The 72,089-nt window shown below is 31.1% G+C and overlaps 2 protein-coding genes, 5 long non-coding RNA genes and 2 pseudogenes across 9 annotated transcripts in view; 4 read left to right on the forward strand and 5 right to left on the reverse strand.

The window, feature by feature from the left end:
- Nucleotides 1-3,961: 3,961 nt before the first annotated feature.
- On the reverse strand, nucleotides 3,962-8,772 carry LOC148765732 (uncharacterized; annotated as a pseudogene).
- Nucleotides 8,773-10,631: 1,859 nt separating this feature from the next.
- Nucleotides 10,632-12,779, forward strand: LOC105953785 (uncharacterized). Of its 2 annotated transcripts, XR_016029286.1 has the most exons (8): nucleotides 10,637-10,775; nucleotides 10,896-10,926; nucleotides 11,053-11,127; nucleotides 11,278-11,331; nucleotides 11,422-11,525; nucleotides 11,620-11,760; nucleotides 12,108-12,196; nucleotides 12,534-12,779. It is a non-coding gene; the product is annotated as an uncharacterized LOC105953785 (long non-coding RNA). The 2 variants fall into 2 exon arrangements; XR_001172452.2 differs by lacking the exon at nucleotides 10,896-10,926 and having other exon boundaries at nucleotides 10,632-10,775.
- A 424-nt stretch (nucleotides 12,780-13,203) lies between these two features.
- LOC148765733 (uncharacterized) lies at nucleotides 13,204-14,238 on the forward strand (annotated as a pseudogene).
- A 5,146-nt stretch (nucleotides 14,239-19,384) lies between these two features.
- On the reverse strand, nucleotides 19,385-20,048 carry LOC148765734 (uncharacterized). The gene is made up of 2 exons (XR_016029350.1): nucleotides 19,926-20,048; nucleotides 19,385-19,698 (listed from the first exon to the last, which is right to left on the reverse strand). It is a non-coding gene; the product is annotated as an uncharacterized LOC148765734 (long non-coding RNA).
- Nucleotides 20,049-21,952: 1,904 nt separating this feature from the next.
- Nucleotides 21,953-23,950, forward strand: LOC105953776 (uncharacterized). Of its 2 annotated transcripts, none has more exons than XM_088811748.1 (4): nucleotides 21,953-22,150; nucleotides 22,683-22,779; nucleotides 22,861-23,644; nucleotides 23,738-23,950. In XM_088811748.1, exons 2-4 carry the CDS (start codon nucleotides 22,716-22,718, stop codon nucleotides 23,745-23,747), a joined length of 858 nt encoding a protein of 285 aa, XP_088667874.1. In that variant the 5' UTR covers nucleotides 21,953-22,150; nucleotides 22,683-22,715; the 3' UTR covers nucleotides 23,748-23,950. The 2 variants fall into 2 exon arrangements, with proteins under 2 accessions (XP_088667874.1, XP_012832908.2); XM_012977454.2 differs by having other exon boundaries at nucleotides 22,716-22,779.
- Nucleotides 23,951-46,142: 22,192 nt separating this feature from the next.
- Nucleotides 46,143-47,800, forward strand: LOC148765735 (uncharacterized). Its single transcript, XR_016035188.1, has 2 exons — nucleotides 46,143-46,252; nucleotides 47,511-47,800. It is a non-coding gene; the product is annotated as an uncharacterized LOC148765735 (long non-coding RNA).
- An 8,749-nt stretch (nucleotides 47,801-56,549) lies between these two features.
- On the reverse strand, nucleotides 56,550-57,950 carry LOC148765736 (putative F-box protein At4g17780). Its single transcript, XM_088812319.1, has one exon. It carries the CDS (start codon nucleotides 57,948-57,950, stop codon nucleotides 56,550-56,552), a length of 1,401 nt encoding a protein of 466 aa, XP_088668445.1.
- A 1,874-nt stretch (nucleotides 57,951-59,824) lies between these two features.
- On the reverse strand, nucleotides 59,825-62,313 carry LOC105971436 (uncharacterized). The gene is made up of 2 exons (XR_016029142.1): nucleotides 60,234-62,313; nucleotides 59,825-60,079 (listed from the first exon to the last, which is right to left on the reverse strand). It is a non-coding gene; the product is annotated as an uncharacterized LOC105971436 (long non-coding RNA).
- A 9,446-nt stretch (nucleotides 62,314-71,759) lies between these two features.
- LOC105953784 (uncharacterized) overlaps nucleotides 71,760-72,089 on the reverse strand; it is a 1,609-nt gene continuing 1,279 nt past the window's right edge. Inside the window, exon 3 of the long non-coding RNA XR_016029039.1 lies at nucleotides 71,760-71,962. This is a non-coding gene — a long non-coding RNA (uncharacterized LOC105953784). The remainder of the gene's footprint in view (nucleotides 71,963-72,089) is intronic.

A 72,089-nucleotide genomic window follows, 5' to 3' on the forward strand; every position in this document is an offset into this window, starting at 1 on the left:
ATATCCGTGATAATGATAAACATAAACCAATCGAGAGTCTTACATGGTGTGAGCAACATTTATCTCATCTAGACCCACGTACCTATGAATGTGAAAATGAGATCCATAGAATCATTCATTTTCAAAATATTGCCAATAGACTCCCTGATGCATTTAATGATGCAAGTAAAATCACGAAATCTTATATTCCAGCTGTGAATGTTCCAGCTGGGATCGCTTTTCTTGAAGAACATGCGAAAATGAATGATGATCCCCCACGACAAAAATGGGGTAGACCTATTGGATCTAAGCACGTTGTTCTTAGAAAAAGAAAGGGAAAATTTTATGAACCCTCGAACCAAGTGGTTCATAGTGAGAATGCTCCAGATGAATCTGTTGAGTCTGATATCGAAAAAGTGTTATCAAATCCCAGGAATACCGAGAATCCCATAAGTTATTGCAATGAAATATGGGATAGAAATGAGATAATCATCGATAATATTTTTGCATTCTCAATCGCACAAGAAATTATGTACGATGATTATGATAGTGAACCACATTCCATAATGGAACGTCGCCAAATAAATGATTGGCCTAAATGGGAAGCAATAAAATCTGAATTGGCTTCCTAAGAAAAACGGAAAGTATTTGGACAAATTGTTCAAACTCCGGATAATGTAAAGCCCGTTGGGTATAAATGGGTATTTGTCCGTAAGAGAAATGAGAACAACGAAATTGTATGATATAAGCCCGCCTTATTGCTCAAGGCTTATCCCAGCGACCTGAGATTGATTATCCGTATTCACTAGTGATGGATGCGATCACTTTCCGTTTTCTTATCAATATGGTCGTCCAAGAGGGACTGGACCTGCGTCTAATGGACATTGTAACGGCCTATCTATATATATGGTTCACTAGATTATGATATTTATATGAAAATTTATGATGGATTTAAAATGCCAAACTCTGGCGCTTCTCGTGAACTGCACTCAATCAAATTACAAATATCATTGTATGGTCTAAAGCAATCCGGTCTCATCTGGTATTATAGATTGAGTGAACAAGGTTATAAAAATGATCCCATTTTCCCATGCGTTTTTATAAAAAGACCAGAAACCAAATTTGCTATTATCGCGGTTTATGTAGATGACATGAACCTCATTGGCACTCCTGAAGAGTTGACCAATGCTGCTGAATATTTAAAGAATGAGTTTGAGATAGAGGACCTTGGAAAAACCAAACTCTGTCTTGGTATTGAGCATGAGCATAAAAATAACGACATACTTATACACCAATCTGCATATACTAAACGATTGATCAGAAAGTTTAATATAGAAAATTCTAATTCGTTGAGCACCCCTATGGTTGTGCTCAATTTAGATCCTAAAAAGGATCGATTACGACATAAAGAATTTGATGAACAGATACTTGGCCCTGAAGTGCCGTATCTCAATTCTATCGGAGCGTTAATGTATCTAGCTGCACACGACCTGATATCGCTTTTGTGGTAAATGTGCTTGCGCGATACAGTTCTGAGCCTACACGGAGACACTGAAATGGTGTTAAACTTATTTTTCGATATCTCCGTGGCACTGCAGATTTGGATTATTTTATTTGAATAATGCAACTAACCAAGGGTTAGTTGGTTATACCGATGCGGGATATAGAGCTGATCCACACAAAGCTCACTCACATACTGGATATTTGTTTTGTTATAATGGTGCAGAAATATTTTGGCGATCTACCAAACAGACATTGGTTGCAACCTCCTCAAATTATTTTGAAATAATAGCCCTTGATGAGGCAGGGAGAGAATGTGTTTGGCTACAATCGGTTATTTAGCATATACGAAACTTCTGCGAATTACAACAAGTTACAAACTCACCCACTATCATTTATGAAGACAATGTTGCTTGCATAGCACATACAAGAGGCGAATACATAAAAGGTGATAGGACGAAGCATATATCACCAAAGTTCTTCCATACACATGAGCTTCAGAAGAATGGAGAGATTGATGTTCGACAAATTCGCTCATGTGGCAATCTTGCTGATTTGTTTACAAAGTCCTTGCCGACTTCTATATTTGAGAAGTTGGTATTCGCTATTGGAATGAGAAGAGCCAATGTGAATCGAGATTGACGACCCATTTCGAAGACTATATTGCTCATTTCAGGGGGAGCAATGGTGCTCTGCACTCTTTTTCCTTATGACTAGTTTTGTCCCATTGGGTTTTTCAACACAGGTTTTTAACAAGGTAGCTTATGCACACAGCTTGAATTTGATTTAGTCCAATGGGGAGTATGGTAATATTATCTAATAACTTAGCTTGTGGACTAAGTCTCCAAAAACCACGTATCTCTTTTCTATGTATCCTAAGCATGACAATACTTATTCCCCATCTTGTACAAATAATTTCCTATGGCAGAAAGAAATACGATACAAATTTCTTTCGGCATCTTTCTTATCATACTTTCAATTTTATTACAGTAGCAAATTATCTTTCAATTTCTACAACACACACTAGTGCATACTATGCAAGGATATTTTATTCTTATAATATTCTAGGCTACTTATTAATTAGGGGTGATTACAAATAAGCCCATCAACGGGTACTTATTCATAAAGAGTTTCAGACAAAAATCTCCTTTACCAATAAGTCCACACATGGTCCAGATTTTTGTAAAGGACTAACATAACCCCTCATACTTTAATATGCTCCAATTTTATCCTTAACTTAATTTAACTTCAATTTGACCCCAAATTTCACAAATTATTCAATTTTGACCCAATTTTTTTTTTTTTTTTAAATTTGTTTTTTAAATTTTTTTTTTCCCGCCGAATTCAAAAATTCAAAAAGTTAACGCCAGAATCCGGCAAAAATCCGGAAGAAAAAAAAATAAAAAAAAATTGAAAAGTCAACGCCGGAATCCGGCGGGAAAAAAATAATTTTGAAATTTATTTTTTTGAAAAAAAAAAGTTTTGGATCAAAATTGAATAATTTGTGAAATTTGGGGTAAAATTGAAGTTAAATTAAATTAATGATGAAATTGGAGCATATTAAAGTATGAGGGGTTATTTTAGTCCTTTACAAAAATCTGGACCATGTGTGGACTTATTGGTAAATGAGTTTTTTCTCTGGATCTCTTTATGAATAAGTACCCATTGATGAGCTTATTTGTAAAGACCCCTATATTTTATTCTATAACAGAAAAAAATTAATAAATATAAATTTAAATTATTTACTCTAAATAAATTAATTTATCACTCTTGAATATAAGTTTAATGATGAATAAATTTATTAAAATACACTTTTAAAAGATGATAATATTATAATTATCCACGAAATAATTAAAAATAGAAATATTAGAAAACCCGGTCGAATTCCGGTTGAACCGGCCCAACCGTAACCCAGTGAGCTAACTGATTCTATGTCCGGTCCCGTTTTCAAAACATTTCTATCAAATAATCCCATTTTTCAATAACATGTTTCTTATTTTTGTCTAACTAATCTCCATTGTTTGTGTGTGGGTGTATCTTATATTGGATTCAATCTTCTAAATTTTGTTCCTGCGTAACAATTATTAAATATTTTTCTACATATCATATTGGATTCAAATTTCTAATTATTTTTTCATGCGTAAATAATTAGAAAATTCATAATACATATCTTATTTAATTTATTATATTGCATTCAATTATCTAATTAGTTTTTCTTAATCTTTTATTAATAATTCAATTTTTAATGTTGTATTTTCGATATAAACTAGTACTTCACTTGTGCGTTGCACGGGATGAGTTTTAAAATGAAAAATGCATAATATATATAATCAACGGTCTCGTTGTATAATCGAATTCAAGTAAAATGGAATCAAAATGAAACTAAAAAAATATATATAATTTATCTTTTGTTACAAAATTGTAACAGATGAAATTCAATTTAATATTACATAAAATAATAAGCAACCCGCCAAACCTGAAACTAAACGACATAATTAACAGCAAACGGTACAAATATTCCCTGTAATAAAATCGAATACATCATGTGAATCTTATGTAAAATAACTGACATTAGCAATGAAAATGTAGCGGATAACTCAAGCAAAACAATCTGCAATTTAGTCATTTAAATGTAATACAAATACTAATACTAATACTAACACATATACTGACACTAATATTAACATTGATACTGATACTGATATTGACACTAATACTGATATGAATACTAATGATATTAATACTAATACTGATACTGATACTGATACTGATACTGATACTAGTATTGATATTAATACTAATACGAATACTAATACTAATACTAATACTAATATTAATTATAATGCTAAAATTAATCATAATTATAATCTTAATGTTAATATATTAATATTAATTCTAATTCTAATCATATTCCGAATACTAAATAATATTCCTAATATTAGTATTTCTCATAATACTAATATTATTATTATTATTATTATTATTATTATTATTATTATTATTATTATTATTATTATTATTATTATTATTATTATTATTATTATTATTATTATTATTATTATTATTATTATTATTATTATTATTATTATTATTATTATTATTATTATTATTATTATTATTATTATTATTATTATTATTATTATTATTATTATTATTATTATTATTATTATTGTTGTTATTATTATTATTATTATTATTATTATTATTATTATTATTATTATTATTATTATTATTATTATTATTATTATTATTATTATTATTATTATTATTATTATTATTATTATTATTATTATTATTATTATTATTATTATTATTATTATTATTATTATTATTATTATTATTATTATTATTATTATTATTATTATTATTATTATTATTATTATTATTATTATTATAATAATAATAATAATAATAATTATTATTATTATTATTATTATTATTATTATTATTATTATTATTATTATTATTATTATTATTATTATTATTATTATTATTATTATTATTATTATTATTATTATTATTATTATTATTATTATTATTATTATTATTCCTAAGACTAATACTAATACTAATACTAATACTATTACTAATACTAATATTAATGATAATATTAATATTAATACTAGTACTATTACTAATATTAATACAAATACTAATACTAATACTATTACTAATACTGATACAAATACTAATAGTTATACTAATACTATTACTAAAACTAATACTAATACTAATACTAACATTAATACTAATATTAATACTAATATTCATATTAATACTAATACTAATATTAATACTAACATTAATATTTATACTAATACTAATCTTAACACTGATACTGACACTGACAGCGACACTTATACTCACACTGATACTGGTAATGATACTTACACTGACCCTAACACTGACACCAATCCTGCCACTTGATATTAATACTAATACAGATGATGATATTGATACTGATACATACATACATACATTGATACTGATACTGATATTCATATTGATGCTGATATTGATACTGATACTGATACTAATTCTGATACTAATACTGACACTAACACCGACACAAATACTAATACTAATGCACTAATGCTAATGCACTAATACTAATGTTAATAGTAATCTTAATCCTAATCTAATTATAATAGTAATATTAATACTAATATTAATACTAATACTAATACTTATACTAATACTAATACTAATACTAATACTAATACTAATACTAATAATAATACTAATACTAATACTAATACCAATACGAATACTAATACTGATACTAATACTAATACTGATACTAATACTAATACCGATACTGATACAAATACTAATAATACTAATACTAATACTAATATTGATATTGATACTAATACTAATAGTAAAACTAATACTAATAGTAATACTAATATTAATACTAATACTAATACTAATACTAATACTAATTCTGATACTGATACTGATACTTGTACTGATGCTGATGCTGATGCTGATGTCGATGCCGATGTCAAATACTAATACTTATCCTTATCCTAATATTAATAATAATATTAATTCTCATATTGATACTAATACTAATAATAATCATAATACTAATATTAATTAAAACAAATACTAATATTAATACTAATATTGTTTGATTAATTAATATTGGGATGTAATATACTATTTATACAATAATATAAAATATTAATATCACTGTGTGAGACGGTAATTTTACATGCCATGATAATAATAATAATTAAAACAGTAATATTTATGTGTTAACAACAATATTGCTGTTTTAGACAATAATATTAATATTATTTAAAGTCAGGACAGTAATGTTAACATTAACACAATAATATGCATATGGACAATCCTTAAAAAATAATGCTCTAACTAGAGCCAATTGAAGTCGATGAGCGAAACAATGCACATAATATGCATATGGACAATCCTTAAAAAATAATGCTTGCAATCCATTCCATTCACCACGCATGTTGCTTGCCCCATCATAACCTTGACCTTGAAGATTGTCAACACTAAATGCATGATGAGAAAGAATAGTGGATAACTCACACTTAAGAGCCAATGCAGCAGTGTCGAATATCTTAAAAAAAAAACGTTCTTGAAGAACACCACCTTTGTCGACAAACCTCAAAAGAAGAGCCATTTGCTCTTTCTTTGATTCATCTCGTGCTTCGTCACCTAGAATGCAAAATTTTGAATCACCAATATCTTCACGAATTTTGGTTCGCACTTTTGTAGCAATGATATGCAATATCTCCTTTTGAATCTTTCCAGACGTGTATTTGGCATTATGAGGAGCTTTCTCCAAAACTGTTTCAGATACTTCATCATTATAACTTGCCAAAAGTTTCACCATTTCTACAAAATGGCCCGGATTGGTTAATTTTGGGCCTTCATCATGTCCCCGGAAAAGGGCATGATTGATATGCAAGTCACCGGACACAATCAATCAATGTCGTATTTGTTCCGCACTTTGGTTCATCATAACATTGTCAATAGGTCGAGATTGAGTCATTAAATCCTCATATGATTTTACAGCAGCAGAATGTGGGGAAGAATGATTTCCCACGTGAGTTAGAAAAGCACACGTCGTGTCGTTAACCTTTTTCCAATTGCGAAATCCTGCTACAGTATATGCATTTACCCCAAAACGTCCATTTGGTTTGCTTGCAAAAAGATAACAAGGTAAACAATATGCAGCATCTGTAGTAGGTGAATACTCTAACCATGTTGGAAATTGGGCAAACCAAGAATACTGAAATCTCCTTAGATATTTTTTATTTTTTGAAAAGGGATAATTTGATAAATAAAATTGATATGGCCCTATTTCTATATAAGAACGTCGAATTTCATCTTGTTGGTTAACACGATATTGCCAAATTTGGAGACGCTTTCCCAAATCACGTTCCAAAATTAATTCCTGGTTAGAATCAACTGCGGCAATTTTTTCAAGTTTATAACCAAGAAGTTCATCGTTATGAGTAGTTTGTTCGACTATTTCTTGGTCATCAACATTGGAACTATCAACATCAGCTTTTTATAGCACTTCACGGTCACTCTTAAAAAATGTTCCAATTGTGGTATTTCTTAATCGCTTAGATTGATGTGTAGACATCGCAATCACAAACCTAGAATTACAATTAAAAAAAAAAGATTCTTTGAATTATTACGCTAGAGATAAAAAAAATTACGGTGAAAAAAACCCAATAAACCCCAAATCAATGAATATGATTATGAAAACGATATCCAATAAAAATTTAAACTAGTTGTTAATAACCAATTTATGATTGAGTCAACACCAAAAATTCTAGATATTCAAACAAACACAAAAAAATAAAAAATCAAATATAACAATATTATACGGAAATCAAGAAACAATAACCATTAGAAAATCTCATAAATACAAAGCAAATAAACAATAAAAGATGAGATTAAAAATTGTACCTGCAAGTTTTGGAGCAAAAGAAAAGGTTTCGAAGCCCCTCTTTTTATAGGTTATGTTGTTTTGTCTTTTAGTTTGATGTGGATAGGAGTTAGGAGTTATTGTTTTGGGAAGAGTTAGTGGGGGACCACAATTAATTGTACTAGGGTAGATAAAAGAGACGATGTTTTTTCAATTTTATTAGATTAGGTTTTTTTTTTTTTTTTATAGCCCAATAAATATAAAATTAATTTTAAATATAATAAATAGTACTAATTTTTTTTCCTTGGGGGGTCAACCCCCCCCCCCCCCCCCCCCCGCCCCCCCCCCCCCCCGCCCTTACCAAGTTCCGCCACTAGCTCTAGTTACAGCATTCAGGGAAGTGATTCTTGTGCATCAATTTCACGAAAAGTGATTTTTAACAACTTGCATTTAACAACATGCGCCTAAAGTCCGTTGTAATAGTATCTATTTTACAACGTGCTTTTAATGTATGTTGTGTGTAATGTGAACAAAACATCTTTTTTTTTTTGATAGGAAAAAAAACACAATTAATAAAAGTTAAAATTACATGAGTCCATAATAGGGTGACCCCTATCAACAAAATCAGAAAGAGGGATTACACTAGGGGCAACATGCCCTTCAAAACAAGAGCTAGAAGCCCATTTCCCCAAATTATGGGCTGCCTCGTTCCCCATTCTAGGGATGAATTTAAAAATCCATGTGGGCCAAAGATTCCAGAAGCGTTTGATTTCGTCAATTGGCACAGATGCAGTCCATTGAGGAGGGAGATCTTTATCCATAATAAGCTTAACCGCATTAATACAGTCACTTTCAATGATAGCATTGCTGAACAACATACTTAATTTGCATGTTGTGAAAAATACATACAACGAGATGCACTTGCATATTGTAGAAATGCTCGCATATAACTAGATATAGTGCACCTTGTAAATATAAAAATACATACTACAAGAAGCTTATGCATTTTGTAAAAAAAATTAAATATAACAAGTCACTAAATATCTTGTAAAATAATTCAAATTTCTTTCAAAATGAAATACTAATTATAATTTTATTATAAAAAACTAAAAAATCAAACTTACATGTATCCCGTAGATCATTTTGGGCATAGTTAAATCCATGTATCATTATTCCATCCACAGTTAATTAATTTTATTATAAAAAACTAATTATAATTCAAATCCATGTATTTCAATTAATTTTATAGAAATAGTTATTAAATATATTTTAACTTGTAAAATTAAAACTATTATGAAATACGAAGTTTCATTTTCGCCTATGTATAATTTAACAAAAACGACTTAAAAATATTACTAACTTAGCAAGAATAAGTAGAAAAATATTTTTTCCTACAATTCCTTTTTTTTTTTTTTTTAATTATTACAAGGGCGAATGGCAAAAATGCCCATCACATGGGACTTAAATGCATTTTGGTCCACAAAAAAAACAGTCTCTCAATTAAACCCATCCCCATGTCTTTAGTCTAAAATACCCTCAGTAATATAATTCTTATCAATTCCACCCATTATGCTCTAACTTCCTTAATATTACACATTGACCCCGGATTTAAACAAATATATCACATTAACCCCCAAAACATTTTTTTTCAGAAAATAATTTTTTTTCTGAAATGTTTTTTTTCCGGCCAGATTCCGGCGTTGACTTTTTTTTTTTTTTGAATTCTTTTTTTCTTAGAAAAAAAAATATTTTAATTAATATTACTGTTTTGGCTACTAAATTACTGTCTCAGACAGTAATATTACTGTTTGGGACAGTAATATTATGAATATTATTTTCTCGAACAGTAATATTGTTAATATTATTGTCTAAGACACTTAAATTACTGTTGGAGACAGTAATTTAGCATCCAAGGCAGTAATATTAATTAAAATATTTTTTTTAAGAAAAAAAAAAGTCAATTAACAGTTAAATTACTGTCTCGGACAGTTAAATATTAATTAATTAAAAATATTTTTTTTAAGAATAAAAAAGTCAATTAACGGTTAAATTACTGTCTCCAACAATTAAATAACTGCTGGAGACAGTAATTTAGCAACGAGTACAGTAATATTAATTAAAATATTTTTGAAGAAAAAAAAAAAAAGTCAATTAACAGTTAAATCACTGTCTCCGACAGTTAAATAACTGCCGGAGACAGTAATTTAGCAGCCAAAACAGTAATATTAATTAAAATATTTTTTTTAAGAAAAAACAAAATTATAAAAAAAAAAAAAAAGTCAACGCCGGAGACCCGGCGGTCAACGGCAGTTGACCGGCCGGAAAAAAAATTCAGGAAAAAAAAAAGTTTTTCAGAAAAAAAAAAAAAGTCAATGCCGGAGACCGGCGGTCAACGGCGGCGGCCGGCGGTCTCCGGTGGTGGCGGGTCAAAATTGGGGTCAAAATTGAAATTAGGGTTAAAATTGGTTAATTGATGAAATTGGGCTAAATTGGGGTGTAAATCATAAAATTGGAGTTGAATTGGGTTTCAATGAATTGGGGGTAATTTTGGTATATATAAAAGGATTTTCCTTATTTGCAAATAAGTTTGATGGGGCTGGATTTATTTGAAAGACAAAAAGTTGGATGTCCCTCTTTTAATTAAGTGCCCTTGTGATGGGCCTATTTGCCATTACCCATAATTACAAAAGAACAATATAATGAGTATAAAAAATAAAACCAACCCCTCCACCACTTTATGTTCCTCATTACCAAAATATTAGACTGGACGGAAGAGAAGAGAAAAAAATGGAACGGTTGAGAAAGAAAATGGCGACTAGGGTTTTCCTTTTCTCACTGTGCGCGTAGTTGGCATCTCCTGTTTCGACCACCACATACCAAGGTAACAATTCCACCACTGATTTATCTGATTTCTTCAATACCATAGCGGCAGTTGCAAATTGCAATTGAGCATAGTGGCAATATTTATTGGGGCAAAATTATAACCTTTTATTCTTTGCAGATGATATTTGCTCTTGACGGGACTTTTATTAGTGGGTTGATACAAGAATTTTGTTTCTAGTCAATGAATTGTTAGATCATAACATTCATTTATAGATGAGTTTTCCTTTGAATTTGATTGGTCAATAAATATTTGATAAATGTTTACATCTTTTCAGAATTCATCTTAGTTACTATAAGATGATATCACGGAGTAACTATAAGATGGAGCTTGTATGAGGCATTTCAAACAGGTCAGCATAATTGATCCTTGTACATATACAGAGTGTAATCTTGTATAATGGTAATTACTTTTAGAGAAATGCAACTTTAATGGAATATGTGTTTCTTGTTCATTGATATATATATATTGTTCTCTTTGTATTCTTTGTTTTCGTATTCAGGAGATTTCATATTTGACTAGGAATAGGATTCAAACAGACAATCAACCTTTTAAGGTTTGAAACTTTTGTTAATTTGTTGACTAATTACCCATGTTTATTTCAACCCGTGTTTATTTCAACTGATGGTTTTTGTTGACCGTGAAGGTTGCTATGCAAAACATTTGATGAAAAAAAATCGTCAACACGATGAAGTCAAAACTTGTTTCAGCTTCAAGGAGGGCTAATAATCACGGCTCAAGTTGAAAAGGGTAGTGTGCTTTATTAGTATTTTAACTTTTATCCATACGGTTTGCTTTTTTTTTTTTTTTTTTTATTAGTTTTTGTCGAATTGAACAATTGCAGATATGAAATGAATATGGACCAGTAGAGTGGGAAACTGGTGCTTCTAGTTAAGTGAATACTGCATGAGCAGTAAAATGGTTGTTGGACTTGATCGATACAGGTGTTTCATAGATCATGTGCAAACAAGCCTCTAATCCCATAGTAAGAAAATTCATATTATGTTATACAATATATTTTTTACTTAAATTAATAGTTTATATCTCAGTCTTAAGTTCAAACAATAAAACAGTTCTTCCCTGTTTATTACATTATGTATGTTTGTCTTGTCGTTTGTTGCTTTTATCTTTTAATTATATAATTTGTGAATTTCTTGTTGTATTATAGTTGTATGTATGACATATACCAAATATACTGGTCTAGTTGTGATTTTTGAATATGAATTTCATGTTTTAGATATTTTTTTAGAGAGAGATAAAAAAAAAATCTTATTTGCTCCATTTCCTTTTTTCTTCTACGAACTTGCTAACTCATTGTTTTAACTTTTCCAGATAGATACTTGCAATGGTTTCTAGTGTGAAGGCTTCACTCCTAACGAATCCTATAAACTGAAAATGTGGACTGAAGTCTGCACTAGCTGGTAATTAATCAAATTATTAGTTCTTTCTTTATACATATATACTGAAATTCTTTGAAGTCTTTTTTATATTTCATTCCTTGGTGATAACTGATAAGAATCCTAATTCTGAGTTGACTCTGTATGCAACACTGCAATGAAGTAAGAAAATAGTTTACGGTGTTATTGCTACATAATTCTCCCTATTAACGCATGCTTTACTTATCAGTTTCATAGCGCAATATTGTTAGACATTATGATAGAGAAGTCTATTCTAGTAGCTTTCTGTTTGTTATTTTTTTTATAGTTAATTAATGCGTGAAGAGTTTGTCTTCTGAATAACACCTGTTGATATTTTCAGTAGATTCTGGAGCACTTGACTTCTGTTCATCTTAATTGAGTCATGTGACGAGGCAAATGAAAGATGAGCATTGGCGGCTGCTTAGAATTAGTCGCACGATTATAGTACTGTTGGATAATTTGGTATTTCAAGGATTTTGATGTATTGGATGGATGATATTGAGCTGGATTTGAAAATCCGATTTCTTTATGTTTTGATTATAAAAAAAAATTAATATTTTTTTTGTGAGAGCAAGTAATACAACAACATGCATCTTACCTTGTAGTTATATTATCTACAACAGTCGGAAGCACATTGTAGAACATTTATAACCACAGTCGGCTGCATGTTGTATATCTTGTGTATGACAACATGCTCAAAAGCCTTGTCGTAAAGATTACGACAATGCGCCGTTAAATGTTGTTAATTCCCAATAAGAACATACACATTGTGTTGTTATACATCTTATACAACATACATATATGTGTTCTACAACTGGCGATGCATGTACCGAGATTTAACAACATGTCCGTCAACAACGTACCATGACGTGTTGTTGTTTCCCTATAACAACACTCACCGAGTGTTGTTAAAGAAACTTTTTCTTGTAGTGTTGTTGGTGCTTCTACTAAGCGAAATGGTGAGTTAATTAATGCACATCAGGCTGAAATTTCTTGTTTGATATCGATTAGTGAGCTTGAGACCGGTAAAGGAGCTAACAAGATTGGTACTTTACAATGGGCAGATAATACTCGATGGGGTTCTCATTTTTGTTCAATGTGTAGCTTAATAAAAATGTTTAATGCTACTGGTATTGTGCTTCAAAGTATTATAGTTGATGGCGACGTGGTGATGCCGATTATGCTTATACTACTATGACATCTTTTCAGTTTGTCTTTATTTTGATTTTGAGGAAAGAAGTGATGGGAATTACTGATGTTCTTTGCCAAGCTTTGCATCAAAAGTCTAAACATATATTAAATTCTATGAATCTAGTCTCAACAACAAAGCAACTCCTTCAAAAATTGAGAGATAATGGATGGGATGCTTTTCTAAGTGATGTTATATCATTTTGTGAAAGTAAGAATATTGAGATGCCTGATATGAATGGTGCTTATAAAGTAGGCCGAGGAAAGTCGATTCATCAACCTCGAGATATTAATATTAGTATTGAGTATCATTTTCATTTTGATATCTTCAATACTACAATAGACACTCAATTGAAAGAGTTGAATAGCAGATTTTGTAATCAAACAGTGGAACTCTTGACTCATAGTCTCGCTAGTAGTTCATATAAGTCGTTTAATGCAGATGATATTTGCACTCTTGTTGAAAAATATTATCCTCGGGATTTCGCTAAACGAGAAAGACTCCTTTTGAAGTTTCAATTGCAGCATTATTATCTAGACGTGATCAAGCATTCAGATTTATGTCAGATATCAACTTTAGCAGCATTGTGTGAAGGGTTAGCGGAGACGAAAATGTTTGAAATATATTACTTGGTTGACAGATTGATTCGTCTCATCTTACTTCTTCGTGTTTCTACCGCTAAGAGCGAGCATTTTCTGCTATGAAACTTGCTAAAACTAAACTTCGAAACAAAATGGAAGATGAGTTTCTTGGAGATTGCATGCTCCTACATATAGAGAGGGATATTGCCGATACTTTTAGCACGGATTCGATCATAGAAGATCTCTATACAATGAAAGATCGTCCAGTTTTTTAATTATTATTATTTTTTTGTTTTTTTTTTTTAGTAAATTAATTTTATTTTCTAATTGTGTAGATTTTTTCGTGGACAAAACATATGATAATTTTATTTTATTATTATCATATAGAGTTTAATTATTATTTTATTTTATTTTCTCGTATTATTAGGTATTTATTATTTTCTGCCCCAACTATAATTTCCTGGTTTCGTCTCTGATTGGTAGAAATATCAATACAATATCAAATCAATAATAAAATAGAAGGAAATATGTCGTTAATTTTCTATTGTGAATATATCCATATATATCATATAATATTTGGTATATTATATATCAAAGTAAAGTACTTTGTAAATAATACTATATTCAAGATAAATGTATATTTCGTTTGTTTTATTCATAAATAAGAGATAAAATCAACATATGGGACATACTATTTATAATATAAAAAATCAACTAATGTTGTGATTTAAAAAAACATACAATAAAATCACGACATTTGGAGAACTCACTTAAGTCTGAACCAACAAAGATATGTAGGTATTGTAATGAAAGCGAAATCAGAGGGGATAAAGAAGCACAATTGAGAAAATTAAAATGATAAACAGGATAAGTTATTTCGAATTTATAGATTCAAAATGCACGAAATATTATATATATATATATATATATATATATATATATATATATATATATATATATATATATATATATATATATATATATATATATATGTGTGTGTGTGTGTGGGGGGGGTAATTATTAAATGATCGTTGGTTCAAGAAACATTTATTAAATAATTGTACAAATGTGAAATAGGAAATAACTTAAAAACTTAACTAAATAAAAATGTCAACTAAGAAATTTGAAAGTATGACATAGGAATTTGTCCATCTCATTCATAGAGGGCATATATCCTCTTTTTCTTTGATATAACCTCTAATACTTCTGTTAATAGGGATAGACCTAAACTGTTTTGCATCATTTGAGAAAAATTGACTCCTAATTTCAGCCAGCCTATTTTTTAATTATGCCCCTGCCACCTCATCAACACCATCACATAGGGGTGGCATTGGTAGGGATACCAAAGTTTTTTACCATTACCGTGTACCAACCGTAACTTATGGTAACGAGAAGTTTCGTAGCATTACCGTACCCGAAACATTCGGTATACCGTTGTTTGGTATACCGTTACATCTGGTACGATACCATGGTACATGATACTCTACCATTATCTTGTATTAAACTAAAATTTGATAAAAAGAAAAATCTGTCAATTTTACCCGCAAATGAATTTCGTAATACATAAATTTATATTATTTTAATGTCTTCATAAATTTATTGAGCCAAACATTACAATTAATTTTACGAAATCACATAGTGTAAATTTATTCATATATGTTTGGTTATTGTTTATATATATATATATATATATATATATATATATATATATATATATATATATATATATATATATATATATATATAAAAGAAAAATGGGAAAAATACCGTACCGATTCAAATGATAACCACTACTTTGGTATTTTTTCGGTAATCTTCGGTTGGTATACCGTGGTACTTGGCAATTGGTACTTTTTGTCCACCCCTACAGTATCACGTGCTATGCAACTAGCCCCATCAGCCATTTTTTTTTATTCTTTTTTAGTTTTTAATTTTAATTTTAATTTTTTAAATTAAAAAAAAAAATTAGTTTTTTAAATTTTTTTTTTATTCTTTTTTCTTTTTATAGTTTTTTTCTTTATCTATCATATATATTAATCGGCTATGAAGCATATTAAATGACTACAATGAAGCATAGTCAATTAAGGAATTAACTATTAAAAAAAACACTACACAAAATCGAAAATCAACACTTTTTTTTACAAAAAAAATAATATACATAAATTGTAATTGACTTATACAAATCGGAATAAATACACAAAAATCCAAAAACTAATTAAAAGATAAAATCGAGTAACCTTAATCGACTACCAAAATACGTAGCCGATTAAGGGTCCAGCCTGTGCGAATTTCTCTACCCGCGTCATCCTCCGCCCGATCTACCAAAAAATGCTAGGGCTATGTTTGGATGCATTTTTGTTTTGTTTTCATTGTTTCCCCAAAACAAAATGGGATTTATTACAATTTTCAAATCATTTTCTCAAAACAATTTCAAAAGTTTATCTCTCCTTCAGACGTGATGTGACTGCTACAGTAAAATGATTTGACTGCTACAGTAAATAATGTCTTCACTAAAAAACAAATAAACATCACTTCATCTTTCAATTTTTTTCTTCAAAAATACATTATTCTAACACCTTTAAACATGATTTGACTGCTACAGTGTATTTTGTCTCCTTCCAAAATACAAACAAACATTACTTTCATTCTCAAATTATTCCCCCAAAACATATTTCCTCAAAATGAAATCAAAATAAGATCTAAAACGCTTCCAAACATTGCCTAGATCTGCCTCCCATCGTCACTACACCGCCGCGGCACCGCCACACCACACCATCACCAACCCCACTTCGATATTCCGACGATTTTTTTATTACAAATAAAGTAAATCACAACCCGCACCACCAACCAAAGAATAATCACCACATGGGCCCACCTTCTCTCATGAGGAGTGCCGCCTCGTCTAAGTCCTCGAAATTTGCCCCAACCCAGAAAATTTCCGCCACACTTCGTCGAAAATCTGCCTCGATCTCCTCCCCAGGCCTACTGGATTGACCTCGTCGAGCCGGCTCTTGATCGTCGAGATAGAAGAGGCGGTGGTCGTGGCGGTGGAGACTCCCTGCTTTTCTACATCTTCCGGCGGCAGCGGCGGAGGTTTTTCCTCTTTTAGAACTTCCTTCCGTTTGCTCTTCCTCTTCGGTTGATTCTTCTTTTCCTTGTCCGTGGAAGCGGCGACTCTCGTGACCAACGTCAAGGTTGTTGCTGGAGAAAAGAGAAAAAAAACAACAACAATAAAACACGGAGAAGAGAGAAGAAAGAAACGGGAATGGGGATGTGACAAATAAAAAATGAGATTAGGGTTTTGAAAGAGTACATTGGACAACTAAGGGTAGGTTTGAAATTGTGAAAATAGCATTTGAATGGAATGTTAGCTAACAAGGTTTTCTCTAATTATTTTTGGGAAGAGAATTTTTCTTAACTACATTTCCTAGATGAGGGGTCTTTCTAATTTTCTCTATAAATTAAACACATCGGTGTCTATGTATCTTCCAACCAAAATCCCATCCAATTTTTTAATATGGGCACTTTACAAATAAACCCATCAATGGGTACTTATTCATAAATTGGTCTACACAAAAAACTCTTTTACAAAAAAGTCCACACATTGTCCAGAGGTTTGTAAAATACTAAAATAGCCCCTCATATTTTAATATGCTCCAATTTCAACATTTGTTTATTTTAACCTCAATTTGACCCCAAATTTCACAAATTATTCAATTTTGACCCAAAATATAATTTTGAGTACAATTTCGTCCGTCGTCGTCATTGACCGCAGGTCTTCGGTATTGACTTTTTTTCCACCTGATTTTTTGCCGGTTTCCGACGTTGACTTTTTCAATATTTTTCCGGCTTGTGGCGCCGCTGACTGGCGGCGTTGACTTTTTTTTCTTCTTTAACATCTGTTTGCCCCCGTTTAAACAACAATATTGATGTGGTTGACAGTAATATTAACTATATTACTGTTAAACACATTAATATTAACTATATTACAGTTTAACACAGTAATATGGATATACTAATCTCTAGCACGTAATATTAACACAACAAAAGCCATTATTATTGTGTAATAGAGTAATATTAATATGTTGACCGTTTAAAAAACGTAAACACAATAAAAAGCCAAAAAAATTAATATTGATGTGGTTGACAGTATTATTACTGTTCAATAATATTACCGTCAACCACAGTAATATTAATATTATTGTGTTTACAGTAATATTACAATAGTAGACAGTAATGTTATTACGTTACTTCGTCAACAACTCAAACAGAACAAAAAACCCCAAAAAATAATAATATTGATGTGGTTGACAGTAATATTACTGTGTTTTCAGTTATTTATTGTCAACGACAATAATATAATTACGCTGACTTGTCAACAAATCAAACAAAAAAAAAAAAAGTCAAAAAAATAATAACATTGTCGCTGACTCTAATTGTACTGTCAACAACAGTACAATTACATAAATTTATTGTCAACGACAGTACAATTATGTTAATGTACTGTCAGTTACAGTATAATTACTATTAATGACAGTACAATTACGGTCCACGTTTAGCGGCGGGGGTAAAAAAATGGATAAAAATTTTAGGAAAAAAAAAACACTAAAAAAAGTCAACGCCGGAGACCGGCGGAAAAAGCAGACATAAAAAAAATCGAAAAAGTCAATGCCGGATACCGACAGCGGAAAAAGCAGACCAGGAAAAAAAATCGAAAAAGTCAATGCCGGAGACCGGCGGCAAAAAAATAATTTTAGAAAAAAAAAGTTTAAAAAAGAGAGTCAAAATTGATTTTTGTGGTTAAAATTGATTAAATAGGGGTTACAATTAAGAATTGAGTGTAAGGGTTCGGAGTAATTTTATCATATACATTAATATTTCCTTTATTTATAATGCATATTAGGGGTCTTAAGATATAGGTCCATAGTGTCAAAACTTATTAGAACTAAATGATAAGTCCAACTAAACATTTGATTTACATCCTTTATAAAATTCATTTCGAAAATGCCCCGACTTATAATTCGAAATCTGCATTAAGTAAATTCAAACTGCATTTATTATTGCATTTAGTATTTTCATATTTTAATCTAACTTTTTTAATATCTTTTTATGTTTTGTTCTTTCTTCATTTTAGCATTTTATACAGTATTATAAATAAAATTATTTTCCTTTTTCTCCACATAATTTTGAAAATTGCAAAAAAATGAAAACATGTAATTATATATTTTTTTTAATTCAATTTACTTATTTTTCATTTTTTCTTTTTATTTTTTATTTCGATATTCTATCAATAAATGTAGTCATCTATAGTCACCGAAGTCAAATTGTCGTTTCTAGACATTCTTGAATTTTACTTTACAACATAGTCTATAGTACACTATGATATGCTACGATGTATTATAGTATACTAGTCGTATGTACTTTGTAGACATCTAAATTTTGAATTTTACTTCATCGCATTGTACAACACATTTTGTACTAAACTATGATATACTACGGTGCGCTATGATATACTACGGTGTACCATGGTTTCCTGCGGTGTCTATTCCAAACCCTAGCCGCCAACAACTCTCAGTCGTTGCCAACCCTAGGAGTCAACGCAGCCGCAGGCAAACCCTATCAGCGCCGTGGCAACCGTGCTCACCTGTATCCTTTTGAAAAACTTCGATCTGCTATTTTGAACCCTAGTGTTCGCCGCCACGCAATCGAAGCAACCTAAGAACGTTCACAACGGCCTGTAACAAGTCGAAAAAGTAGCAAATCAGATCTAAACCGAACAAAATCTCTTAAAGATCAAACAGAATCAGATGATATTAGTCAAAATATGTTTTTAATAACAGATCTTTATAAACAAATGAAAAAAATTGTTCGTTTATCTGTTTTATTAACAAATCTATATAATAAATAAATTGAGATAAAGTAATTACAATAAAGAAGATGGGATGGAAGTTTCGTGTTTTACCACAATCGTGTTTCTGATGATGAGATCTGCATCTTTGTGGGTGGCGGCGAAATTGAGCCAAGATTTTTATAGAAAAATCTTTTAACTAAAATGAGAGAGATGTACAAGGAGATAGAGGTTATCGATATACCCGGGGGGGGGGGGGGGGGGGGGGTGTTGAGGGTATAATGGGGTTTAAATATTTCTGAGGGCTGTCGGTGTAATAAAACTAGACATATGGGTTTAGATCAAAATGGTGAAATGGAGTTGTTTTACATGGGGGAATTGGCTAGACACCCGTTATTCTGGACTTATATAGGTAGAGATCCTAGTCGCTAGATGAATATAGGCATAGGTCATTTATCACAAAAAAATAATAAAAATAAAATAAAACAATTAGTATATAGGCATAAACATGCTCAATTAATAAGAAAACAAATCTCATATATCACTCCCTCCCTCTCTAATCTTACGTATCTTTCTTCCTATATAATCTCTCATATTTCTCTTCCTCTCCATCTCATATCTCTCGCTTTTTTCTTCTGGTTTTTTTTCTTTTCGATCAACATCTTTTCGATTTTTTTTTTCCGATCAACTTCTTTCTTTCTCTATACCCTTTCTCGATTACATCTGTTCGATTTTTTTTTCCCTTTGGAATTCAAATTCTTTTGGATTATGTTGTAGGGAAGAAAAAAAATGGGAGCTTTACATTATTAGATGATTTTTCGGTGAAAGAGTTAAAAGCAGACAACAAACATAAATCTCTTTTTGCTTGCACAAAGTGAGTTTTTTTTTTCTTCTCGTTTTGTATTTAGCTGTAGTCAGTTTATAATGTATGTCTGTATTTCTAATTGATTTTGGTTCAATAAATAGCAAAAAACAAAAAAATGAAACAACAAAATCAAATTGCAGCATTAAAAATAAACTGCAAATTGCAACCGATAACAGTAGATTTTGTTGCAAACTGCAAATTGCAATTTTTGCATTGATAGAATATTTTTTATAATTTTATTGTCGTTTTTTGCATTTTTATGATATGTATGATATTTTTGTTTTGTATTTTTATTTTTATTATTTGCATTTAGATATTGCATATCATATTTTCATTTTATTGTTTGTAATTAGATGATGCTGATTTTTTTTACTTGTTCAGTTTGCTGTTTGCATTTGGCGAATTCATAGGTAGTTTGTTGTTTTAAATTCAATAATGCAAGTTTTAATTATTAGTTTGCTATTTGCATTTTACAGAGTCATAAGCGGACAAGGCGGCTGCGGCCGTGGCGTTCGTAGCGGTGGTGCGTTTTTTACAACCTGAGTTGTTACCGAACAACAAATAATTTCTAAACAGCAAATGCAAGAAGGCAAATTGGGAAACAACAAATCGAACGAAGGAAAACGGAATGAAGGCAAACTGCAAACGACCTTGTAAATTGCAAACGTTCAGACACCCAAATTTGTAGAGATTTTGGTTTTGAAGAAACAAGGAAGAAATCGATATCAAGAGATTTGCAATTCTAATTTTCGGATTTGCAGTATATTAGGGAGAAAAATAGGTGATTTTGATTTTGAGGATTTATTTTACCATATATTGATAGGGGTACTTTTGACAAATTACAAATAATAAAATATGGTGAAAATTAGAGTTTATTAGATAGATTTTAACACATATAATCTCTTATAGGAGGACCTATAGCAAATTGCACCGTTTCACATATCTAATTAGGTTTCATTAGAGGAGTATCAAGCATATTACCCTTACATATTAAAATGACGAGTTTATTGGTCAAAGAGATATCACCCCTGAACCTAGAATAACAAAGATGATTGATCAGACACTTATGAACAAAAACCCCTACTAGTATAACAGGTTTCCTGTTTTTTCTAACTAATCTCCACTTTAAAAAATGTTTAATAAGATTTATTATTCGGTATATTTTATTTACTTATTTATCTCAATTTTCGAATTATATGGCTGCCCTAATTTCTTGGCAGATTTCTGTATGTATCGTATCCCTCTCTATATTCGCCGATTTTCACCAAATCTGTAGATCCCATCCCATTAGATTCGCATATTTTAATATCTTTTCCCAAAAAGACAAAATATTGTTAAAAATCACCAAAAGATTATTACGTTTATGGAAAATATTTAGAAAATTGGCATCTCATTTTCAATATATATAGTTGTATAAGGAACTTGAATACAGAAGGGCAGTACCAATTCTCTACTACACGTCGAACATAAGAAGGTGAACATAGATTTCATATAATATCTAATTTCTTGAATCTGTATTCACTGTGTATCCATCGTATGTTTAAACATATGTATTATGTTCATTTACTATCATCATATTTTCGTTTATTTACAGAACGTTCGGTTTGATTCGTTTACTTACGAAACATTTCTATTTGATTTGTTGATTAAATTGAATGATAACGTTCTTGAGATGTATATTGAATTTTCTGTATGATAAATTGTAATATGAGTTTATGATATGAAATTTAAATAGTAAGGCCTCGTTTAGTTGGGGAGACTAGTCAATATTAAATAAATAATTGAACTTTGTTTATTGTTTGGTATCCTCGGTAACTTGTCGGGTCGATCCGCAAATATTATATTATTACGATTTATTCTTCCGTTATCTTGCCTTAGAGTGGTCTTTTTTGTTCGATGTCTTGGGGTTCGGTAAAATAATAGTGTTGCCATTAGATTATTTAATCTTATCTTGACTAATCTTATCTTGGCAACCAAATGAGGCCTAAATGTACTATTTTGTATAGAAATTAACTGAAAACATCGGATTTTGTGATCAGATGGGCAACACGAGAAAATCACCGGGTTCATCGAAAACATCTAAACTATATAATGTACCTATTGGTAAGGCGTTAATTAAAAGTTACACATTTCAATAGTTCAATTTATCGTTTCGTATTTTATGAAGTAATATGTTATTTGCAGAGTGGATATTAAGTATCGGTAATCGGAATGCCGAAGAGCAAAATGATGGTGCGATTGAGATTCCGTCCGACATGCTAATTAGTGATTCGGAAGATTCCTTTCGAGAGCTAATCCAGTTTGTTTATCCAGATCTATTGAGTAGGATTTCTGATCCGGGTTATTTTAATGGGAGGGTCATTCTTGCACCGACTAATGAAAGTGTCGACTATCTGAATGATTTTTTATTGTCTCTTTTACCCGGGGAAGAGAAGACATGTTTGAGCGCGGATAGTATATGCAAGGATGAATTGAATTCGGAAATGAATGAAGAAATTTATCCGGTCGAATTCCTCAATACCTTATCGTGCTCAGGACTCCCTCCTCATAACATGAAACTCAAGGTCGGTGTGCCTGTCATGCTCATAAGAACCATTGATCAAGCTGGAGGATTGTGCGAGGGAACCATGCTTACGATTGTTCAAATGGGCACCTTCGTTCTTAACTGCAAGATTATTTCCGGCAAAAAGGCTGGTGATATGACATTCATTCCTCGAATGACATTGGTCCCATCGAACTCCAGTTTGCCATTTCGATTTCAGAGACGACAATATCCGTTGGTTGTTTCATTTGCAATGACAATCAATAAGAATCAAGTTCAAACTCTATCGCATGTCGGTGTGTATCTACCAAGGCCTGCCTCCAGTCATAGTCAATTGTACGCTGCACTGTCAAAAGTTAAGACCAAAGGTGGCATGAAAATATTCATCAAGTCCGAATCTGGTGAACCATCCAATGTTACTACCAAGTAAGTGTTCCAAACAATGCATATTAAATTTCATTGGATTCTTTTATTTGCAGGTTTTGGTTATTCTTGTCTCTTAAAATTCTTAATTGGCAGATTTATTTAACTATATGGTGCTATTAATGTGGTTTGCGAGGATGTTTCTCAAGGTTCCCATATAGAAATTCATGATGGCATGGATAGCTATGTCATCAACTTAATATTTTTAGCAGTTTGTTTCATAATGAATTCTATTTTTGCACTTATTAAGACAACATTGTAAACGAAGGTCCATGATTTTTGAGTTTGTTTACATATTTTTTGCTTTAAGTAGATCTTGTCAATTATATTTTACTTAGATGATCACAAGATACTATATTTTATTATTGGAAATGGTATCTCGTGCATGGCATAAGTGAAATATTAGTATTAATAATATTGAAAGAATTATTATGTGGTTGAACCGCAAATGTGAACGTATCCCTCGAGTCTTACCCGTGCACATGATCCATGATTTGTTTTGTGTTTTTCATAGAATTAGACAGGTCCATGTGCTGCACGTGTTTTATTAATTTTCCTATGCATTTGTTATTTTTTGCTTTCATTTATTTTGTTTTTATCAAAAATATATGTATCATGACAAACATGTATATACTTATTGGGAAATTTGCTATAGGTCCCTCTATATTATAATTATGTGTATAGATCCAAGTCAAAATCTGCATGTTTTAATAAATTAATAATATTTATTGTGGCAAAAATCCATTAGTCAAATCAAATCAAATTCCCCAAAAACTCTCTATCAAAACAAATTCTCAAACATCTCTCTTTCAAATATTAACTAAAAAAATAAATTAATTCGTAAAAAAAAAATTAATATTTATTTACAAACTCATACTCTAAAAACGCCATAGCTGCCGCGCCACCACCTATGACTCCCTTAACTGCGACGCCTGTGACTCCGTGAACTGCAAATAGCAAACTGAAAATTAGAATTTGTATTATTGAATTGCAAACAACCAAATACCTATGATTTCACCAAATGCAAACATCAAACTGAAAATAAAAAATCAGAATTTCCATTATTGAGTTGCAAACAAAAAACTACCTATGACTTTGCCAAATGAAAACAACAAACTGAAGAAACAAAATTAGCAGAACTTGCATTATTGAATTGCAAACAATAAACTATCTACGACTTCGCCAAATGCAAACAACAAACTGAAAAATAAATCAGCATCATTAAAAACATCAACAACAAAAATTGTTTATGGAACAACATGCAAACAGCAAAAACATCAAACAAATTGTTGGTAAAATGTAACTTAAGACATACCTTGCAAATTCTAAACCAGAGGAATCGAATCTTAACACCAAACACAATTCTTCAAAAAACAGACGAAGTTAAACCAACCTGCAAATGGAAATTGCTAATAACAAATGATGGGAATGTTTTACATACGGAAGACAAAATGTGAATTTTGGCTAGGATTTTGGATTTCTGATTTTTTTTTGGGAGGGGGAGGGATGTTTGTTGTCCTCTTTAATTCTCTTATCAAAAAATCATCTCATAATCTAAAAAGACCCCCCCTTTTTTTTTTCCTTCTCTATAATATTATAAAAAAATTAAAGAAAAAGAAATAATAAAAAAAAACAGAGAAGCACGAGAGAGAGAGAGAGGGGGAGAGAGGCGTGAGATACAGAGGGAGAGAGATGAGGGATTAAATATAAGGTGAGAGAAATGCTTGAGGACAAGCAAAAACTAGCAACTTTCAAAGCAACACAATCAACAAATGTATCTTATCATATAGATCAGTGGTTAACTTCACATTTTCAGAACTTGCAATTATCATAACTTGCAATTATCATGATAATTCTAAAAAAAATTGCAAGCTCGCAATTCGAAGATACTTATTCACTTACCATTGCTAAAAACCACAAACCATTCTATCGCTTCAAGTATCCCATATTTGTAATCTAAAAAATGGAGAAAATTTATACTTACATAATAATGTTCGACTCCAAAGACTCATCAAATTTCTTTATTGGGCTAATATCAAATACTTGAGCTATTGGGATCATTGTGACTTTTTGACTTTCAAATGTTGGGCTTTTGGTACAAGGTAGAAAATATCGGTGAAAGTGGCTACTCTTCTCCTTTCATCTCACAATTAGTGACTAAGAGTTGCACTTAGGATTTTTTAGGTCTAGTTCTTGACTCGAGTTGTTTTTGCTGTGATATAGCTTTTGGAATTATTGCTTCACCTCTAAGGGCTTATTACCTAACTCGATTTTCAAGAGATCAAAAGTCTCCACTTTTGCTCTTGGAGTGATGGTTCGAGTTTCGATTTTAAAAAATTTTCCAAGTCCTTTCCTTCCCTTCTATTTCTCCTCTTCTTCTTCTTCTTTTTTATTATAATTTTTTTTTTATTATTTGTTCTTACGAAGAAGAACAGGAATTCATTATTTTTTTCCGACCATACTCCAAGGGATATGTTCAAGAAATTTACTTCTATTCTACCCGTTAAACATGGCTAAATGAAAGAACACCGTTTATCCAAGGCTCAATCGAAGTTCGAAGAATAAAGATTTAAAGGTAGGCTTGAAAGGCTCAAACGGTTCAAAGAAAGCCCAAATCACTTCCCAATTTACTCAACGATTCAATATTTCACTTTGAAAATTCCTAAGACAAGTTCTAAAACCAAACATCATATGATATGGCATAAATTAACTCCAAATTTTAAACCACAAAACTTTCTACCAAAGCAACGCATAATTCGTGATTTTTGACAATGACTCATTCCTACGACACTTTGAATTGAAAGCTCACCAAAATTTAATCATAATCAAGACAAAGCAAGGAATTTAATCGTTAAACACAAACCATCTAATTTCATCATCATGATTCATCGAAATATTTATCTTAACCACAATTTTTTTAAAAGCAATAAATAAGCGAAAAGAACAACTAATGTTAAAATAAAAATTCTAAGGCATGTAAACTAACAAACAACTAAAGCACAGAAAAGCAAGTAAATTTTTCACCCCAAACTTAAAATTTACATTGCCCTCAATGTAATTCCCACGAATTTCAAGGATATAAAACACCTGACAAGTCGTAAGGTTCTTCTCTGGGAAGCACTCTTTCATGTGGGTTGCACTCTTTGATGTTCGTTTGCTCCACCTTTAACGTCCAATCACTTAATGTTTGATTTTCGACCTGAAAATTGAAACAAGATTAAATTATTAGTTTGCATGCTTATTAAAATTCTAAGAAAAGATATAAACAAAAGAAAATAAGAAAAACGATAAATGCTCGGGTTGCCTCCCAAGAAGCGCTAAGTTTTTAGTCTTCAGCCAGGCTTTGCTTCTTCGGAACTGTTATGTCCAATAAAAAATCTTGTAAATTAGACATCCATCCATTTGTTTTCTCTACATCTCTTTCAACTAATGCATGGATAGAGTTGCAATATGTCAGTGTCTACATCCACCTTAGCAGGTACCCTTTTCTCTTAATAAGCAGTCGGTACAATACTAAGGTAGGATCTTCGTCATTCGCTTCCTCAAATCGGTATACAAAAATCTCCAGTCTGCGTATAACCTCCACCTCGAACACACTATCCTTCTCAACAACCACTATTGAAGCCTTCAAATCCATATTTGAAACAATGATAGGGTCCAAAACTAGAATATCTTCAATCATTACATCCATATCCTTCTTGTTTTTTAGGCCTCTTCGGGGTCTAACTCCATTGCATTATCAAATTCATCATGATCAAGTGTATTTGTAATGTTTATTTGTCTCTTAACGACACTATTTTCTGGACATAGAAGATTTTTCTTTCTGCAGGCTTCACCGGAATTTTCTTTGACACAACCATCGCCGATATCGTCTGGAATATTTTTCAGAGACTCGGATTTTAATTTGAGCGATATCTCTTCCAATTGTATCTCCATGTTTTGAAATGATGTTTGAGTGGACTTCATGAATTCGGTAATGAGGGATTTCTAATCAAGTTGTTCATTACTGCTTTGTTGCTGCATTGGATAATAATTTTGAAAATCATAAAATTGTGGTTCTCTATGTTGAAATTCGTTGAAAATTTGTGTCCTGAAAGCTTTTCTCGTATGAATTGGTGTATGTGTTCCAATAACCTCTGTTGGTAATTTTGATGAAGTTCTTTGCTTTTGGTGATCCCAACATTGATTGGTATTATATGAATAAAAATATAAATTTCATAATATATAAAACAACATATATATATATATATATATATATATATATATATATATATATATATATATATATATATATATATATATATATATATATATATATATATATATATTTATTTAAATGAAAATAATATGAAATATATATTAATTCATTAATATATTCATTTTATACAGATATCCCAATTTTTTTATTGAATGGATATTCGAATATTCCAAAATATTGAAAATTCAAAAAAAAAAAAAACAATTGTATTCCTTTATTTTAATATTTTAATATTAAAAAAAATTCTGAAAATTATTTGAATATTCGTAAAAAAAAAAATTGAGTATCATCAATTTTTTCAATAAATGTATTTTGAAATACTGAAAATATAAATAAGATTTTTTTATTTCAAATTTATAAAATATTAACTTTGGAAATAATATATATACATGTGGTAATTGTTTAAATGAGTGTATAAATGTTAAATAGGAAATAACTTAAATACATACCAAAATAAAATTGACAACTCACCAATTGAAGAATCCACATCATCAATTGAACTCCAACTAAGCAATTTTGATAAATGACATCATCATTTGCCACATATCAATCATTGAGGGCATAGATCCTCTTTTTATATTATATATAGATATATTAAATAAGTTATTGAAAACAATAACTTTCGAATGAGTTGGAAAAATTGCCCTTCGCATTTCTTGAGCTGCCTTTCTTTTGTTAATAAGATAAGATTTAAAGAAAATAATCAAATTTTTGAACTAATTAAATTTTATTTTTAGTCAAATCTATCTACATTTTATATGTAGATATATAAGATATATCTAATAAGTTTTTTCATTCAATTCTCAGTTTTTCGATTTTGTTGGAAGAGGATTAGAATTAGTTTTTCACTTCCGAAAAATTAAGACTTTTTTCCTAATGCGATTCGATCCATCCACTTTCCACCCGTAGAAGCTATATGACCATAATATTCATGATTCATTACGTCTTTCATTAGAACACACTAACTTATGGTGATTGTGATTCTTAATGTTCGTACTAAACAAAAAATTACCATAAGCATTTCCACGCATATAGCTGAAAATGCAAAGGGCTCATCATCATAGTAACTACGTTTCAAAATTACCTTCCTCTTACCAAACCACTCGAGTAATACTAAATGTCCTGCATTTCTTAATATTATATCGGATTTAAATAGTTAATGTATTTATCTTCGATTTTCTTGATAAATAGGTTTCTTTAACAATGAGCCACTAAACGGAAATTCCAGACCGCAAACATATTGTGATCACTTTGCGGAGGCTTTGATCACATAATCAAGAAAAGATGAAGATATTGTAGTGGTGCATGCAGGAATGGGAATGGAACCTTCGTTTCAATTATTGAAAGATAGTTTAACGGACAAGTTTTTCCATGTCGGCATGGCGGAGCAGCACCAAGTTACTTTCTCCGATGATCTAGCATGCGGTGGATTTAATAGCACTAAAGTTGTGTTTTACATAATAAGAGTGTGTAGTAATTTATATAATAAGAGTTGTGTTTTCGTGTAACGTTTTTATCTCTGCATTAGAAGTAAATATTACTCTGTAAATATAAAGATTAGTTAGTTAGTTTTATTGTATATAAATAGTAGTTAACATTGAGTTGTAGCTTAGACTTTCCACTTTAATAAAAATTGCATCCTCTCTTCTTCTTCTTCTTCTTCAATGTTCATCTTCATCATAACTTCTGATAGTATTAAAATCCCTTTGTATTATCCCATCGGCATTCCTTCGAAGAGCATACGACCAGGTTTTCATCTCATTCCATAATTTCTTTTAAAGATTTTTTTATTTTTAATATATATCTCTGATAAAACCTTTCTCTGGTAGTTCATGATGTGGATAGGTAGAAGATTCCGGTATGTTTTGTAATTACGAGTGCAGGTCTAGTGGGGTCCGATGGGGCAACTCATTCTGGACCGTTCAATATAACGTTTATGTCATGTTTACCGAACATGATTGTGATGGCACCGTCGGATGAGACTGAGCTTTCTCGTATGGTCAACACTACAGTCAACATTGATGACCGACCAGTTTGCTTTCGACAAACCATACACCATATGTCAGAGAACCCATTGAGGTAAACATACAATCTAATTTTTTTTTTCGTTTTTTTTATGTCGTAACTAATAAGTGATCGAACAGGTTGGCAAAGGGAGAGTACTTGTAGAAGTTAAAGATATGTCTTTGTTGGGATTTGGTTTGACAGTACAAAATTGTCCTAGAGCACATAATCTTCTTTTGAAGCTTGGTATTGAAGTTACTGTGGTTGATGCGAGATTTTGCAAGCCACTCGCTCGATATTAAATTAATAAGAATGTTATGCAAGAACCATAGATCCCTTATCGTGGATTTCTTATCGTAAAAAAACGAAAAAAAACTTTGCCGGATAATTATGTTGAGGGTGCATTGCCATAAGAACGACTCGGTCTTGCTAGTTTAACGAGGAATCACATAGCTGCAACACATTGAATCTGCTTGGTCGAACTCGTGATGCTCTTTTATTAATGTGCTAGTGAATTGATCCAATTATTGATTCGATTATTATATACAAGGTTTTGTACATGTTACGATACTATTTCTGTTTAAGAGCGGGCATATATGTGTGTGTTTGGTGTTGGTTATAGCAGAGTTTGAAATCGAAAAAATTTCTTAACGTGAAGGATGTGAGTTAATTGTGAAAGAGACTAGTGAATACTATTGGTTCGAGTTTTTGTTTTGTTGTCTTTCTGAACATAAGCTTTTTGTTTGTACATCAATGTAAAAAGATTATGTTTGTTTCGTAATTATCGATGAATGTGTTCGTTCTCTTTCTAGATTTGATGCAATCTTTCTTTATTTCAGTTAAATTGTTAAATCACAAGATTCTAAAATCTAGATTACTATGTGTTTATGACTCGCGATTTGCACCACATAAATGTAGGGGTTAAAAGCGAGGTGAGTTGACAATTTTGCGCTCCTCAAGCACATGCATCATTCAGGCCAATTTCTTGATTCAATTTTGTTAATTCGATTCGGGGTACATTTTGAATGATCGTGCAATAAGAAAAAAATTTACCGTTGTAAAATTTTGAAAAATTCAATTCATGGTACTTATGAATAATTAATTGTACTTTGAGCGTGCACAGTGTCTTTAATTTTCACTTTGCACCAAACTATTTAAAGCCATAAGTAGATTATTTTGTAGACGCACATTTTCTAGAAATAATTAAAAACTTGTCACAAAGTTGTAAAGTTTTCTAAAAATTCCTTCAAAGATCACTATATTCGACTTATCATTTAAATGTAACTAAGGAAATTAGATTTTTTATGAAATTCTGTATAGACTCACTCTCAACTATATGATTAAATTAATCATACTAGTTAATTACAGGGATGAAATAGTATACATAGACTATGATACATGCTACTATATTTTATGTTACAACGGCGTTACGGCGCCGGCCCATTTACTGTTGGGTTTATTATGTCGGCATCGTTCACTATAAAAACCCAATTATTATTGGTTTCTATATATCGAAAAAAATTCTTACGGTGAAAGATGTGAGTTAATTGTGAAAGGGACTAGTGAATACTATTAGTTCGTGTTTTTGTATGTTGCCTTTGTGGACATGAGCTTTTTGTTTGTACATCAATGTAAGAAGATTACGTTTGTTTCGTAATTATAGATGAATGTGTTCGTTCTCTTTCCAGATCTGATGCAAGCTTTCTTTATTTCAGTTAAATTGTTAAATCACAAGATTTTAAAATCTAGATTATTATGTGTTTCTGACTCCCGATTTGCACCACATAATTGTAGGGGTGAAAAGTGGGATTTGACAATTTTGCCCTCCTCAAGAACATGCATCGTTCTTGCCAATTTCGTGATTCAATTTTGAAAATTCGATTCGGCGTACATTTTGAATGATCGAGCAATAAGAAATAAAGTTACCCTTGTAAACTCATGAAAAATTCAATTCTGGGTACATATGAATGATTTATTATACTTTGAGGGTGCATAGTGTATTTAATTTTCACTTTGCACCAAAATATTCAAAACCATAAGTATATTATTTTTTAAACGCACATTTTCTAGAAATAATTAAGAACTTGTCACAAAGTTGTATATTTTTCTAAAAAAATCCGCCAAAGATCACTATATTCGACTTATCTTCTAAATGTAACTAGGGAAATTAGAATTTTTATGAAATTCTATATAGACGTACTCTCAACTATATGATTAAATTAATTATACTAGTTAATTACAGGGATGAAATAGTATGCATAGAACTATGATCCATGCTACTATATTTTATTTTATGTTACAACGGCGTTACGACCCGTTTACTGTTGGGTTTATTATGCCGGCACCTTTCACTATAAAAAGCCAATTATTATTGGTTTTCTATATATCGGAGAGTGAAAGGTAATGTCACAAAAGAGGAATACATCTTCTGGCAACCAAACTAGGAGTGTTCAGCTTGAAGTCTCCAATTTCTAAGATTTGGACAATGAAGAAACTTCTAGACACAATCCCACCTCCGACGCGTCTTGCCCATTACCCAGCCACAACCACAACAACAACCATCGCAAGCGGCCACCGGCACATAGCCACTACCACCACCACAAGCGGACACCAGAACATCACCATCTGCCTTGTGGCTTTCGTAAGAGACAGACGCCCCCAACATTGTCAGCCACCGGCGCATCATCGCAGTATTTGTTTGAGGTTATAATACATTTGATCCTCTCTCCAGGCTTCTTTGACGCTTCTCTGTTTGCTTGTTGGTACATTCCGAGCTATCACTAAGCACCACATCACATTACCGACACAATCGCACTGACGGCGGCACATCGACCTGGTCTTCTGTACACCTACAACGTAAAGTAATAAATAAATAAATGGAAAAAAAAATTAAAAATAAAGAATGACAAACAAGAAATTTAGTTTGGAGTTAATTAGTGAGATTCCTCGAAAGCTCCACGCATGTAAAAATCCTTACATACGTAGTCGAATACGATTTTTACACAGTTTAATACTTAATATATATATATATATATATATATATATATATATATATATATATATATATATATATATATATATATATATATATATATATATATGTATATATAAAGTTTTTTGGTGTTGGGGAGGCACTTCATGATATTATATTCATACCGTTGATTCTTTCAAACCCAATCATCTTATCAGTTAGGTTTACAAATTATGTGATGGAAAACTCCATCTCTCTCTCAAACTCCGATCTTATTCTAATCAATCATTTTTGGTAGTTCGGATTATGATTTTACAAAATATATTGATCCAAACAATATACAGTTCATTAATTTGCGTGTATTTTGAACTAGTTAATGAATCTATTGAATTTATAATTTTTCAAAAAATGAAAAAATTAATGAGCTTGTATGATTTTTTTAAATTTATTATTAGAGCAACTTAAACATAATTACAAATTGGGATTTACATAATGTTTTGACAAGGTGTTCATTCATTAAAATCATGACAAATAGGTTTCAAAATATAACACCATGCACATTAATTAATAACCGATAAGATAGATGTCAACAATAAAAAATTGGGACTTTGTACCCAACATATATGTGGAGGTGTTCATTCATTCAAATTGTATATATAAATTTGAACTAAATTATATATAGGCAAGAACTATATATTCCTCACTGCAGTCGATATATATACATGAAAAAAATAAATATAGCATAATAAATAATGTAAGAAGTTCCAGAACCAACACATAATATAGCAGTACGAAAGAGAAAAAATGCAAACGAAAATACTGGATTCTCCCTCTCATGGTTTTGAAGAAGAGTACTTCAGCTGTGGAGGGGCAGCAAATATAGAGTAAGATTATTGTAGAGCTATGTGTTGTTGAAAATTTTGTTTAGTTTTGTAGAGAATTTTTTAAAGGAATAAGTGAAAAAATTAGAACATAAATTGAAGGAGGAGTACGAAGGGTAAGGAGGATTGGCTGATGATCGAAGATGGATGACACTACGCGGAGGTGGTGAAGAATAACGTAAATGAAGTATATAAGGGTCCCTGGCAAAAAACTCACGAGATTCGTGCATGCCTAGGTTTCAGCTGCAAATTCTCTGAAAATACCAATTTTCGGGCATGGTGCAATGAAAGAACAAGTTTACATAAAAACATACAAAACAATTTTGCATAGGGGGGCAAAGTGCAAATCGATCCTTAGTTTGTGGGCGACTGTTTTTTACTCTATTAAATCATAGATTTGCTATGATCTCTTCGAAAGTTATGAATTGTAACATAGCATGATCTAAATTTTTTTCCTAGGAAGTTCTGACAGTAGCATGCAATCTCTATTTGTTTATGGTTGTAGCGTGAAATTTGGAGTCGCGGTCTTATAATTATACAAATCACGAAAGTACTGCAAGTTCTGATTTTATTGTAGCATCCTTGTAAGAACTTTATACCAAAACCTCTGGTCTATTTATAATACTGAAATGATTTGTGCAGGCACCATTTAATCGTGCATGCACTTTTTTTTTTACCATTATTTAAAAATCAAAAGGTAAATATCCTCAAAAACTCTCTCAAGCTCTTGGACTTCGATTTCAGATCCCGACCGAGACGATAACAGATCGGAGGTAATTCTTACATTTTTTTGAATGTTTCGTCACGTAGATTACGATTATTGATTTTCGTTTTTAAAACGAAGCATTTGGTTTTACTCGCGAGATTCTACACGAGTACACTGGAGTTACTCGTGTAGAACCACGCAAGTAGATGAATGTAATTTTATTTATTTTTTTGAAAATACGTATGTTTTTTATTGAAAACTATTAAAAAATGTTGTGTGTTATTATAGGAAAAGGGGGTTTGTGCTCGTGTCAAACCACGCGAGCTCAGTTCATCGAGCTCGCCTAAAATCACACAAGCTCCAATTTTTTTATTTTTATTTTTTTTGCTACTAGTGTGAAAACACGCGAGCAGATCTATTTTCCTCGCGTGCCTGCACACGAGCAAAAGTGGTCTGCTCGCATGTTTTCACACGAGCAACTTTAATTTTTTATTTATTTTTAAATTAAATACTAATATAGTTTTTCTGTTAAATTGTAGATGGCCGGAGTAAGAGGGAAACGTTTAATGAGATAAGTTGCGGGAAAATGTAAGAATTTAATGAAAGCTTTGGGTCGGAAGTCGAACAATCAGGATGATCCGGATCGTATTGGACATCCGATCGTAGAAGGAAAGCGACGGCAATAGAAGAAGCAAAGAGAGCGAGGGAAGAAGGTAATGCAGTCGGAGTCAGGCCTTCTGATGATCTTCAAGTCGGTCATGTTCGTACTTACTTGCAGTACGCATCCGATGATGACGAGGAGATGGTGGCTAATTGATACGAACCCCGTAGAACTTGTCACGAGACCCAATACCCTACGCAGAAGCAAGATCGAAGACACCAAAAAACAAAGATTCAAGTTTGGCGTAAGCACGGAATAATGACCCCATAGCTATAAAGAGCTAGAATCCATTATTATTAAGGTGAAATATAATATTGACCCCGTGGTTATAAAGAACCAGCAACCAATATTATGGCACTAAGAAAACTAAAAGAATCCACTTGTAAAATCCCGAAGAATGTTGTAGAACAGCGAAGGAGAATTGATCTCACCAAATACTCAAAATATCATAAAAATTCGTCCATAAAATAAGCCAAATTGGCAACCTATTTATAAGATCTAAAAAGACTTTTTTTTTTCACAAGGAAAATGACTCCTACCTAATGTATAAGGGGGAATGGCAAAAATGCCCATCACATGGGACTTAAATGCATTTTGGTCCACAAAAAAAATAGTCTATCAATTAAACCCATCCCCATGTCTTTAGTCTAAAATACCCTCCATAATATAATTCTTATCAATTTCACCCATTATGCTCTAACTTCCTTAATATTACACATTGACCCTGGATTTAAACAAATATATCACATTAACCCCCAAATTTTTTTTTTCAGAAAATAATTTTTTTTCTAAAATGTTTTTTTTTCCGGCCAGATTCCGTCGTTGACTTTTTTTTTTTGAATTTTTTTTTCTTAAAAAAATATTTTAATTAATATTACTGTCTTGGCTACTAAATTACTGTCTCAGACAGTAATATTACTGTTTGGGACAGTAATATTATGAATATTATTTTCCCGAACAGTAATATTATTAATATTATTGTCTAAGACAGTTAAATTACTATTGGAGACAGTAATTTAGCATCCAAGGCAGTAATATTAATTAAAATAATTTTTTTTAAGAAAAAAAAAGTCAATTAACAGTTAAATAACTGCTGGAGACAGTAATTTAGCTACGAATACAGTAATATTAATTAAAAATATTTTTTTTAGAATAAAAAAGTCAATTAACAGTTAAATTAGTGTCTCCGACAGTTAATAACTGCATATAGCAACAAATACAATAATATTAATTAAAATATTTTTGAAGAAAAAAAAAGTCAATTAACAGTTAAATTACTGTCTCCGACAGTTAAATAACTGCCGGAGACAATAATTTAGCAGCCAAGACAGTAATATTAATTAAAATGTTTTTTTTAAGAAAAAACAAAATTATAAAAAAAAAATAAACAAACAAAAAGTCAACGCCGGAGACCGACGGTCTCCAGCAGTTGACCGGCCGGAAAAAAATTTCAGGAAAAAAAAAAATTCAAAAAAAAAAAAAAAAAAAAGATCAACGCCGTAGACCGGCGGTCAACGCCGGCGACCGGCGGTCTCCGGTGGTGGCAGGTCAAAATTGGGGTCAAAATTGAAATTACGGTTAAAATTGGTTAATTGATGAAATTGGGCTAAATTGGGGTGTACATCATGAAATTGGAGTTGAATTGGGTTTCAATGAATTGGGGGTAATTTTGGTATATATAAAAGGATTTTCCTTATTTGCAAATAAGTTTGAATGGGCTGGATTTATTTGAAAGACAAAAAAGTTGGATGTCCCTCTTTTAATTAAGTGCCCTTGTCATGAGCTTATTTGCCATCTACTCAATGTATAATAAGGAAACTAATAAATAAGAAAATCTTAACCATAAAGAACTCTAAAATAATAAAAACATAATAAATCCTAAATTAAAACGTGCAGATTTAAATTAAGTAACTTGATCTTCAAGTCGACTTCTCGATCACCCTTATAATCTCGCGTAGACAATTGGTTGTGCACGTGCATGAACTTCAAGCTTCATTAGGACACTGTTACACTTCGAATCTCTCTCCGCACAAAACATAAAAGTTGTAGAACTTCCAGTTGGCTTTCCATATCAATTAGAAACACCTTAATTGGACGTCATATGAGGGAGTTATAACCCGAATGGATAAACGGCCAGAAATAGGCGAGAGTCTCGGATGCATGGAATTCGACTTGTCCAACGAATTCTTCTCTTTCTTTTGTTCCAATTCCTCAACAAGGACTCTTCAAAGGCCTGATTCGAGCTTTTATTATTCAATTCCAACACGAACGACTCCATTAATCTCACTCGCTGTCTTCTTCCAATTCTTCATCTTTGAGCTTGTGTGGATCGTATCATACCACCCCTCTTTAAAATGATTCATCCTCGAATCCGGACAAATATAAAAAGGAATATAAATACATTCAATCTCATGATTGATCGATCTCTCTCATTGGCAGCCAACTAACACAACTCTCAAACTCAATGACATCCCTCCAAGTGCGATCTTGATCATCGTTTTGTTGAGCCAAGACGAAAGTTAACTTCACAATCACCGCAATCTCATCAACATGCACAATGTGAGTTTGCACATTGTTCAGCTCGTCCCTAACTTGGATGCATGGATGGATCATATCACTAATGATGACGGCGATGATTACGAGGAGATGGTGGCTAATGATGACGGCAATGATGATCATGATGGTGGGGAGCCGGCACGTAAAGGTGGTCGTGGCATAAATTTTCCAATTTTGGATGGTCCGCCGTATTTGGAGGGTTCGTGCGAGGGAGGGCCGAAAAATTTGGAGTTTATGCATTGGTTCAAGTCACATATAGAGATATATGTTTGGGATGGACATGTAAGTTTGTTTTTAATACGTGTTTTATATATTTTTATAATTTGTGTTTTCGCTATCTAATAAATGCAATTAATTAAGAACGTCGTGCTACTGGACGGGTCGAGTTAAGAAATAGAGCACTGGAAACCTACCTCGGCCCGCAGGATGACATGATGAATAGCAGGTTGGAGGGAACCGGGCTTTACCACTTACAACACTATTGGCTCCCCAATATGAATAACCAACTAATGTTAGCGCTCGTGGAGAGGTGGCAGCTGGAGACGAACAGCTTCCACATGCCGTGGGGAGAGATGACGATCACGCTCCACGACGTTGCTTTCATCATGGGGTTGCGAGTGGACGGACCGTTAGTGGCAGAAGTTTCCCAATCATTAGAGTGAATTCACGCGAGTCGACATATATATATATATATATATATATATATATATATATATATATATATATATATATATATATATATATATATATATATATATATATATATATATATATATATATATATATATATATATATATATATTATTTGTTTTCTTTTTTTAATGTTACAAAATATAAAAAAAAAAACCAAATAACAAAGTTCAACATCCAAAAACATAAATAAATACGCCGAATCTACCTATACCTAGTACTTAACGTCGTCCACAAAGCTAGTCGATCAGCGTCAAAATCTTGTAATGCGAGTAAATTGGGAGCTGTGTAATACCTCCACTGAGGATGGAGACGAGGTAGAAGGCACTAAACCGGTACTCGAAGGATCATGAAATGATAGTTATGTAACGACATATGAATAATATTTGTTAACGCAGGATTCCCAACTAGAGGTAGATAAGTTAAACTACCAAACTCAGTGAATATTAGCACCATTGCGTTGTATCTCGTAGAAATTGCCAGTCCCATATCTGTTGACATCCATTTGGTCCGTGGCGCAGGTCCGCTTTCATGAATGCATGTCAGAATATGATCAGTGACTACATTACGACCCTCTTCACCTCCACCAAACATATCAGCATATAAATGATGACGCTTCATAAACTCTGCAACCAAGTTTGTTCTTACTTGTGGCCATTTTTCTTTACTTCCATAAATAATTTCGGCAGTGAATATGTACCCACAATTACCATCGGCCCTCACATTAACATATGAGGCTATAGATTGTGCGAGAAACGAATGAAGAAAGGAAAAGAAATTGACCCGTTCTCGGGCAGTTATAACCGATTATTCCGTAGATTTAGTACGTCCGCGACCACGACCTTTTGAGCTTCGATTCTGGCGTTCCTTCAGTCGGTTCTTTAGTCGGGATGTTATGCCCCCTTGACCCCGAAGATGATTTAACTTCCATTTTTCGATTCATGATGTGCTCATCGCGTTATTCTTGGGTCGTCCCTTTGCTTTCACAAATGACGGCTCTCCCAAATGTGTTGAAGCAGGACTATATATGTTCCGTAAATAGTTGGCTGCATTTTTTTCAGACATGTAATCAATCTTCAATAATTTCTCGATCTCGTCAAAAAGAACTTTCTTAATTATAATTGCGCGATCAAACGGTTCCTCATCTTGGTATGGAATTGTCATTGGCTCAACGGTCAATGTTCTCCAGAATGGATGTATCTATTGGGGGTAATAAGTATCTCCTTCCGCAATTTTAACTGCAATTTGACACGCACACGGGAGACCATGTGTTATACTTAGGTAGCAGTTACATCTGTCCGGATTCTGTTGCAATTTTTCCAACTCTTTATCCTAAAGATCCAATGCATTATGTGATACGTTGCATATCAAAGCACCAAAACACGGATATGAAGTACCGTACATTCTGACTGTTCTGCTTCTCTCGTTTTATCCATTCAGTTCATTAATTTGAAGGTGAACTTGCGCATCAAGTTGATTTTGCACAGTATCAATAGCTCCAGTCGATGATTCAACCAACTCTTTGATGCACGATGTGCACTCTCCACCCTGTTTCAAAAAATAATCAATTAATACATATATGTAATATTTTACATAACAAATATTTAAAAAAAATGTTGTATACATGTTTGTCGTCGTGTTACCGAAATGGACGATGTTGTTAGTCCAACACTTTACAAATCTCTCCTTGTAAATCAACCACGTGTAATTGACGTATGTTATCAGCTTGGGATATTCCCCGTACAAACTCACCATCTCGCTATAATTGAATCCATACTCTTCCTCAGTCTCTGAATTCACTAACGCTTCCCAGACAGTCCTCCGGAACAACACACCCGTGATTTTTACTGCCCAAGAACTTCGTTGCATTTGCCTCAACGTTTCTGTTTATGTGATATAAACATAACATATGATTCAACTGTGGAAACACGTTAGGCAATGCTTTCAATAGGCCCAACTCACGATCTGTCAGTATCACTTCTGGTTCTGCTTCTGACGGTAATATATCTCGCAAACATCTCAACGTCCATGTAAAAGTGTCCTCATCTTCACGTGACATAAAAGCAACAGCAATAGTGAAGTTCCTTCCCACCGGAGTAACCCCAATAATTTCCAAAAGAGGCATTTCATATCTACATGAAGGTATTTATAATTTTATCGACTCGTACATATAATATAATAATTAAAATTCACATTTAAATAAATATTACCTGTTAGTCTTGTAAGTGCAATCCATCAATATAATGTATGGAAATAATTGCAGAAGGTTGATTGAATGGGGGTGCGCGAACATAACGTCTTGCATTGTATCGCTGAGTTTGTTCGATGCCATTTGATGTATCCACTTTCACTAAGTTTGTGCCACAGATGTTTGCACAACTGTTTTTTTATTTCATTTCCTTTCATCTAATTTTTGCAGATTCATTGTACACATCTCTCAAAGCCGCAGACGTATTCGGATTAGTCTGTCTCAAGTGATGTAAAATTTTCTTCGGCTTTACGTGACTGTTTTTCAGTAACTTTGCAACTTCTCGTTGCTCTTGAGTCAAGCGACTTAACGAACGTATTACTTGGGGATATTTATGATGATTATGATTATGATTGCAATTTTTAATGGTAAGACGCCATAATCCATCACGACCCTCTTTACCCCATAGCGCAAAAGGACACATGCACTTCATTGAACCATACTTCCGACTTGTTACGATACCGATATTTTTTCCTCGTCCTTTAAAGGCCCTTTTACACGTCAGATATTGTCTGCCTTCGTGGAAAGACTGACGTCTAATCTCATGACCATGACTAACGGCCATGTTCATCACCCACTCAACCAGTGCATCTTTACTCTCGAATGCAGCAGAAATTATGAAAAAATGACTGAAATCATGTAACTCGGATGTTTCCGTATCTTCATCAACAGTTATGTATACTTCGTATTTTCAAATAAATAAAGTAAGCAAAATATATATAATTTAAAAAAAATTAAAAAAAAAATGTGCTCGCGTGATTTTACACGAGCACCGACTCAAGTCTCGCGTATATTCACACGACCACTGAGAAGGTGCTCGCATAAAATAACACGAACACAAAAAAAATAAAAATTATTCATCTCCTCGTGTGATTTTGCGCGAACACATGACATGTGGTTGCGCAAAATCACACGACCACAAGAAAAAAAAATCAAGTACTCGTGTGATATTACGCGAGCACATGACACGAGTACTTGAAGATTCGAGAAAAAACGAAAATATTACCTACGGGTCTATATATTCGTTGGATCCATTTCAAAAATTGTTGAATATCTAATTTTTTTTTTTTAATTGAATGTTCAAATTCGTTTTTTAAATGATTATATGAATTGGTAAACAAAATGTAAACTGGTAAAAACTTAAAAGTAAAAATGCAAAAAGTTATGGTAAAAAAATGCATGTACGCCAAAATAGCGCCTGCGTATATTACCACCCTATATAATATTTTATTCAAATAATTATATATTTTGAAGGACAAATACACAAAAGGAGATATATAAAATAAAAATTAATATAATAATGAACTAGACACGTGTAACGCACGTGCATCTTCCTAGTATTTATTTTTATTTTTATTTTATCTATAAAATTGTGAATAATGGATGAGGTATCGTTCCTTTTCGTATGTAAAAGAAAAAACAAACCCTCTAGCAAGTGTTCTTTTAAGGGTAATATAGTAAATTCTCAACTTCCATCCTCATTACATGTACATGTTTTGTAACTGGCATCTCAAAAAAACAACTTACATCACATAATTCCTATGTATTAATAATAGGGATTTTTGTGCACAAGTCCCAACCAAGCATCTTTATTATTCTAGGTTTATGGGCTATATCTCTTTCACCAATAAGCTCATCCCTTTAATATTTATTATAAATAAAGGAAACATTCATGTATATGCCAATATTACCCCCAACCCTATATACCCAATTCTTAATTGTAACCCCAATTTAATCAATTTTGTCGACAAAAATCCAATTTTGACAACAAAAATCCAATTTTGATTTTTTCTTTTCAAAAACTTGTTTTTGCCGCCGGATTCCGGCGTTGACTTTTCGATTTTTTTTTTTCTCTTCCGGATTTTTTCGCCGGTTTTTGGCGTTGACTTTTTTTTTTCTTTTCTTTTTTTTTTCTTCCGTATTTTTTTGCCGGTTTCCGGCGGTCTCCGGCGTTGACATTTTTAGTGTTTTGTTAAGTTTTTTTTTTTTTTTTACGTCCGCCGCTAAACGTTGATTGTAATTGTGCTGTCACTGACAGTAAATTAACATAATTATACTGTTAGTGACAGTTAATTAATGTAATTGTACTGCATTTGACAATACATTTATGTAATTGTTCTGCCGTTGACAGTAAATTAACGTAATATTATTATTTTTTATTTTTTGTTATTTTTTTTATTTCGTTGACAGTAAAATAACTGTAAACACAATAATATTACTGTCAACAACATCAATATTATTATTTTTTTGGGTTTTTTGTTTTGTTTGAGTTATTCACGGAGTAACGTAATAATATTACTGTCTATTATTGTAATATTACTGTAAACACAATAATATTACTGTGGTTGACGGTAATATTACTATTGTTATAGTAATATTGTTGTCAACCACATCAATATTATTATTTTGTTTAGGTTTTTTTGTTTGTTTGAGTTATTCACGGAGTAACGTAATAATATTACTGTCTATTATTGTAATATTACTGTGGTTGACGTTGATATTACTGTTGTTATAGTAATATTATTGTCACTCACAGTAATATTAATTCTTTTGGCTTTTTATTATGTTTACATTTGTTGAACGGTCAACATAGTAATATTACTCTATTATACAATAATAATGAGTTTTGCTGTGTTAATATTACTGTGCTAGAGATTATTATAGCAATATTATTGTGTTAAACTGTAGATTAGTTAATTTTACTATGTTTAACAGTAATATAGTTAATATTACTGTCAATCACAGCAATGTTGCTGTTTAAACGAGAAAAAAAAACGTTACAAGAAAATAAAATATGAAAAGTCAACGCCGGCGGGAAAAAAAGTTTGAATTTTTTTTTTTTTTTGAAAAAAAAAAGTTTTGGGTCAAAATTGAATAATTTCTGAAATTTGGGGTCAAATTAAGGTTAAATTAAGTTAATGATGAAATTGGAGCATATTAAAATGTAAGGGGCTATTTTAGTCTTTTACAAAAATCTGGACCATGTGAGGACTTATTGTAAATGAGTTTTTTGGGTCAAAATTGAATAATTTGTGAAATTTGGGGTCAAATTAAGGTTAAATTAAGTTAATGATGAAATTGGAGCATATTAAAATATAAGGGGCTATTTTAGTCTTTTACAAAAATCTGGACCATGTGAGAACTTATTGTAAATGAGTTTTTTGTCTGGATCTCTTTATGAATAAGTACTCATTAATGAGTTTATTTATAATGACCCCTTAATAATACAACTAAAGTGGCAATTGATATATTTCATAAATAATAGGTCCAACAACTATTGCTTTTGCATCCGACTAAAACAATAAATCAAGTATTAATAAGGAAATAACTACCCTACTTGTGCATTTATAAAAAAAAAATTAAAAAATGCATTTCCATACGCAAAATGGGTTACCATCATTCATTTATTAATGAGAAAAATAAATCCCTTAACATTAATTACATTGATGCATTTAACAAAGGAGTAATTTTCTAGGGATTATTAGTGAAAAACCCCCAATACATTAGGATATATTAGAGGGGATTCAACCCCTTTAATAGTGATAACCCCCATATCATAATTAAATCTAATATTTTATTAAATTATTAATTGTTATGCCCATATTACTCCATACCTATTCAAACTAACCTAATTATTTCTATCGTTTCAACCTATTATTTATTTCTCTCTTTTCTCTCTCTCAGCCTCCCTTTTCTCTCTTTTCACGCAGGTCCCCATCTTCCACAGATTCAGCCGCCGTCGCCACCGGCGCCACAATCTCTGATTTCAGAGCGCCGTCGACACTACAACATCGAAACCGTGCGACAAATCTGGTTGTAGATCCCTCTCTATCGTCATAGCTCGTCTCCGACGCCGGATCTGTGATCCCACCGCCGCTACAATTCTCGATGATGATCTGGAGAGGCAATACGACTTCATCGACAGTAGATCAATTATCTTCGGTGAGTTAACTGCCGTTTTGATTCAATTTTGTTTTATGTTGTTTTTCCAAGGTTGATGATTTCTATGTTGTATGTGTACATAACTGTAGTTGGAGTTTTATTGTTGTTTCGGTATATTGATAGATTTTTGTGTGTAGTTTTATTTGTGAATTTTATTGTTGCTTTAGTACATTGACAGAGTTTTGTTTTGTAATTGTATTAGTGAAGTTTATTGCTGCTTTAGTATTTTTTTCATGGAATTTTCTGTTTCATAGTTGATTAGCATGAGAGAGTATATTGATTTATTGTTATGCTCTATAGTCGGTTTGGATACTTATAGTCGATTTTATTTAATTTTCATAATCCGGCAATTTACTAGCTTACTCATAAATTTATGCGTATTTATTTTTCAGCGCCAACTGCAAAATCGAGGGGAGGAAATTCGGACCTTTCATAAAGAGAATATGGGATTCGAGGCGGAAGCTTTTTGCAGAGTTTATTCATTTTATGGTGGTTCAATTGATTTTTTTCTTAGTTGAAGGATTTTTGCCCGTGGATTGGGGGAAGATCGTGTTTTCGTAGATGTAACTGCTCCATTATATAGTAGTTTTTGTTGCAATTGGGTTTTTTCTTTTCTAGTTGATTTCTATAAATTGTAGTTAGTTTTGACTTTTTGTAGTCGATTTTGACAGTTTTATAGTTGTTGTTAAAAAAAATTATAGTTGATTTCGATATTTTAGAGTTGATTTTTCCTATTTATAGTTGATTTTGATTTTGTATAGTTGATTCGAGAAAGAATGAACAAAAATAATAGCTGTTTAGTAATTCTGCAGTTCATTTCAATTTTTGTTAAACTTGTTAAGCACTACAATTTTGTAGTTGTTTTACGATAATTTTATAGTTGATTATGGAAAAATATGAAATAATAAAAAAAATTAAATAGCTTATTTGTGAAATATTATAGTTGATTTCGGAAATATTATAGTTGTTTTCGGAAATATTATAGTTGTTTTAGGAAATATTGTAGTTGATTTCAGAATTTTTTAATTCAATCCGGAAAAAAAAATTTAATTCATTTTTTAATTTTTAATTTTTTTAAATTTGTTTTAAAAAAAATAAACGAAAAAAAGAAAAAAGGATAATAAAATGGGACTAAAATGGTGGAGAGACGGTAAATTTTAGAATAAAAGAGGGGATAGGTCTATCACTAATTAGTGAAAATGGGCTAGACCCATCCTTATTAAAAAAAAAATGATAGAGGGGGTTCTCACTAATAGCCCCAATTTTCTATAGACCCTCCATTTTATAACTATATAGGTCCTAGTCCAAGTCATAAGTCTTATTTTGCTAAAACTTCCTACTAATATTTTTGGCTGATTTGCCCTTTGCAGCAAAATAGGAAAATTATCTTCTTAAATATAATTATCCACTAAATCAGGTTTTAGCTAAAATTGAGGCAAAAAAATCTCAAATCGTGAGATTGAAACTGCAAAACCTCTCCTCTCGTTTCTTTCAACGCACCCTATCCCCCGAATTCTCAGATCGATAGAAAGGTTGTAAATCTGCAAACCGACACAACAGGAAAAAATCTGCAAATCTCGTCAACCCATTTCGTTCAACCCAAACTCTGTAATTATAGCCCCTTATTGCTAAGATCGATGGAGAGTCTGTAGGTCTGAAAACCGAGAAGATGGTGCAAAATCGAAAACATACAGGTAATTTTCTATATATTGCATTTTTTTGTATTTTTTTTAAATCGCGATTCATTGATGAAATCCAATGGGTTTTTTTATGAATAAAGTGAATGTAATAATTTTGGGGATCACCAAAATTTCATAATATATTAAAATTATTAACATGTGGTGAAAATCATTAACCGATCAATATTGGGGATCACCAAAAGCAAACAACTTCATCAAAATTACCAACAGAGGTTATTGGAACACATACACCAATTCATACGAGAAAATCTTTCAGGATTGGTGTATGTGTTCCAATAACCTCTGTTGGTAATTTTGATGAAGTTCTTTGACCCCCAACATTGATCGGTTAATGATTTTCACCACATGTTAATGATTTTTTTATGAATGAAGTGAATGTAATAATTTTAATATATTATGAAATTTATATTTTTATTAATATAATACCAAAAAGAAAAAAGATAAAAAATAGTGTGTATATTTCATATGTTTTGATTTTTATTAAAATTTGGATATGCATTTATTATCTAAATCATTTATATATACATATCTGTATATACACATATATATATCATCATATCATATCTATTATATATTGATAACTTATAGAAATAATATCACCATAATTAATTTTAATTTATGTAAAGTTTGACTTTCAATTATTTATTATTAATAAGTTATTTGAATTTGCATCAAATAAAATCAATCACCAGATTTGTTGTCAATCATGTCTATTTTTTATTTTATGAAATTAATTTACATTTATTTTAGTTATGTCCAATTATGGTAAAATATATATGTATACATGTTTTAGTATATATATATATATATATATATATATATATATATATATATATATATATATATATATATATATATATATATATATATATATATATATATATATATATATATATATATATATATATATATAGATACATTAACTAATATAAACAATATATGATTTCCTTAAAATCATTTTATTTACTTATTTAGTGTGTGAAAATTAAGTATAAATACCCCCAATCTCAACCCCAACTCATTCATCTCTCTCTCTTCATCTACATATTTTGTTATAATCATGCTAAACTAAGGTCCTCATCTAAAACTCTTTTTTTTTATTCCTTTTGTTTTGTAAATTCATAATGCAATTAGTATTTATCGATGTGCTCGCTTGAAACATTTATTTGTCGTTGAATATTTATGATGTTATTCATTTATTATGTATGTTAACATATAACAATCTAACTTACGCCTTTTTTTTTTTTTGCAGATCCATGGATATCATCGTTTGTGTTATACGCGACGACATTAGCAAGAGAGAAGCCCTATGACGTTGTATAGCACGCATAAATATGATCCGTGCATATTTTAAGGATGGATTTAGAAAAAAATAGTTATGCATTTCCATATTTTGATTATACGTGAGATGATTGTAAGCTTGGTTTCGAAGAAAAAGAAATTGAAACTAATGAACTTGATTGAGCATGTAATAGATTATTTAGCGTTTACATATTTTTGTAACAAAATTAATTTTTGTGTCCAGTAATAATGCTTACTTTTTTCTATTTTGTTCATATGTACATACATTATTATTAATTTGTACGTCATTTTAGTTTCTATACTTTTATTTCAATAAATTTGGATCATATTTATTTGTTTATTTTTATTATATTGTAAATAAAACTGTATTTACCATCTATATATAATAAAAAAACGGGATCTATGCCATCTATGAAAGAAATGTGGCAAATGTCTATGTCATATCTCCAAATTGCTTAGTTGGAGTTCAATTGATGACGTGTTATATATATATATATATATATATATATATATATATATATATATATATATATATATATATATATATATATATATATATATATATTATTGCAAAATTATATATTCTATAAATCCAAAAGCTATTATCTTATTTATAACTAGTAATTTCACCCGTGCGATGCACGGGATTGGAATAAAATTAAGGCAAAATAATATTTCGTTTAAATCATAAAATTAAGGTGTCAAAATTAGAATAGTTTATATTTTTGCAGGAAGACCATAAAAATAATGTAAAGAACTTTTCTAGTCAAATTTCATGATACATCATAATAAGCAAAAACAATTGCATAATTATATTGTCGATTGTTTTTCCAGCGTGCAACAACAACTCACTGCATCTAATAAAATTAACACAGTAACAATCACTCGGTTGTACACTTGTAGTCCCTATCACTACCAACATATTTTTTAGCGGTTCAATTTTTGTAGAAGATACTCGGTTTTGTAGAATCTACACCTGGTGAATTACACCATGTAGTTTTTAACCTTAGATCTACACATAATAATCCATATGTATGTATGCTTAGTGGATATTTATTTATGTAGATCTACGGTTTAAAACTATATGGTGTATTTCACCAGATGTAGAATCTCATAAACCTACTCAACATTCAAAATAGTTAATAACATTATGTTGTATACTTTCAAATGCTACTGGATTGGAGTATGAGAGTTGACTCAAGTTAGCTTTATAGACTTAGCATATTTAAATGAGATGCTAATTAACTGCAAAGACGAAACTAATTTTAGATTTGTGATGCGCGGAATTTTTATATTTTTAGAGATTATTTAAAAAAAACACATAAAAATAAAAATATATAGAAAAAAAATATTTAACATAATAATGAAAAATGTACACGATTCGAGATTTTCCAAAGTTTCTTGTAATATTTTGTATATGACTTAGTGCAGTGATATTATCATTATGTCAACCGGACCAGAAAACATGCTCAGTAAAAATACATACGCATGGAAAAATATTTAGTATAGATAGACATAAATGAGACAAATGACGAAATTAAATTAATTTTTACGTTTAGTTGTTAAGAAATTACAAATGAAACGATACAGATCTTTTCTTTGAAGGAAACTCTCAACACATAAATAAATAAAAAATCATAAGAACATTGTTTATAAAGGATACAAATCTTGGTTAAATTTCATGCGAATAAACATGACTAACTGAATAAGGGAAAAATTTTGATTCCCTAAAATCTCTATCCCCCAGATTTTGATTTGCAAGCACTTAAATAGTTTAATCCACCAACAAATAATGACTGAAACAAATAAATCCTTAATGGGAGAAAGTACCGACAATTACGCATTAAGATTTAAATCCCAAGAGGGTATAAATTAGATTTGGAGAGAGTTTAACAAACAATAAACTAAGAAAACAATACGTACCTTGTGATTGATATTTTTCTTTACTTACGTAGGGATGTTGTTGTACTGATTTTTGTCTTTCATAATGCTCTGTTAAGAAGAAGAAAGAATGGAGAACATGATAATAGAATAAGAACAAAAAATAAACATTGAACAGAAGTGCACAGGAGTGGTAATCGACATTAAAATGACTTCTTTTATATTTCAATAAACGGACATTTAGTAGTCGGACAGTTGGAGAAAATGGAAAACAAATATAAAAAGTTACAGAATTACAGGTTTGCTTTTAAAGGTTGATAAATTATTATCTACCAATGAAGTGGTTCTAGCTATTTAAAACTAAGGGCAAAACTTAGGGGAGGAAATTAGAATATTATGAAGAATTTGGACTGTTGCCAGAAATCGCCCGTTGAACAAATAAACAAATAATTGCTAAAATATTTGCTAAAAAAACTGCAGACAATAATCAAAGTTGGAAACACAACATTGCAACAAATAAAACAATATGAAGAACCAATCAAAAACCTAGTAGCTTCTACCTAATTTTCATTGATTAAGCATAACAATATAAATTAAAAGAATTTCATTTAAAACTCTCACATAAATCATCAACGAATACAACGAATTTAAGTAACAGTGCCCGCCGTAAAAAAATAGAAGAAATTAAAGATTTTATCTCTGAACTTACTTTCATGTGACAAAAAGCGAGTAGGTTCATTGGTTTCCTTGATTACACTTTGGAAGATTTATCCTCATTTCCCATAATTTCTGCATTCAATCAAACCTATAAAATTATAAGATAAATTCCCTCAAAAGCGTAAGAAGTAAATGGCCAAAAATAAAAAACCTAGGCCAAATGGTGGATACGCAAAGAGGATCATAAATAAAAAAATGATAGATGTGAGTTAGATAGCAAGTTTCAAAGCTTTTACGTAAATTACTTCATTAATAGATAAATCTACTTGGTCACTTATAGATCTATCACAGCACCAAATAAGACATGTACTGCAATTATTGACAATTTCACATTCGTTAATACATCAATAACATTATTAGCAAAATGTTCAATTCTAAAGACATTGACCTATGTAAGATAACCAATATATATATATATATATGGAAAGAAAAAAAAAATCTGCAATTACACGAATTCAAATTATTGAATTACAAACTTACTGAATCCAAATTACTCCGACAAATGGAGATGATATTTACCGCTGTAGAACAATCCCCTGCCCCTAGGGTTTTTGGAATGGAGAAAAAGAAAAAAAAAATTGAACAAATTAAATGATGCATAGAACTTCAGATATTTAAATATTAACAAATTCATCATATTCCGTTTATTTTGCCATTAATCAACAAATCACACAAATCTGAGAATGTGATAACCAAAATACCAAATCACGGATGGATCTTATCAGATCGAATTAAATACGGAAAATTTGGGATTGAAGAGATTCCAAAAAAAAGAGAGAAGATAGAATACGTAAAGAGGTGGGTTGATTTAAAAATATAATCTTGATTCTTAATTTACTAAATAAAATAAAATAAAATAATAAAAGTAATTGATAATTGTAAAATTCATGATTCAAATGAGCGGGAAAAGTTGCCCTAGGGTTTACTAATGCAACCTTCCTTTTATTAATAAGATTTAAATTTCCGAAAAATGTAATATTTTGATTCTTTTTTTGAAGTATTATTTTTATTTCAATTTTTAATTAAATAGTTATGTTAATAATTTTGTAATTTAAATATACATTCTAATAATTTATGAAATTTTAGTGTATTTGGAATGATTTCAAAAAATATATTCATTTCGTTTTAATTATTTTAAAAATCTTGCGATATATATGTATAAAATTTGAATATTTATAATTTTTTTTTTTTTGAGTAAATTCAAGTCCATTACAAGGGGAAGTAGGGGAGGGGGGGACTCGAACCCTAGACCGTTACCCTATTGGTAACGGCTAGGTACCAACTCTCCTAATGAGGGTTGGTATAATTTAATTTAATGATATTTTATTATTTATCGTCTTAAATTAGTACATTACAATTAAAACTACAAATATTGTTTAAACATTTTTTAATATTCGGATTATTTATATATATATATATATATATATATATATATATATATATATATATATATATATATATATATATATATATATATATATATATGGATTTTTATGCAAAAGTCCCCAACCAAGCATGTTTCTTATTCTAGGTTTAGGGGACATATCTCTTTCACTAATAAGCCCATCCCTTTAATATTTATTATAACTAAAGGAAACATTCATGTATATCCCAATATTACCCTCAACCATTTATACCCAATTCTTAATTGTAACCCCAATTTATCAATTTTGTCCATAAAAGTCCAATTTTGACCACAAAAATTCAATTTTGACTTTTTGTTGGAGTATAATTTAATATGCTCCAATTCCATCCTAAACTTAATTTAATCTCAATTTGACCCCAAATTTCACAAATTATTAAATTTTGACCCAAATTTTTTTTTTTCAAAAAAAAAAAAAATTTCAAAAACTTTTTTTTGCCGCCGGATTCCGGCGTTGACTTTTCATTTTTTTTTTCTTTCTTCCGGATTTTTTCGCCGGTTTCCAGCGTTGACCGGCGGTCAACGCCGGTCTCCGGCGTTGACTTTTTTCTTTTTTGCTTTTTTCTTTTTTTTTTCTTTTCTTTTCTTCCGGATTTTTTCGCCGTTTTCCGGCGGTCTCCGGCGTTGACTTTTTTTAGTGTTTTTTTAAGTTTTTTTTTTTTTTTGTTTGGTTTGTTTTGTTTTTCCACGTCCGCCGATAAACATTGACCGTAATTGTGCTGTCACTGACAGTAAATCAACGTAATTATACTGTCAATGATAGTTAATTAACGTAATTGTACTGCCGTTGACATTACATTTATGTAATTGTGCTGCCGTTGACAGTAAATTAATGCAATATTATTATTTTTTATTTATTATTATTTTTTTTATTTTTTTTTATTTGTTGACAAGTCAACGTAATTATATTACTGTCGTTGACAGTAAAATAACTGTAAACACAATAATATTACTGTCAACAACATCAATATTATTATTTTTTTGGGGTTTTTGTTTTGTTTGAGTTATTCACGGAGTAACGTATTAATATTACTGTCTATTATTGTAATATTACTGTAAACAAAATAATATTACTGTGCTTGACTGTAATATTACTGTTGTTATAGTAATATTCCTGTCAACCACATCAATATTATTATTTTGTTTGGATTTTTTGTTTGTTTGAGTTATTCAACGAGTAACGTAATAATATTACTGTCTACTATTGTAATATTACTGTTGCTATAGTAATATTACTGTTGCTATAGTAATATTTCTGTCACTCACAGTAATATTAATTCTTTTGGTTTTTTTTATTATGTTTACATTTGTTGAACGGACAACATAGTAATATTACTTTATTATACAATAATAATGAGTTTTGTTGTGTTAATATTAATGTGCTAGAGATTAATATAGCAATATCACTGTGTTAAACTATAGTTTAGTTAATTTTACTGTGTTTAACAGTAATATAGTTAATATTATTGTCATTCACAGCAATATTGCTGTTTAAACGGAAAAAAAAGTTACAGAAAAAAAAAAAAAAAAGTCAACGCCGGAGACCAGCGTTGACCGCCGGAATCCGGAAAAAAAATCCGGAAGAAAGAAAAAAAAAAGAAAAAAAAAAAAGTCAACGCCGGAATCCGGAAAAAAAAATCTGGAAGAAAGAAAAAAAAAAAAAATAAAAAATAAAAAAGTCAACGCCGGAGTCCGGCGTTGACCGCCGGAATCCGGCGGGAAAAAAAAGTTTTTGAAAAAAAAAATTTTTGTGAAAAAAAAAAGTTTTGGGTCAAAATTGAATAATTTGTGAAATTTGGGGTCAAATGGAAGTTAAATTAAGTTAAGGATGAAATTGGAGCATATTAAAGTAAGAGGGGTTATTTTAGTCCTTTACAAAAATCTGGACCATGTGTGGACTTATTGATAAAGGAGATTATTGTCTGGATCTCTTTATGAATAAGTACCCACTGATGGGCTTATTTGTAATATGCCCATATATATATATATATATATATATATATATATATATATATATATATATATATGTTCTAAAAATCGGCCGAGGCGGCCGATTAATCGGTCGCCGAGGCGCAGGCGATCCAAAACCTTTACGATTTTAGTGTAAAGGTTTGAAAAATCGGTTTTTTGCTTGTGAGGCGGTTTGAGGCGGTCCAATGCGGTCTGAGGCGGTCCGAGGCGGTCCGAGACGGTCAAACCTTTAAGGCGGGTCAAACTTCGGTGGCAAAAATCGGCAAAAAATCGGTCAAAAATCATTTTTTTTATCTAAATCAAAATAAAAGTTGGAATTTTAATTAAAAAAGGAGTTTATGCTTGATTTTGTTTATGTTAATTATTATTGTTAAAGAACTAATAATGTATGCCAAGAATGTATGTAAATTCAAAAAAAATTGCCTTTTTATTTATATTTTATAAGGATATTTATGTATTATAATCTTATTATTATTAAACTTTTATTATGTTATTAGAATATATACATGATGGAGATATAACTATGTTTAAATATTTTTTTATCTATGTTTTGAGTATTTATAAATAATATCTACAAATATATTATATTAAATTTTCAAAACCGATTTATTTCCGATTTATCACCGATTAATCACCGCCGCACCGATTAATCGTGAGTCGGTGCCTGACCGACTCGGACCCGATTACCGCTTTTTACAACCTTGATATATATATATATATATATATATATATATATATATATATATATATATATATATATATATATATATATATATATATATATATATATATATATATATATATATATATATATATATATATATATATATATATATATATATATAATATGCTATATTAAATAGTCAATATAAATGTTACATATAGATGATACCCACATATTTTTTCTTGATCAAATAAAATATTTAAAGATACCCACATATTTTCTCCATACCGAGTCAAAAAAATTCAAAATTCAATCCTTCTTTTAAATTACACGGGTTGACATAATTTTTTTATATTATATATATACATATATATATATATATATATATATATATATATATATATATATATATATATATATATATATATATATATATATATATATATATATATATATATATATATATATATATATATATATATATATATATATAACATTTGTTATTTGTTATTAGTGGAGATTTTAAATTTTAATAATAGTGAATATGACGATTAATAATTTATAAATATTAATTATACAATTATTATAATCATTTTACAGTTGTATTTATATTTATTTGTAAACGTAATATTTATTTTTAATTAACTGCATATAATTAATTTTTTAATTAATAAAAAAATTAACCAAACAAATTTCATTTATACATAATATTATTAAACAAATAATTAGAAGTAGTATTTTTAAAATTTCTAATTATTTTCCTGCCCCAAAGAAATTTTAAATTTCAATTTTGGCCCCAAATTATAGTTTTTTTTTTCGTTACTTGCAAATGAGCATGTAACGGAGTCGACCGAGAGTGTTTAAAATTGAACCTTGGAGGTGAACTCTGTTCACTTTGGAACAACGGGGAGCAAAAGTAGAATCAGGCCAAACATGAGGGACAAAAAATGTAATTCTCCCTCTAGTATAAACATAATTTTTACGAAGAAGAAAAATAAATAAGTTACAAAGCAATCATCCTAGAGTAAAAAACGCTAGAACTATCACCCAACAAAAGGAGCCCGACGCTCGCCTAGGGGTTGTCGTACCAAAGTACTCTGTCATTCTGATCAAAAGCCATGTTTGCTAGATGGTCAGCTATCACACATTCACTTCTCTATATACGTGTAGAAGTTGCACTTCCCAATCCTTTTGTAAGGGTTTTTGAATACGAACTATCAAGTCTTGATTCTGTAGAGAAGAAGAGCCGCGTGTTCTTGAAAATCGTCACCATTTCTGAATTATCCGCCTGCATCTGAATTTTTCTCCAACCATTCATCCAGGCGTCACTATTTTATTTAATTTATTTTCTATATACAAATACGCACACAACATGCACATCGTCCACACTCCTACGTTGAACTAAGATATTAATACTTAGTCCCACATCGACAACTTTCACCTTTTGTGTAACCATGAAAACGTAAAATGAAGGTGTTACACTCATAAACAAACATATATGCAGAAGTTTTTAATTCTAACAATAAATTTAATGATATAGTTTTCACAATAAGTAAAATTCAAAAAACAATGTTAATAAGTTGTAATATTATAAATAAAAAACTGAACCACTTGGTGGTATGGTTCACCCTCGTCTTCTTTTATAACTCCGTCGTCGGGAGCTTTCGCCTGTTGACGCTGAGATACCTCTAAATCTGGCACCTTGTCTTCTTGTTGTCCTCCTACATAATACATCCAATTCTCTTTATTTAGTATTTTGTGATAGAAATGTGGTAAACGATTTAAAAAGAGACGTATATTATTCTGCTTTACGAGCATTGAAAGTGTTAGGCGTTTTACTTTCTTTTACGTCTTAACTACTCATTTAATCTTCTAATTTCCTAATATGGAAGACCATGATTAAATTTCTATTACTATTCATTCTATAATTAACACATTCGTTCATTTATATTCAAATACCAGAAGATATAGGAAAAATCATATTTGGAAACTAGAACATTTGCATAGATTATTCGCCATCTAACGAAAAAAAAAATTAAAATGTTCGAAAATTTACATAAAATAGTGAATATATATAGGAACTAAGCTTCACTTGATATTCATTCAACATGTGAAAACAATGCACATCAAATCCACATATATAGAACATGAAATATTTTCACACATATATATATATATATATATATATATATATATATATATATATATATATATATATATATATATATATATATATATATATATATATATATATATATATATGATTCAGTAGCTCAATCAGGCAATCAGGCAATGCTACTTTAATAGAAAATTATTCATTAAATCGAAATGAATTACCTCGATTCGGTGCGCAAAACCCTAATGTTGCCTTCCTGTATGTTCAACGTCTCCTTCAGGCAAATAATGCTGGGTACAAGAGAAACCACTTGCACGGCGACCGGATGCCCATCATCATCATCGTCATCATCCTCGTCAGCATCCTCGTCATTATCGTTTATGTCCTCCACAAGAGGGAACACAGTCTCGCTCCCCGTCACGACATCGTACAAACGGAAATTGGTCCTCCGATGCATCAGTATCTTATTGTTTTCCACATGCATTACCGGTCGATACGCACCCCTATTCCAAACCCTACCGTTATTTTCAAGCATAGCCGTCGAAGTATTGATACGTATACGGTGAAGCATCTTCCAAGCCGTCTCTACACCACGGGCCCCACAGTTGTCAATCGTCTTAGCCGACCACAACTCCAGATAGGTATTGTCAGGAGAAGCGAATGACGCGCATAGAGTGTCGTCCAACACTCCCAAACTAACTGTTTTGAGAACCGGACCCTCGAAGTCGGGTAGGTGCACGACACGGAAGAGGGTCCGGTCGAAATCGAAGGTGCAAATCGAGGAATCGTCTTTGTACCTCCAGTATATGGTTCCGTCGTCAACGTTGACCAAATTGTAAATCATCAGAGAAAAATCGAATTGTAGAGCCTCACCGGCGGGCCTCCATGAGTTGCCACCCAGAGCGAGGAGCTCCGGATACCAAACCATGGAGTAGTCGACGGGGTCGTCTTCCAACGCGAGAATCATTTTCAAGAGCTCGAAAGTCTTCGTCTCCCGGCTATACCCGACGCCCACGAAAACCGAAGCCAGCTCTCTGAGGCTGTTCATCCCACGCGCGTGGGCGTTGGCCAACACGTACTCGCCCGTGATCGGGTTCGAAAGGACGACGTCGCCCGCCCCACGGTGAGTCGCCCAGCAGACCAAACCCTTACACGAGGTGACGAAAGAATTCACGCCGTGAAGGAACGTGCACCGGCCTCTCGCCATATCTGGAAAGTCGATTCGGGTGCCGAGGCTACGGGCCGGCATGGGTCGGTAATCGGGTATAGCCCGGCCCTCGTAGAGGTGGAGAACCCGGTTCGATCTTCGGCCCGACGGGTCGCTGAAAACCACGAGCGGTCGGGCCGATGAGAGAGAGTGGTGCCTCTTGAAGAATGTTCTGTTGTCCAAGATTGACAGCCATTTTGTGTTGACGGCCATGCAGCAGAACACTGTTTTCGCCGGTACCCGTGTGAAGATCTCTTCGAGGATGCCGTCTGGAATCGAATCGAGATCGGTTGGTGGTTCTGCCACCGCCGCCGCCACCACTTGTTGTTGGGGTTGCTGGTCTTCTTCCTCCGTTGGATCTTGGCCGGCGCCGCCATTTCTGCTGGTTTGGAATTCAAGATCAGTTTTCATGGCTGCTTCTGTTTTTTTTTGCTTTTCTTAAGGTGGTCGGAAAGTTGGAAGGGTTTTACGGTGGGGATGGAGACAAAGCTACGACGGCGCGTAAGAGAAAAGCTGCTGCTCCTGATTTGTGTTTTGTTTGTCTGAAAAAATAGAAATGAAAACCCTACAGAGAGGATGTTGGTAATGATGAGGCAATTATGTATATAAGGTGGTCAATTATTTTTCCTGGTTGTCTATTTTGGGATCTTTGCACCATGGTCCCTGAATTATATTTTTGTAACGATTTAGCCCCTTCAAGTATTTTCTAGTGAAAATTAGAGCAAGGGACAAGGGAGATAAGTTGCTTTTTGAAAATGTGTTTGGAAAATTTTCAACTTGAATTTTAGATATAATAATCCTTAATTATTAGTTGTTTACTTATCGTGTCCGTTTATTACGATCACACGTAACTTTATTAAGTTGTGTGTTCATTTATCGTGTCCGTTTCTGTGAGCGTTTTCTTTATATTAAAAACAATATTACGTCAAAATTAAAGCATGTCTTCTAACTTAGAATTACGCAGATCAATACTGACTTCATTCAATCGTTTGTTCCTTTATTGTATTCGTTTCTTTGAGGCGCTTCCTTTCTTTTTAACCATTCGGTTTACGTGAAAGCTTAATTTACGCTAAAATAGATCTTTGATCTATTCATGCTAGATGGAAAAACAATTTATAAGTTTATCTTTATTATCTGGCACACCCTATTCTCTCTTTCGAATTTCTTAATTGTAAAATTCAATGCGAGTACGCAATTCTTATAGACGTAATCATTACATTAATCGAAACTACCTCTTATAATGTAATCAAGGATAAAAATAAATATTTGCTCTAATTGTAACTCGTGGCTAGGTGTTTGTAGGATCATGAGAATCTTTGTGAGCCCGATTATGTACGTATCGCTATACACGCCTAAGTATAAACATAATTAATTAATATATTGCATCTATCTAAGTATAAAGATAATTAATATATCGCTATACACGTCTAAGTATAAACATAATTAATATATTGCATCTGTCTCAAAAGTTTCTATATGCGATATAATTAATGCGTTTGTTTTTTAGAAAAGAAGAAAAGAAAACTAATTGGTTTTAGGATGCGTTACGTATAATGCCGTTGCGCACGGATATTTTTTTTTTCGTTTCCACTTTATATTTATAACTTCTATAAATTTTATACTAAAAGTAATTTAACGGTTAGACTGAACAAAATAAATTCCGTATAAGGATCGGAGCACTTAAAAACCAATTGCATTTGTGCAATTGTGTCATAAGCATTACTTGTGTATAACATTTTCCAAATGCAGTGGAATACTTAATACTTATGTATGAAGGGGGTGTAGCATGATCGATTGATGATTTCAGACTCAAAAACATAAATATAGTGGTGAAAATGAAGTAGGGTTAATCTTGTGTCCTTGATTGTAATTAATATGAATTCTTTGAGACAGCCAATTAAATTCGCCGTCATCCAAAAGTACAGCTCATTTTGACTTGTCAACTATAGTTAAATGGACTCTCTGGATAGAAACGGCAACGAAAAAAATAAGACAACTTTTTATCTGACTTTTTTTAAGTGTTTTTTTTTTTTTGTTCTTTTTGGTTTTTTTTTTTTTACGTCCGCCGTTAAATGTTGACCGTAATTACTTGTAACACCCTCCATGTCGTTTATATAATTAAGAATAGTTTTTAGAAAAATGAACTTTATTAAAACCTTCGGATCCTATTTGATCCTTTAGAAAATAAGTTTGGAAATCGTCAAAGCATTTTTCTTTCTTCAAAACATAACCCACATTTGAAAGATATAATTTTCATAAAGAGTGCTACTTCAACATAGACGGGGTTTTAAAGCAATACTTGTAATACAGCGGAACACAAAATAACTTTATTTTACATACACCCCGGTTTAATAGACTAGATTCCTAAGGAGAGTACATTATAAAAACTTCTCAAATTAAAACACTTAAAGAGAAAGTGACTGATATAATCTTTGAAAATAGTCGGTCGGTATAAAAGCTCGTGATTCCTCGAACTCCGCTCCACCAGTTTCCATAACCGCTTCGAGAACCTCAACCTTGACATGGGCGACGAGTTTCCCCTGCTTAACGTATACTCACAAGGTGTACTCACATAAACAAAATGTTGTATTAACATGGGGATGCATCGACCAATTAGTTGTAGTACATATAGACATCAAGTCTCTATAGTCTGTATTAACATATATAACGCATAAATGCAATATGACGGGATACCTATCAGATTTATAACATGGTTATCGGTAATAGACGTCGATATTCTGAGCCCGTTTATTAATGGAAGCTATCCACTCTATAGTCTATAGTACCGTAGTTGGAATACCGGCCCCTCCGTATTTCCGTGTCTACTCGACCGATAGCCATTTAAGATTCTGACTTCCTATACTGACCATGCAATATCATAAATGACAAATCATATAAACAATTCAAAACGTATAAATAAACATAATCATACTTATGTCAATACAATTACTATAATGTGACGGTATCCCTAGCAGATTCATAACATGGTTATCGGTAATAGACGTCGATATTCTGAGCCTGTTTTGAGGGGAGCTACCCACTCTAGTCTATAGTACCGTAGTTGGAATACTGGCCCCTCGTATTCCCGTGTCTACTCGACCGATAACCATATTACGATTCTGACTTTCCTACACTTGACCATGCAGTACCATAAATGACACATCATTGGACTCCAATAATATAAGCATGTTAGATCGAACTTACACTTAGCATAAAACACGTAACCATATAACACATAACCAAATAGCTAACAAACATATTCAAACCATTTTCTCCCTTAGAGTTTCTTCTTCAAATAACTCGCATAATCAATTCAAATTGCATAAATAAACATTCTTCTAATTCACATATATTATTCAACATACACGTACCACATACAAGAGGTATCACATACAAGAGAAGGGGATTATCATATTATTTCATATAACCACTTTCATAATTATAACATACCAACGTGATTATCTTAAATGCAATTCATGCGTTTTCTAGGTTATACATTTATGTTAACATATAAGCATACGATAATCATAATAGCACGTACGCATATAATATATGAAATCCAAATCCACATTTTCTATTTCAAAGAACTACAAGGAAATCTGGCAGATTCGGCACTTCAACTTTGGAAATTCATATCTCTTAAACCGTACATACAAGCATTATGAAATTTCCAAAAAACCTCCACATGTATATGATTTATACCATGTTAAAACAGTTCAGTAAAATACTTATCCATGGGAGAGAAATAATTCATTTAGTACAGTAACACCAGCAGAATTTCAGAACAGAGCATTCAACTTTAAAACTACTAATTAAATCATTCTTTCAACGAAACACCATGAAATTTCAAGGAGAATAAGATTTATAAGTCTATAAACATATCCAGTTGGAATCGCATGAATCGGAACAAGATAAAATATAATTTAACACATAAATCATAGATGACTCAGAAATCCTGCAGTTTCAGAAAACGGTTCATAACTTGATCAATATAATTCCAAATTTCGCATACCGTATATCAAAACGAAGCTAACAGAAATATCTACACGCACAATTAATTTCATAATTTTCAGAAAATAAATCATCGATGAAACATGCACTGGAACCTGAGGCTACGAATCTGGAAATCGAATTAGGGTTCATTGAAATCTATGTTTCATGACCTAGATCCCTAAATCCGATTCCTAAGCATATTAATCAATTAAATCACATAAACATCATCTTATTATTATCATTAATTCAGTAGAAGGACCAAAAGTCCTTACCTCTTTGAAGAAAATCGAATACAAGGAAGAAGAGGAAACCGAAGGATTCTCGGAGCTTTGGCTGAAGGCTTTTGGGGCTGAACTTGGAGCTATCCCCTGTCCGATCCTCTTGATGGTCTTGGGGAATTTTATAGGGAAATCAATCCCATTAATTAGATGTCAAACTCCCCAGAGAAGAAGGGGAAATTTTGATGAGTTTCATTGAGTCTTCGGGTGAAGCTGCCGTGGAATGAGAGGAAGAAGAGTCCAGACCAAAATCCTCGTTTCTTCTTTAAGAAGAAGAAGGAACCGCCGCAGGTAAATTGAGAAGGAAAGAGGAGGAATCTTCCTTGGCTTATACTAGGAAATTAGGAGGAAATTTCCCAAGGACTGTAATGCAATATCTAAAACCATTGGGGTCTTAATAGCAATTAATCAAATATTTGCAATTCAATGATTTCCTTAATCCTTTAATACCTGGCAACTTAATACGCATATATAGTACAGCACATATACGGCACATACACACACTACACACATGGTATATATATACACAGCTCAAACAGATATATCTATACTCGTTAAATCATAAAACATTTAGGGATAAATTGCATAGCTTAATTACTACATCATAACTCACGTAGCACAACATTCACATATATGTATCTACATTCATTAAACCATAAATCGTAAAACAATTAAAGATACATTGCATAGATTAATTATCATATCATAATTTTCATGAGACCATATAAATTATAATTAAGCATGTACATGAGAAACAAATCACTATAATCTAAATTTAATATCAATATTAGCATAGATTAATTATTCGTTTAAAGCACATAATTCATTTAATCACATAGATAGAGTTACTCAATTATCTAACCAAATCGAGTCGATCACATTAAATAAAATATTATAGATCACATAAGCAGTTAGGATGCAATAAACATCCACTAGATAATTCATGAAATGGAAATCATCGATTTACTCAATATAATTTCATATAATATGCTTATGAAAATGCGGGGCGTTACAATTGTGTTGTCACTGACAGTAAATTAACATAATTATACTGTCAATGGCAGTTAATTAACGTAATTGTACTGCCGTTGACAATACATTTATGTAACTGTTCTGCCGTTGACAGTAAATTAACGTAATATTATTATTTTTTATTTTTTATTATTTATTTTTATTTTGTTTGATTTGTTGACAAGTCAACGTAATTATATTACTGTCGTTGACTGTGAAATAAACTGTAAGCACAATAATATTACAGTCAACAACATCAATATTATTATTTTTTTGGATTTTTTGTTTTGTTTGAGTTATTCACGGAGTAACGTAATAAAATTACAGTTTATTATTGTAATATTACTCTAAACACAATAATATTACTGTGGTTGACGGTAATATTATTGTTGTTATAGTAATATTTCTATCAACTACATCAATATTATTATTTTGTTTGAATTTTTTTTGTTTGTTTGAGTTATTCACGAAGTAACGTAGTAGTATTACTGTCTATTATTGTAATATTACTGTGGTTAACGGTAATATTACTGTTGTTATAGTATATTACTGTCACTTACAGTAATATTAATTCTTTTGGCCTTTTATTATGTTTACATTTGTTGAACAGTCAACGTAATAATATTACTCTATTACACAATAATAATGAGTTTTGTTGTGTTAATATTAATGTGCTAGAGATTAATATAACAATATTACTGTGTAAAACTATAGTATAGTTAATTTTACTGTGTTTAACAATAATATAGTTAATATTACTGCCAATCACAACAATATTGCTGTTTAAACGAAGAAAAAAAATGTTACAGAAAAAAAAAGAAAAAATCGAAAACTCAACGCCGAAATCCGGCAGCAAAATATTTTCTTTTGAAAAAAAATAGTTTTGGGTCAATATTGAATAATTTGTGAAATTTAGGGTCAAACTGAGGTTAAATTAAATTAAGGATGAAATTGGAGCATATTAAAGTATCAGGGGCTATTTTAGTCTTTTACAAAAATCTGGACCATGTGTGGACTTATTTGTAAAGGAGTTTTTTGTTTAGGTCTTTTTATGAATAAGTACACATTGATGTGCTTATTTGTAATGGTCCCTAAAAAATAAATATTAATATAGAAAATTTCATTAATAATAAAAAATAAAATAAAAATATAGCTTTTTTACCTATATTATATTATTTTTTTTAAATGCAATTTTTTCTCAAGAAAAAGCCCGACCATAATTGGTGGCCTCGTCTTTAATTTTTTGACAAATTCGAATTAACTGTTAATTGCCATTTTTGTTGGTTTTTATATTTTATATTTTATATTATTTTTGTAAGGGTAATATGTTTGACACCCCTAATATTAAACCTAATTAGATGTAGGGACAACCTCAAATAGAATCTTTTAACTAAATCCTTAATTAAAAACAAAAATTGATATACATCCTTCTAACTTTTTTTAACCCAAAAATACCTTTAATACATGTTACGTTTTTCTCTCACTCTCCTTCTTCTCCTCTCTCTCTTTTCCGCGGCCCTAACTACTCCCCTTATGTGTCTCTCTTTCTCTATTATTTTGTGTCGCCCAACCTCTTCTCTCTTACGCTTTGTTTCTTTATTTTCCTCTCACTTTTAATAAATCTGAGTTTTTCAAGTTCTGCGACGGTGAGAAACGGATCCGCAACCGACAGCAAAAATTGATGGAGTGGTACTATTTTTGTTTACTTTACAACAATCAGGAATGGAGAAACACGCATTACAGGTTGGACTTTGAATTCGTCAAACAACTTTTACACCCCACATCACAACTCCACCAATTTTATTTTTATTTTTATCCGAAGAAAAATATAATTAATTAAATAGCACAAACATAAAACAAAGTTTTTGTTGCTGTCAAGTAAATGGATCTGCAATCGATGCACCATCGTTTTTGTGTGCGTGGTGTCATGGAATGATTGGCGAGGTGTTTCTATGGTGGCGATTTGCTCGTTGCACGTTTTGGGTGGTGACTACGGAGGGATGAGGTGAATTCATGGTATGTGGAGCTTCGTCGTTGCGTACTCGACGAGGACGGCTCGACGGTGGTTGTCGCTTGCTATCGGCGCTAGGATTCAAAAGGGCAAAACTAGGGTTTCTTTAATGACTATAGTTGTCTATGAGTATCTGACGGCGCTGTGAATAAAAAGATCCACGCTAGGGTTCAAAACCACGAATCTAGGGTTTCAGAATAACTATAGTAGTCTACGGTTTCCTACACGTGACTATGGTTTCAGAATTACTATAGTAGTCTATGGTTTTCTACAACTAACTATGAGTGACTACGGGTGATGGTGCTCAAATGAGGATTGAACAACCCAACGATCTTTGAGCTCGCAATGATAGAGAATGTCGAAGGTCACTGCCACGTGGAATGATCAACAAGAATCATTGGAAGAATCCACACCGGAAGTTGATGATTTTCGTAAACTCATTGAAGAGTGGTGTATCCCTCTATATGATGGATGCCAAGAAAATTCTAAACTTTCATTCGTGTTGGAATTCTACAAAATTAAATCTCGAGGCAAGATGAGCGATAAGAAGTTTTCAGACACACTCCAACTAATTAAAAAAATTCCTGGTCTAAATATTCCCGACTCTTTTTATGAAGTTAAGAAGTTGATTGGGAAATTGTGGTGTGGTTATGTGAAAATTGATGCATGTGAGAATGATTGCATGTTGTTCTGGAAGGATGATACATACTTAGATTCATGTAGAGTCTGCAATGCTTCACGATGGAAGTACCCAAAAAGGTTTTGCGACACTTCCCCTTGATTCCGAGGCTTAAGCGTTTATTTATATGTGAGAAAACATCCATTAACATGAGATGGCATGCGAAGAATCGATGTGACGATGGAGTTCTCAGGCATCGTGCTGATTCCGATGCGTGGAAAGAGTTCGATAAGAAACATGAGTCATTTTCTTTGGAATCCCGAAATGTAAGGCTAGGTTTGGCTACAGATGGTTTCAATCCATTTGGATCATTAAGTAGTAAGTATAGCACGTGGCCTGTCATTCTAATGATTTACAATTTGCCACCAAATTTGTGCATGCAACGTTCTCATATGATGATGTCATTGCTTATTTCTGGTCCCAAGGGACCTAAAAATGGCATTGATGTTTATTTGCAACCATTGATAGATGAGCTGAAGGAGTTGTGGATTTCGGGAATTCAAACTTTTGATATGTCCACCAAACAATACTTTAATATGCGAGCGGCCCTCTTGTGGACTATTAATGACTTCCCGGCACTTGGTAATTTATCGGGGTGGAGCACGAGCGGTTATCTTGCTTGTCCTAGCTGTGCTGAAGATACCGTATCTGAGCGTTTGTACAAGTCAAACAAACAATGTTTTATGGGACATAGCCGCTTTCCAGAGGAAGGGGCACCACCTCCACCATCCGGGGAAGATGTCTTATCAAAAACGGAGGGAATCGATGTTGTATTTGGCGTAGGCCAAGCAGTTCATAGAGATTCTCAATGGAGAAAGAGAAGTATTTTCTTTGAATTGCCTTATTGGAAAGATAATTTGATACGTCATAACCTGGATGTCATGCATATTGATAAGAATATTGGGGAATTGTTACTAAAGTGGCTATTAAATCTTCTTAGCAAAAATGATGGTTTTGAAAATGCAAAGGAGGACATTGAAAAGATAAAAAAACCACCATCTGGTAAGATTGGTCCACGGTTTCCCACTCCAGTCCCAAAACTTGGGAAGTATCACAAGATGTCTGTCCAGTCTAAGAAATCGCTTTGTGATGTTATATCAAACATTAAGGTTCCTAAAGGCTATGCATCCAATATAGCCCGTTGTGTGAATAAATTTCTTTTGATTTTTTTTTCTAATTCGTCATGTTCAAATAAATTTAATCGAAGTTTATTAACATGTGTATATTCACAGTCCAAGTCTGATAAATGTCGAGAATCCCGAATGAAAATCCCTACCGACCACCATTGGGGTCGAACTAGTATTAGTGGGTGGTCTCATGAACATGTAAGTCTAGTCTTATATATTTTTTTGTTAAATTTTTCGTATTATATTCATGTATATTTTATATTAACTTTTTTTTATAAATTTTTATTACAGCTTCAAAAATTTGGTAAAGCTCCTACCGTGGTTGATAAATATAAAAAAGGCTATATGCGTATCGACCCATTGATGCCATTCGTGGAATCCGGGTCATCCACGGAGGAGGGTGAGAGAGCAGAACCATATACTGGGATTGGAATTCCTAAACAACGTGCTATTGCGGTAAGTTTTCATCCTTAATTGTTTTGTATGTTGAATTAGTTGGTGGGTTTTTTGTTTTGGTATTGTGTGTTTGATCTATTGTTTGGTATATATGTTAAATTGTGTTTGATCTATTGTTTGATATATATGTTGAATTTGTTGATGTGTTTTCTATGTATTGATATTTTTTTGGTATGTCCATACAATAGATGTTATGCTGCCCAATTTTTTGTTTAATTTATGAATTTATGGTTATTTATTTGTATTTTCAGGAAGACTTGGAAAGAGTATACGAAGAGTGTATTAATGATGGAAAAGATCAAAGTACGGCCGACTCAATAGCTTGTGAAAGAGTGTTGGGTAAGACAAAAGTACTTGGGATTCAAAGCTCAACCACTAAGAAAGTTGCAAGATCAAGATTTTCTTTTGTTAGAAATGAAGAGTTGGAGACTAAAGTCGAGCTCTTAGAAGGAGAATTGCAAGAATCGCGAGATGAAGTGAGCTCACTTAAAGAATCTTTGAACTCATTACTTAATACTTTAAGACAAAAAGGAATTGTCGATCAGCCCGTCTCCAAAACTCCAAATTCGGGTACATCAAATGACGACGAAGAACGACTCAATTCGGATTAATTTCATTTTGTAATGCAACAATATTTTTCTAAGTTTTTATGTAATTCTAGATTCGTATATGTACGTACTGTTGACTTGGTATTTAATTTTATGTAGACTTCAACTTTAAAACTGCAGTGTAATTTAGTTTAGTAGTTTAATTGTTTTAGTGAAATTAATAATTATTTACAGGTAATTTATTATATGAAATAATATATATATATATATATATATATATATATATATATATATATATATATATATATATATATATATATATATATATATATATATATATATATATATATATATATATATATAACTGTACAGTAATATTTGCGATGAATATAATCATTTTCGTCGCAAATAAAGTACGTCGATGTACTATATTTCATCGTAAATGTTGTTTTGGTAAAACTAAATATTGCGACGAATAGTTAACATTCGTCGCAAACATTGGCGACGAACAGAGAAATATCGTGGCAATGCGTTGCGACGATATATATATTTCGTCGCAAACTAATATTATTTTATTTTTGTTGAAATTTTTATTTTGCGACGAAAATAAAAAAACGTCGCACAAACGACGACGATAGTGTAGATATAAATGTCGCAAACACAAAAATCTAATTTATTATATAAAATCGACTTTGTGCGACGAAAATATACTTCGTCGCCCCACTAGCGACGAAACCAAGCGTTCGTCGCACCGTTTGCGACGGGATCATTGGGGTCGAATTTGGACCCCCAGTGCGACGAAACGGAAATCGTCGCACGAGTCCTAATTTCGTTGCAAGAGTCCTATTTTCGTCGCAAGTGTTCGTCGCCTGTAGCCGGTTTTCTACTATCGATACCAATACTAATATCAATATACTTATACATATATTGATACTGATACTGATACTGATACTTATATTGATACTGATACTGATACTGATACTGATATTTATACTCATACTCATACTCATACTAGTGTTGTTATTGATAATGATACTAATACTGATAATGATACCGATACTAATAATAATATTGATATTGATACTAATACTGATACTGATACTCATACTGATACTAATACCATACTAATACTAATACTAATACTAATACTAATACTAATACTAATACTAATACTAATACTAATACTAATACTAATACTAATATTAATACTAATACTAATAATAATAATACTAATATTAATACTAATCCTAATATTAATACGATGATTAATACTAATAGTCTAATACTAATATTAATATCAACACTAATATTAGTAATAATACGCCAATTCTAATACGAATATTTAATGTTTAAACTAATACGCCAATACCAATATGAACACTAATACTAACACCAATATTAATACGAACACGAACACTAATACAAATACTAATACTAATACTAATACTAATACTAATACTAATACTAATACTAATATTAATACTAATACTAATACTAATACTAATACTAATACTAATACAAATACTAATACAAATATTAATAGTTATACTAATACTAATACTAATACTAATACTAATACTAATACTAATCCTAATACTAATACTAATACTAATACTAATACTAATACTAATACTAATACTAATACTAATACTAATAATAATACTAATATTAAGACTAATGTTAATGTTAATGCTAATGTTAATGCTAATACGCCAAGAATAATATGACTTCGAATAATAATAATAATACTAATAATGATAATGATAATGATGTTGATATTGATATTGATATTGATACTGATATTGATAATGCTACGGATATTAATATTGATACTAATATTAATACACATACTGATACATATACTAATATAGTGAGACTGATATTGATACTGATACTAATATTATTATTAATACTAATACCAATACTAATACCAATATTAATATTCATATCAATACGCATACATATATTGATACAGATATTGATACTAATACTAATGATGATACTGATACTGATACTCATACTCATACTCATACTCATACTCATACTCATACTCATGTTGTTATTGATAATGATACTAAAACTGATAGTGATACTGATACTAATACTAATATCACACTAATACTAATACTAATACTAATACTAATACTAATACTAATACTAATACTAATACTAATACTAATACTAATACTAATACTTATACTTATACTAATACTAATACTAATACTCATACTAATACTAATAATAATACTAATACTAATACTAATATTAATACTAATACTGATACTAATACTAATACTAATACTAATACTAATACTAATACTAATACTAATACTAATACTAATACTAATACTAATACTAATACTAATACTAATACTAATACTAATACTAATACTAATACTAATACTAATACTAATACTAATACTAATACTAATACTAATACTAATGCTAATATTAATATTGATATTAATAGTGATACTAATACTAATATTAATACTAATATTGATATTGATACTGATATTAATATTAATACTACTACTAATAGTAATACTAATACTAATACTAATACTAATACTAATACTGATGCTGATAGTGATACTAATATAGATGTTCATACTAATACTAATACTAATACTAATACTAATACTAATACTAATACTAATACTAATACTAATACTAATACTAATACTAATATTAATACTAATACTAATACTAATACTAATACTAATACTAATACTAATACTAATACTAATACTAATACTAATACTAATACTAATACTTATACTAATATTAATACTAATACTGATACTAATACTAATACTGATACTGATATTGATATTGATACTATTAATGTTACTGATACTCATATTATACTGATACTTATATTGATACTGATACTTATACGGATACTGATACTGATATCTATACCCATACTTATACTTATACCCATACTCTTATTCATACTCATACCCATACTCATACTCATATTCATACTCATACTCATAGTGATATTGATATTGTTATTTATATTAATACTAATATTGATATTGATATGTATACTAATACTAATACTAATACTAATAGTAATACTAATAGTAATACTAATACTAATACTAAATTAAAAGAAGATACATAAAACATGAGTCAAATGTAGGTACTACTACTTGTCAATAATATAGTTTCCATTTAAACATTATATAGAATCATATCAATTAATATTCATTATTAATTTCTTTTTGTCTCTAATTATTATTCAGAGTATATGATAAACAATAACAATAAGTTTAAGATTTATATACTTAAACATAAATTAAATAGCAAAAGAAAATTGCTAAAGGAAAAGAAAAAAGAAGATTGACACATATAATAGAAAGTAAATAGCAAACAATTCTTCCATGTTCTCATGACCGCTCGCACCACCATCAGTTTCATTCACCTCTTCAACTTCAGAAATTCTGAAATCAGCAGCTTCATTTGTTTTACAAACCTGATGCCCGAGACGATATTCTTCCTCAGACTCTAGGTGCATTATCCATTGGCCTAAACCATAAGATTTATCCCAACCCCTCCAAAATAAATGTCCATGGACAAATTCCCGATCCCCAATTTTTCTACACTCACAATCTCGACATGGACATCGTATTTTATTATCAATCGCAGCCTTATTAAAAGCAAAATCCAAAAATTCTTCACAACCCTTTTGAAATGCATCTAATCGATGACCATCTATCAAAACCCAACTCCTATCCTTTGCCATTTTGTAGTAAGTAAATAGTCTTACTGATGCTGGTAAAAAATAGCATGACAAATATTTCAGTTATTCAAAATATTGTTTTTATCATGTAGAATGCATTAATTAATATAGAGAAAAAAATAATCGAAATGAGAAGAAATTTTCCGAACTCCCAATACTACCCTTTACCACTTTTCCATGAGAAGAAATTTTACGGAACCACGCACACAAATATTTCTTTTATTAACATAATAATCATATAATCAGTTTTACATAATTATTGATTTATTTATAAATCAATTGCTAAAAAGAATTATTCAATATTTAATAAGTATTTTTAATAGATGGAAATGTAGATTGTCTTCTACTATTTAGAACGCATAAAAATCGGAAGGAAGAGATAAGTTGCATCATATAAGTTTGCGTTAACATGCGACAATAAAGTTAAATAAATATAGAAAAACTTTGTCGTGGTAAAGGTGAGGGAAAGGATAATTTCTTACCCGAGAAAGTCTAAATGTACAAAACTTGCGCTTCCCTTTCCAGCTATACTTGATTAGTTGTGTTCCTTTCTTCAAAGCAATGAGTGTCTTCAGTCAACAAGTCAAAAAAATTAAGAGAGTTGTTCATAAGTGCATTATCAAATAAAGATTCAAATGAAAGATCAACGTAGTCATCATTAAGTTCTCAAGACGGCCAAAAGAAAAATGAATGAAT

Source organism: Erythranthe guttata, chromosome 13 (assembly GCF_056151865.1).
Source record: "Erythranthe guttata isolate IM_541 chromosome 13, IM_541, whole genome shotgun sequence".
NCBI lineage: Eukaryota > Viridiplantae > Streptophyta > Magnoliopsida > Lamiales > Phrymaceae > Erythranthe > Erythranthe guttata.

What these genes read in the sequence shown, in the direction of transcription:
- LOC148765736 (XM_088812319.1), bottom strand. Translation starts at nt 57,950, where the DNA reads ATGAAAACTGATCTTGAATTCCAAACCAGCAGAAATGGCGGCGCCGGC.
- LOC105953776 (XM_088811748.1), top strand. Translation starts at nt 22,716, where the DNA reads ATGGGCAACACGAGAAAATCACCGGGTTCATCGAAAACATCTAAACTA. An exon ending in ACTATATAATGTACCTATTG is followed by an intron (nt 22,780 to 22,860) that starts GTAAGGCGTTAA and finishes TGTTATTTGCAG; the next exon opens with AGTGGATATTAAGTATCGGT.